Raw genomic sequence first — 72,089 nt, 5'->3', positions numbered from 1 at the left:
TGTTTCTGATAAAGAGACTTCCACTACAGCTGTGGTTATAATACTTTGCTGCACATTGAAATCAGTTTGGGGAGTTTAAAAATCTACCTTCTCCAAAAATTCTGATTTAACTAGTTAGGTGGTTTAAAAAGCTCCCCACTTGGGGTGCCTGGCTGGCTCAGTCAGTGGAGTATGTGACTTGATCTTCGGTTGTGAATTCAAGCCCCAAATTAAGTGTAGAAATTACTTAAGAAAAAAATCTTAAAAAAAAAAAAATAAAAAGCTCCCCATATGATTCTATTATGCCTCAGGATTGAGGACCACTGGACTAGAACAATCTGTCAAGTTCCTCAAGATACCCTTTTTTACCATCTTCCCATAGAAGAGACCACCCGGAGAAGACAGTTTTCTTATGCCCTCTTTCTGGATAATATTGTCCTTATTTAAGGATATCAAATGATAAATGGCAAAGATAAAATGATAAAATCCGTATAATAATACAACACCAGAATTGTGTTCAAGAGGAATCATGGATAGCTAAAGAAATGGTTCATCTTAAATAAAACCATTTTGAACATAAATATGGACCATGGGCCAGACACCAAAACAATATGGGAGTGGGCCACTTGCTAGTCAGAGATAGAAGGAGTGAGTGAGAAGAGAGAGAAAGAGATTGAGAGAGATGTATAATATATAAGAGATGGAGATGGTAAAGAAAAAGCTTCTGTACTAGGAAGTATATTTACAGTGCAATAAATATATAGTCTGTAATACAGGAACCTGTGGATCTTTCCTGGGGACTTTGGCACTGAAGTAGTAATTCAGGCTTTAAGAGAGCCATGAAATCCTAAATAACTTCAATTTTGTGCCTGTATTTTATGATATCATCAAAACACTTCAAGTAAATTACAACTTCAAAATCAATTTCTCTCTTCAGCAGATCATCTATTATCCTATATGATTGAAGCTTGCATCTCTTAACTGGTGTATTATCCAAAGCAAAGTCAAACCCAAAGTTGTTATTTAATGCCAGCACTTCAGCACCTTGAAGAAATAGAAAATAAAAATGCTAATCTCTATACATCACTTTGTGCTGTAGCGTTCGGTTTTTATATTTATGTGGAGAAAGTAATTGGAAATGAAAGAAAATGGTGTTTGAAGTAGGGAAAATGGCCAGGGTTCTGAATTTGGGGACTTCCTCCGCCACACACTAGCTACATTATGGGGACATGTCAATTAACTTGTATGAACCCCTTTCTTCTCAGCTACAAAATGGAAATAAGATAGTATATCTACAGATGTACTCAACTATGGGTAAATATGTTACTTTGCTAGTACATTATATCATAGGGAATAGAGTAGCTCCAATACTCAGGCAGGAGAGCTAAATCTGGAACCCATACCATTTTTCCCACTTCCCCTACAGTAGAACTTATTAGCATATGATATACATATGAAAGTGTTTAGTAAAATATAAGGTAGAATGCTATAAATTGTGACTATGTATGTTAGTTGCAGAAAGATTTAGAAGAATCAAGAAGAAGGATCACAGTGAAGTAAGAATTTTCTGTGGTTAGAATTTAGTAGTCATGGACCATCCAGACAAGAGGGAATATAAAGTCTAGAATGACCATGACATAATACCTGGGAGTGTTAAAAGATGTTGTGGACTTCAATTTTTGTTTACCTAAATGCTAGAGAGTGTCCTGTGGACAGAAGGTTAGTATCGAAAATTTAAGGATAAATAATCCTGTTTATAGATGAAGTAGAATTTAAAAAAGGCTATCAAGGAATCTAGGCTTTTTTTTTTTTTTCTTTTAGGGCCAGTTGGATGGAGAATAAGAATACAGTTCCAGGGGCACCTGGGTGGCTCAGTGGGTTAAGCCGCTGCCTTTGGCTCACGTCATGATGTCAGGGTCCTGGGATCGAGTCCCACGTCAGGCTCTCTGCTCTGAAGGGAGCCTGCTTCCCTCTCACTCTCTCTGCCTGCCTCTCTGCCTACTTGTGATCTCTCTCTGTCAAACAAATAAATAAAATCTTTAAAAAAAAAAAGAATACAGTTCCAGCAATAAGAATGACAGTAAATAATAGTTATGAGATGTTTTTAAAAAATCAACATTTGTTGCCACATTAAGATGAGAGATGTAGGACTGGAACTGTTATTTGTAAATAGGATTCACAAACTTAGAATACGATGTCACTTTATAAATGTTGATTTGTTTATTAGGTTCAACATTTGTAGCAAAGAATGCAAGTTAAAGAAATGAGAAAAACATTAATATTTATAACATGAATATATTATAAATATAAATATTATATTTGCTGACCCCATTTTCCTCTATTGTATCATATGATTTTTTTCCAGTAATATTGTTTAACAATACATCCCTCAATTATTTAAAAAAAAAAAAAACCTTTAAATTACCAAAGTGTCCCTCACAAATTATCTATACTGGTATTTGTTTTGACAATGCTACTTTTAACTAGGACTTTTTCTTCTGTGGAATTTCTCATATTATAAAAATTTCCTTTTCCTACTCTTTTGAAAGTTTTATCTCTTCTTCACATGCCAATTAAATACATGAATTCTTCATGTTTCTGTTATCATTCTTAATCAGAAAATATTGATAAAGAATTATACATGATATCATGAACATAACATAAATTCAACTAAAATGTAGAATTGCGTGAACTCAGAGGACAATGTTTGATTGAATTTTTGAATGCTTGTGAGAACATGATCATAAAATTGGAATGAGTTAAGAGCAGTTTTTTCCAAAGGAGCATAGGGTACAGCTGGGTAGGCAAAAAGGTCATTCATCTTAATTGCATTACAAATATCAAGGTACAATAGAAAAAATAAAATGAATAATAAATTCAAAAGTCTTGGACAAGCTAACTCCATCTTGATGGATAATCTGGGGAAGAATTTTTTAAAAAATGTTTAATATTTATTTATTTATTTGAGACAGATGGGGGTGGCGGCAGAAAGGGTAGAGGAAGAGGAAGAATTCTCCAGCAGACTCTCCACTGCCACGGGGATCAGTCCCAGGACTCTAAGATCACGACGTGAGCTGAAATCAAGAGTTGGACAGTTAACCGACCAAGCCACCCAGGTGCCCCTTAAAAGGGGTTTTAATAGTAGGTAGAGAATAAAACCATGAAAGGATAAGAGATAATCCTGAACCCATCCACTGAAGGATTTCTTGGTAAAGCACCAGCTTATTACTATGTCACTCAGGGTAGATAATAGATCATGTAGCCACTCAAAATATCTGCCTCTTAACACTTTACATAGTTTCTTATAAGCCCACCTGAGAATGAGCAAATATTGAAGACTTACTGACATGATACATGACATGTGTATGCCAAGATTTGGAGCAATTACTTGTAGAAGCCTATGACTTATTTTGTTTTCCCTACCTGACCCAGTTGGATTAGCACTGTTTAGAAGAGTGAAAGGAAAACAGTCAGGAAGTCTCCTCTCAAATCTCTTATTTTTTGTCTTGAACCTCTATCTTTAAGGTTTCATTTCTCAAATGTCTTATACTGACAATGTAAATAGCTCCAAAGTATCTGTTTATAGCCCTAAGCTCTCTTCTTAGGTCTAGCTTAGACTTTAACTGCCTTCCTGTTCTTAAACTGTATATGCCACTGGTTAGTCAAACTTACTATATACCAATCAAAACGTTCCAATTCCCACAGACTTGATTTCCACCAATCTTTGCTTCCAGGTTTTATTTTAATTCCCACGTGACTTTCAGTTGCTGATTACAGGCTTAGTTGACCCAAACTTATTAATTTCTACATTCTACTCAGAGCCAATGTGTGCAGTTTCTTCTGCAGTAATCTTCCCAGAATACTTCTTTTCCATTACTATCGCTATCATTCTTGTAAAGGGTATTATCCCCTTTGCAATGATACTTTAATAGCCTTCAAACTGGCCTTCCTGCCTCTCTTCTTTTTCCACTCAAATCCATGACTAATCTTCTTAAAGAACAAGCCCAATTATTTCACTTCCATGCTCAATTAACTTCTGTGACTCATTTTTGTATGCCAAATTAATTATAAATTTATTAACCTGGCACTTAAGCCCCTCCATAAATCCCCAATTCTTCCAGCACTAGCACCCTGTCACTATTCCCTAAATGAACCATATGCTCAAATCAAAATTAATTTCTACTGTTTCTCAAAAATTCTCATGCTGTCATTTCCAGGGTTTTGCCCCTATTTGATTCACTACTACTGTGCTTTCCCCACTAGTAAATGTAGTCATTACAATTAATACTGAAACAATATTAATAAGAACCAAATCTTGATTGAACATGTACTATATATCAGTGACTAAGGATTGTGCTATGTGTTTTATAAATGTTTTCTCACTTAAGCTTCACAGCATCACTGTGTTGACACGCTATTATTTTTGCCATATACACCATACAATGGGAGGCTTAGAAAGATTATATTACTTGCTCAAATTCATTACACCAAAGGTGGAATTATGAATCCAATTTAGGAATGCTGAGTTCGGGACAACATCATTTTGCTCTCTTAGTATACATAGAGAGGCTGGAATTCAACTTACCCTTTATTTCTAGTGTCACCTTTTCAGTGTACAAGTCCTATTTTTTTGTTTGTTTGTTTTTGTTTTCCCATGCTGTGAATATACCCTTTTCTGAGTCACCAAACCCCATACCCCAACAAAGCATTTTTATTGTTCTTCTTATACAAAAAACACCTTACTATATATTGTTTTATAAAAATGTACTTATTTTTTCAACACCAAAGATAAATAGCAGCAGTTTAAGCAAAAGGACTGTTTCTGACACTTTGTCTTCTCGGGCATGTAACGAAGAACATATAAGAGAGAATGCCCAATAAATGATTATTCAACTGAATTATCTCAAGGAGTTCTCCAGGGGCAGGATTGTACTAAATACAAACTATTTTGTAAATAATTTTATAACCCGGATATCCTGCTGATTTATATTTTAATATTTTTGTAGTTTACCAGGACAGATCATGGTTGGTTAAAGTGCATGGTTTCATGTGTCCCTGAACACTGTGTGGAGGTTTATGAAGAATACAAATTTGTACCAATTCTTTCCTCTTTGAAGAGTGGTATTTCTGAAGGAAAATAATGAACTCTCCATGACAGAACCATAGGAAAACACTCAACAAAACTAGAAGCAATAATTATGAATCTAAAGGGTGATTCAAAGCAGCAGGAAGCTAGATTGAACTATAGTAATTTAATGCTGAGTACTCTTGCTCGAATATGCTGACTTAGAAATTGTTAAGGAATAAGGTCTTAAAACTTTTTTATGGAATATGTTATAATGTCCAATAACTACTTTGAAAGAATTTCATAAGAAAACCAAAGTAGAGATAACAAGATGTGCTGATAAACTGAATCTATAATTTGAGTGTTGACCTGGTGGCTGGAAGCTGAGGGTAAGAAAGGAAATCCATTCCTAGTAAGCATCCTTAAATATTCTAGGACATTGGCAACTGAAGTTATAGGACTGAGACCTAGAAGCAGCTAAGGATCTGGATCCCTGAATAACAAATTCAACACCAGGACCTTCCTAGGATATCAAGAAATGTCCTACAGAACTCTCTGGACAAAGTCACATAGGTTATTTTTCCATAGAAGTCCTTCAAAATGTAGGTATTTCTATATGGCCATGAGTACCCCTTATAATGTACTCCCTGAAAAGAAACACATGTAATCCCCCTTCATTTTCCTTCTTTACCATAAAACTAAATTAATAAATTAATGACTTGATGGAAAATCTACATTTTATTACAAAGTAGGGTTTATGTTAGATCATTTTGCCCAACTGTAGGATAATATAAGTGTTCTGGGAACATGGAAGGTAGGCTAAGCTAAGAAATGATATTTGGTAGGTTAAGTGCATTTTTCATTTAGGATATTTTCAACTTATGATGGTTTTATTGGGAAATAATCCCTTCATAAGTTGAGGAAGATCTGTATTGGATATACCATGCCTGGTTTGTCTCTGAACTTGTGACTGGGCACTTGAGATGTTTTCAGATTTTGGGTAGAATGTTATAACATCAATAAACATAAACTGCTATAAACATCTACTTACAAATATTTCATAGATATATGTTTTTGTTTTTCTTGGCTGTGGAGTGGCTGGATCATGTGGCAACTACATGTCTAATTTTTAAAGAAAATCCTAAACTATTTTCCAAAGTGCTTCAACATGGAAAACTGTTATACTAATTATTTTTTTTCCTCAGTCATCTCTTTATTTGGATAAACCCATTCTCCAGTAGATTGTTTTTCTATTGTCTTAAGAACTGGATACAAAATCCCTGGTTTGCAACTTCTTCCTACTTTTTTGTTTTATTTTGTTTAGTTTTGTTTTTATAACTGTTGATCCCCTACCCTATTATTTTGTGAGTTGCTTTGGAGATAGATGTCTGACTCTAGTCAATTTTTAACTCTTTGTAAATCACTTGATTTTTTTTTAATCCTTTTTTTAAATATTTTATTTATTTGACAGAGAGAAATCACAACTAGGCAGAGAGGCAGGCAGAGAGAGAGGAGAAAGCAGGCTCCCTGCAGAGCAGAGAGCCTGATGCGGGGCTCGATCCCAGGACCCTGAGATCATGACCTGAGCCGAAGGCAGAGGATTTAACCCACTGAGCCACCCAGGCACCCCAATCACTTGATATTTTTGATGAAAGGCCTTAAGAAAAACAAATTTCTAGATCTTAAAATCTAAGAGTTTCCTAGGATATGTCTCAGAGCTGGCCATTCCTGGCTCATTTTCTCAGATACCTGCTGAACCCTTTCAGTATGCGTATTCAGATCTTCATTTGTTAGAGGAACGTGTTTAAATATTAGTTCTGTCCCATGATCTTGATGTCTGTGTCCACTCATTCTAATATCTGTGTCAGTTCTGTTTGGTTTTCAATTAGTTTATTTTTCTCCTCATTATGGGTCAGATTTTCCTGCTTTATCACATGCCCAATAATTTTGTTTTGGGAAACAGTGAAATCACTGGGAAGCAGATTGATGCTTTAAAATCTTAGACATTTTTAAAACTTTGTCTTCAATACTTCTTCCTAGAAAATTGTCTAGTTTATGGAGGTTTCCTCACTTCTTAGATCTCAATTCACCTGTAGTTATCTGATAAACTATTTACAATGTTCACATGTAAGATAGTGTCTTGTATTATTCTAAATATTTTATATATGTAAGTTGCAAATTTATCCCAACTAATTTTGTTAATGTACCAGTTTCTCTTCTGGTTTCTACAGCTTTCAACAGTCAGAAAAAAGATGACAGATGGATGTTTAAGACTAAATTCCTAAGATATAGAAGATGAACTTGTTTTGTAAGTTCCATGAAGTTTCAGCTACTGTCTTGGTTCTCTGGCCAACACAGCTTGCTTCTCTAGAGGCAGTGTGGCAATGTCTACAGGCAGGATTCATCTAATCTTATGGTTAACACAAGACATCTAGAATACTCCATCATCGTTTTTGGCTTTCATACCAGACCTTGGATTCACTTTAAAGTATACAGCCTATTGGGTTCACTAGATTCTTACATACAGTTTATTCAGTAATAGAATGTATCTGTATTATTCTAGTCATTCCATATATCTATAGTTCACTACTATTTTCATCAGGAAAAAAAGAATTCACATAGCTAATTTAAAATACCTATGATGATGACCATAGGTAAAGGAAGCTGAAGTATTTATGATAGCTACTTCTGAATTTAAAAAATTTTTGATCAAACCATAACTAACCATCTCATGACTATATCCCAGTGAAGACAAATAAAAACCACCTTATAAAAATTAACAACCCTCCACACATATTACTCTCTCTATATTAAAGTATATTACATATCATATTTGACATGCATTTTACCTATTTTTCTCCATATCCTTATTAGATTTTTAGACAAATTTTGTTACTTTTTAAAAATTAATTTCACTATTTTTTTCAAAGAACCAAGTTTTAGATTTTTATTTCATTGTTCTTTTATTGTAATTTTGTTTTCGGATTCCTAAATTGTATTCTGTTTTATGAACTCATTTTTACTGTCTCTTTCTTGACCTTCCTACATTAAATGTTTAATTTTATTTTTTTCTTTTTCTTTTTCTTTTTCCTTTTATTCTTATTCTTTTTAATTTTTATTCTTTTTAATTTTTATTTTTTAATTCTTTTATATTTTTTAAATTTTTTTATTTTTATTCTTTTTTATTTTTTATTTTTAAAATTTTTTAATTTTTATTCTTTTTTAATTTTTATTCTTTTTTTCCTGAAATTTTTATTTTTATTCTCTTTTTCCTGAAAATTAAATTTTTTTTTCTCATCACACAAAATTTTAAATATATGCTAATACTATTCTGTTTTTCAAAAACAATTTTCATTTTGGATTACAAAGTTGATACCTCAACAATTTTGCTTTTTATTATTTAAATTTGGAAAATTGGTTCCTTTGGCTCTCTTAAATTTATCTTCTAAGGTGCAAAATTAGTTTTAAGATTTGATCTTGTCTTTTTCAATTTTTCTCATAACTGGCATGAATGACATCAAGATATTTTTTTGGTCTCCTAAAAGCCCTCATGGGTGACCTCTCCTTGATACCAATAACAGTCTACTTGCAATCTGTTCAAACGTCTCTTTAGAGTTTAAGCTTAAGGCCTGGTTGATATAAATTTACGTCACTAGTTGAACAATGAATTAGATTAATTGGGAAGGATGCCAGAGCTATTGGCAGTCTTTAAGGAATTCTTTATATATTTTTTTTTCCTTTTTGAATTTGATGAAACTGCTATTTCTGTATATGGCTTCTTCCTTAGGATACTCACTATGCCAGCGGCTGACTGAACTACCTCCTCTTCCCCTTACTTGCTCCATTAGGGTCAGGCCTCACAACCTCAGTCTTCTTGCCTTCTGTCTCCACTATGCTATTCCTGTGACCTCAAAGTTCCTTGGACAACGTAGTTGATGTCATTGTAAGGAAAGTGTATGTGGTCTGCTGCTCCTGTGAACCATGGCTGGTGCTTGTCTCCATTCTTTGGTTATAAATCTGGAGATGTCAGAGAGTTTCTGAAACCTGTCTCCCCTTACTGACCAAGGATGCTAGTGTTTCTCAGGAAAGAAAGGTGTGTGAAAACCCTTAGCACAGTGTGTAATCTGGGCCATATTTACCATGGCAGCTTTTTTTCATGAATTTTCTTGGAACTAGGTGGTCATCTCCCTCCATTTTCAGTATTGAACCAGCCATATCCTTATTATTATATCCTGGGAATTCTTCATCTCAGGGCATGGAACACATGCTGATGGAAGTTACATATTTAAATCAAACCACAATTGATTTTGGAATTTTGTTAGTATTGGCAAACTGATGTCAAAGTATTACATAAATGGAGACTTTCCTGTATTAGTTTTCTATTTCTGCAATAAAAATTACTACAAACTGTCTTCGAAGATTTTGATATGCTTAATTCCTAACCAGAGATTCCTTTAAAGTTATTAATTTAATACTTTTATTATTCCTTATTTTTCCACTAAGATTCTTTACATATGTCAACATTATGTTTTAGGAGAAAGATTTAATTAGGCAATGAAACTATTTGTGGTCTCATTATTATTGGAATCTATTATTTTTCTAACAATTTTAATTTTATGTTTATAATATACTGAATATTCATATGTATTTGGATTTATCTGAACTGGCTATGCTTTTTCTATTTTTTAATTTCTGTCTATGCCTATACCTTCTTCAAACTGATTTAATTATAGTATTTTATAATATGTTTTCATATCTAGGGGTTTCTACTCAATATACTTTTGTTTATTGTTATTCTTAATGTTTTTTTCCAGATGAATTTTATTGCCGTATATCACATTCCAAAAATTCCTTTGATATTTGAGTCACTTTTACTTGATTGACTCATTTAGGAAATAATGTGATTTGTAAATTAATTGGTTAAGAATGGTTATTTTTGATCACTATTGTTTAATAGTATTTTGGATTTAGTACCTTAAGAGAAAATGATGAGAGGTATGTATATTTTTCCATCTTTTCCCAAATATTATCACTTTCTGTAGATGACTGTAAGGACCTATTTAGCCAGAGCACTTCCATCCAGTTAAACAATAATTTTGTTGTTTAAAACTTAAACTGTCCCTGCCCCTCCTCCCCCCAGGGGACTTTCTTAAAAGCAAGTCCCGGAAACCAGTCCCAGGTAACAAAGCCCAAATACAGGGGTGGGTCAGGCCAAGTGGAGACATCCAATCAGTGGGGGGTGGGGGGGGTTGCATACTGTCTCCCTAGGTACCAAGGAGCATGGGCCCTGCCCTCCGGGTACCTTTTGGTATTCTGACCAAGGTGATAGACTGGTTCAAATATCTACTAGGGTAAATTGTAATTCAATTGGTCACTTATGTGTGACCTAACATGACTGTGCAGATTTCTCTGTGTGTGACAATTTCATTGGCCACCTGTGTGTGGCCAGGCCCAACCACGTGGCCTTTGCCCTTAAAAGCTAGTCTGTGAAGCAGAGAGAGGTCGCTCTCTCTGTAAGAGTCGCCCGGAACGTTCAGTTTGATTCTTGATGCTTGGCATGAAATAAAGCTTTGCTTGACCTTCGCTTTGTATCAGTCTCGCTCCTTTAATCATGGACCCATTATTGGGGGATCTAACATGACAAAATTCTATACCTAGAAAATTCCGGAAGATAATTAAGAAATTATTTAAAACAATAAATTAGCCTAGAATGACCAGATAATATATAATAATATCAATATCAGACTTAAATACAAACTCTCTTGTTAAAATAATGAGGGGAAGTTTTACAGGCAAAGATCACCCTCGGTTTCTTAGAGTCCATCCTCCAATTTTCTAATACAACCTAATTTTTTTGACAGGTAACCATCTCTCCTCAGATTCTAGGAGATCAATAATAATGAAACCAATCGAACTCCTCTGGTGAACTGGATATGAAGGCTGTCTGCTGCAGAGCTTCTAGAAAAGAATGTTTCTCTCCAAAGAAAGAGAAGTAGGTGAGCCTAGATAGACGCTGCTTAACAGTGAGATTTCTCAAAACAAAAGAACCCTGAGATTAAAACCTTAATTTTTGGCAACTTCCTGTAAGCAAACATGCTCAATTGTTGCCCCAGAGGGAGATAGCTACATTTGCTTGAACAGCAAACAACCTGCCTTCTAGGAGATAAGATCTTTATTTTCCATCCTTTTTGTTATGAAAATAGCCTTAAAGGGTAGTGAAGAACTACAGGCTGTAGGTATCTTGTTTGCAGAATAAGCAAAAACACCTACTCCTGGAAAATTGTCTCCTAACATTATATGAAATAAATTGTGGAAATAAATATATTTTATATATGATATTATAAATATCATATAAAAAAAGAGCTGATGAATTGATTCGGAGCCTGTCCAGAATAGTCATATTCCTCAAAAGACAGATTTGTATTTTAAAGATACTTGCTTAATTTTATTTTCAGAGGATCATTTAATTTTCTGAAAGCATAAATTATTTGTGCATCCTTCTAACCTTTTGTCTACTCCATGATCATAATTTGCATATGGCATCCATCATATCTCACCAATTTATTAAAAAGTCTCCTCATTCAATGGCTCTGTTTACTTAACAGTTGGAATGCAGTATTGCATGATTTCAGGGAATTCCTAGCAACTGCTAACTCTAACTCATTTTTAGAAGGATTGTTGCACTTGCATTCACATGGGTGTGTCACTTGAAGTTGTTCACAACTTTATGGATCTAGACATAGTAGCTAATGGAAAGTGATGATATTTTGCATTTTTATGAGCACTAATATATTTGAACATGGACATAAAACCTTACTTTTACAAACAGCAACCCCAGGAAAAAAAGAAGAAAAGTTACTTATCCTAATTTGGTAGCTCTGTATCCTGTAAATATGTTCTTAAAATCTTAAGGGCACTCATGGATTTGTTATTTCAATTACATTTTTAATGATACATACTATCTGAATTGACAAAGCTTTCCTACTACATAAAACTAAATCAATTCACATAGGAATGTTGAGAACATAGATTTATTAATATTGGAATATACAATATGTAGGAACACACCACAGAAGAGAGATGTTTTCACTACTGAACAGTAGAAAATTCATATATTATGTAGGATATAATAATATATAATAGGAAAAGGCAATCATTCTGTTGAATGGCTTTGGTATCACCATAAAACACAGCAGCTTTGCATTTTCTTCCCCTCAAGTATGGTTTGGAGTCATGTCTGAATCATGGAAAGAAATAGCTAACTATTTATAAAATAAATGAAGCCCAACAGAATCATAAATGACCAATACTGCAAGTTGAAGGCATTCTTAATACAATACATTATAAGTTATAAATGATACACTTTAGAATTTAAATCCCCATAGAAATTAGGGAGTTTCAGCAATACAAAACCCCTTTTTTTCTTTTTAATCTATTTTATCTATCCTTGGTACAGGACTCATATAAGGAACATAAGGCGGTAGCAGAGTGTGAGAATTTTTGCGAAAATTATCTCCAACCCAATATCAAATACCAGATCAGAAAGTTTAAAATATTGTGTGAAAATTAAAAAGTTTAGGGTTGAGAAGAAATGTCTGTCTTAACACAATAGTTCTCAAACTTGACCGCCTAATAGAATACTCTGGAGAACTCTAAAAAACGGCTGATTTTCAAGAATCCTGCTGGACCAATTAAATATCAATTTCTGGAGTAAAGAAGGAAGGCCAGTGGCCAGGTTTGGGGTTGTCTATAAGCTCTTCCAGGTGTTTATATTTTTCAGAAAGGATTAAGGATCAACCAATCAGGGTCTCTTGATTCTTAACACCAGGGTGTTTTATTGTTAAGCTAATTACATATATCTAATACTGATTCAAAGCAGTTGAGCAATGATATTTGCATTACTAAATGGAGTTGTATTCTTCTACACCATTCTGTGGATGTGATGTTCTTCCTCAAATATTTTAAAGTACCAATGTTTTAAAGTTTCTTCTTTATATCTTAAATGACTTTGGTTTCATTGAGACGAGTTCTATGAACTTATTCATGTACATTTAATCCTGATCTTTCTTTTCTTATGCTGTGTATCCACGTATGTCTGGATAACCTTGCCCATTGATATTTAAGAATAAAAGATTAACGATTATTTATCTGGTATAATTTCCCTCAGGTGTTTATAGACAAGAATGTTTATCCTACGGGGAATTCTTCCAGAATTAGAAAAGTTGCCTGAGAGTTCCATTTTTATAACTTGGGGTTATGAAGCAGCTAGCTATGTATGGGTTGAGGGAAAACTGACAGTTTCCAAATATTCCAACCAATATCAAGGATTGTGAGAAACTAAAGGGAAATACCAACTGTAGAGCCAAGAGCTTTCCTGACAGTGGGAATTAGCCATATCAGGAAAACAGACTGAAATCCCTAAATGAGTGCTGTTTTATTTTTATGTTTTACAGATTTATTGAAATAAAATGGACCTGTAACATTGTCTAAGTTTAAGGTGAACTACATCATGACTACATCATATATATATATATCATATATATATGTATATACATGTATATATATGTATTTATGTATATATACATATATATATGTATTACCACAATAATGTAATAATGTAATAATAATGTAATAATGTAATAATGTAAGTTAACACATCCATCACATCACATAAACCCATTTTTTGGGGGAGGCAAGAATATTCAAGACCTAGTCTCTTAACAAATTTCAAGTATACAATACAGTATTTTAACTATAGTCAACATGCTATACATTATTCCCTCAGAATTCATTCATCTTATAACTGGAAGTCTGTACACTTCACCAACATCTTTCTATTTTCCCCATCCCTGTACTTGGGCACCCGCCATTTTACTTGCTATGATTTCAGCTTTTTTAGATTCCACACATGAGTGAGATCATGCAGTATTTATCTCTTTCTGTTAGGCTGATTTCACTTAGCAGAATGGTCTCCAAATCCATTCATGTTGTTCCAAATGGCAGGATTTGACTGGAATAATATTCCATCATATATATATATATATATATATATATATATATATATATACACACACACGTATATATATGTGTGTGTGTGTATGTACAGACACTACATTTTCTTTATCCATTCATCTGTTGATGTTTTAATTGTTTAATTGCTTAATTGACATTTTAATTGTTTCCATGTCTGGCTATTGTGAATAATGCTACAGAGAACATGAGGGTGTAGATACCTCTTCAGGATATGATTTCATTTCCTTTGGATATATGCCCAAAAGTGGGATTCCTGGATCATACAGTAGTTCCATTTTTAATCTTTTGAGGGTCCTACACATGTTTTCCATAGTGGTTTTACCAGTTACATTCTCATCAGCAATACACAGATTCCCTTTTCTCCCCATCACTGCTGAAACTTACTATCTCTTGACTGTTTGATAATAGTCATTTGAATAGCTGATATCTTTTTGGGGTTTTGATTTCTATTTCCTTGATGATTACTGATGTTGAGCACCTTATGGCCCCATTCCTCATCAGTTCTCTCCTGGACAGTTACAGAATCTTCTGAACTGGTTTTTAATGCTTCCATTTTTGTGCTACTATGACCCATGGTTTACACGGGTGAGAGATATTTTCTAAAATTAAATAAACTGATTTTTTAAAATACAGAATTAGCTCTTACTCCACAGATACAAACCTTAAGCTCAAAATGGTTACTTATTTTAACAAAAATAGCATCTGGTCCCCTACATGATCTCCAAGTCCTGTCTGGTCTTGCCCTGACCATTTACAACTCCTCTCTGCCCCACATCCTCCAGCCTAACTTGTGTGCATTTTATTCTTCGAGTATTACAGGCTCTTTCCCAACCTGAGCATATTGTCTCTGCTATACTACTGACAGAAAGTTTTTTTTTTTAATTCACTTTACATGGCTCATTCCTTCTCATAATTTAATTCTCAGTACAAAATCTGCTTCTTGGAGAGAACTTACATGACCTTACCTGATTACTTAAGTAATGCTACATTTTTACCTATCCTTATCCTGGATTATTTATTTATTGTACATGCTAGTTATGTAATCTGTAATTATTTTTCTCATTAAATTTTTTTCCTGTTTATATTTCAACTATTCAATTCTTATACTTAAGATACACTAACATTTCTGGGGCACCTCGGTGGCTCAGTGGGTTAAGCCACTGTCTTCGGCTCAGGTCATGATCTCAGTGTCCTGGGGTCAAGTCCTGCATCAGGCTCTCTGCTTTGGCAGGGATCCTGCTTCTCTCTCTCTCTCTCTCTCTGTCTGCCTCTCTGCCTACTTGTGGTCTCTCTCTGTCAAATAAATAAATAAAATCTAAAAAAAAAAAAATACACTAACATTTCCAATTGCTTGTTTCTGTTAATAGCATTATCTTTGTAATCATCTAGGTACAAAATATGAAGAGTCCTTTTCTCATCTTCTTCAATTCTCATATACACTCAATGCATCACATTTTCTTGATTGCATTTCTTACTTAGCATGCCTTCTTCTCCTAATCCCTGCTGTCATATCCCTAGTTCAGATCCCTATACTATCCCTCCTGAATGATGATGTGGTTTCAGAAAAAGAAAATATTTTAACTATACTTTATAAATAATACTTAAATTGCTATTAAATGAGTATTTGGGGGATATAGGGGAAAACGGTTTTCTAATACTTTATTATTATATGTACTTTACTTGAGATTTATAATATTTTTAGGTTACTTACAATTTTTCATTTTCATAAAACATACTGTATTCTTATAAGCAGATTTTAAGAAATATAAAATTTACAGGAGATTTTGATAATAAGTGTTTATGTGGCACAATATACAGCATTTCGTTAAAAAAAATGTAACTGTTGGGGCACTGTACGGTTCAGGGTGTTGAGTATGTGACTCTTGGTTTCAGCTCAGGTGATAACACCATGGGTCCTGAGATTGAGTGGAGAAGTCCAGCTCGTTGTTCACCGGGAATCTGCTTGAAAATTCTCTTCCTCTGCCCCTGCCCCCCACTCACTCATGTGCACGTGCACATGTCCTCTCCCTTTCTCTCTCTCTAAAATAAATGAAAATATCTTTAAAAATATGTGACTGTTATACATCATCCTCCTTGGTCTTATAGCAACCACTTCTATTTTCTCCTGTAGCCCTTAGTATTTGGAACTTTTGTCCCTCCCATTCAACTACGAATTTCTTCTGTACCTCATCCAGATCCTCTCCATATCACATCAACCCTAAAAACAGGGCCAGCTACATACTTTCCCACACCTAGTGCAAAATGAAAATGAGGGCTCTTTCTCCAAAGCAGAAAATAAACTTTCCTTTCTTTCCTGGTTTCTCTCTAGTCCCATCATAGTATTTTCCTATTGCTATTTAATAATATACTGCCTTTGGCACAGAACTGATACTGTACTTGACACCAGCAGGGCCAATGCAGGCCCTTGATAGGCTCAGAGGCAATTTATCCACCCACCATTCAGTACAATGGCCACAAGCCAACTTTTTTCCTTCTCACACCCTGGGCAGTAGCTGAACAGGAGCAGAGGAGTAGGCAGCCAGAAACCTGTTCTAGGGAGGAATTTTTTTAAAATATGAAAATAAAATATAGAATCTTTCAAACATACTAAAACCGCAATACTCATCAGTAGCAGACCTGAACTACAAGAAAGATAAAATTCATTTATGAATTATTTCAGACCAAAGGAAAGTGATGCCAGATGGAAATATAATCAAAACAAAAGAATGAAGAGTACCTGAAATGGTACTATGTGGGTAAATACATAAGATTGTTTTATATTATTATAATATCTTTTTTAGATAATTGAGCTGTACAGAAATTTTAAAAAGGTGTTGTGCTATTATAACATATATATGACCAAAGTAATGTCAATAATAGCATGAGAATGAGAAGGGGAGAAACAAGAATTTTTTTTTTTTTTTAAGATTTTATTTATTTAGTGGCGCCTGGGTGGCTCAGTGGATTAAGCCTCTGCCTTTGGCTCAGGTCATGATCTCAGGGTCCTGGGATCAAGCCCCACATCGGGCTCTCTGCTCAGCAGGGAGCCTGCTTCCTCCTCTCTCTCTGCCTGCCTCTCTGCCTACTCGTGATCTCTGTCTGTCAAATGAATAAATAAAATCTTTAAAAAAAAAAAAGATTTTATTTATTTATTTGACAGACAGAGATCACAAGTAGGCAGAGAGGCAGGCAGAGAGAGAGAGAGGAGGAAGCAGGCTCCCTGCTGAGCAGAAAGCCGGATGTGGGGCTGGATCCCAGGGCCCTGGGATCATGACCCGAGCTGAAGGCAGAGGCTTCAACCCACTGAGCCACCCAGGTGCCCCGAGAAACAAGAATATCATTTTAAGTTTCCTATATTATACAATACATGAAATGGTATAATGCCACATGTAACAGCCTGTGATAAGGTAAAGATATAGAAGGTACTATAAACTCTAAAATACCACTAGAATAAAACAAACAATTCAACTGCAAAAGAGATAAAATGGAATCATTAAAAAATACTCATTCTGAAACAAGGCAGTATAAGAAAAATCATAACAAAGATTAAATACATAGAAAAAATATTGAGATAGATTTTAACCTAGTCATGGTTTTAACCACAGAGAAGTGATTTAAACATTCCAACTAAAAATCAGAGAATGTCATATTGGATTAAAATGCAAGATGTAACCCTATGCTGCCCATAAGAAATACACATTCAATATAAAGATACAAATAGGTTAAAATTAAAAGAATGGAAAAAGAAAATTTGTGCAAATACTAAATAAAGAAAGCTCTGTTTCTCAAGAGAAAAAGAGATGAATGAAGTATGTTTTGATAACAAATTACTAGCCATGGGACACTGAGTTAGTTTAAGTTTAACTTTCTCACAGTGAACTCATCTGCACAGTGAAGTCATAATGCTTATTCCACAGAATTGTCACAAGCCTTAAATAATATATGTGAAGACATTTTTGAAAGTTATAAAGTGCATACAAGTACAAGACAAGATGGGAGAGGCTGACATCTCTGTACTGGCTTAGAGGCTATTGAAAAGCCCAAGTAGAAGAGAAGGAAGTGATAATAACAATAGAGAGGATTTGCTGGATGTACCCATCATTTCAGGGGCAGTGTAGATCAAATGCGATGGTTAATTAGATACGCAAATTCGTAGAAGAAAGAGCTAAAAATAACTAAACTTTTAACCCATATGACTAGGCAAAAGATGACAGTAGCAGAGCTAGGAGACATTGAAAGGATCTCATTTTGAACACTAGAGCAGCGTACATAGGAGATGACTAGAAGAAAAGACTAGGTTGGAGTCCGGGAGAGTAATGATAAGCAGACACCTAAACTTTCTACATCTCACCCCCAATTTCCTGCCCTAATCCCTGGGACTATGAATATGATGAGATATTATGCTGTAAGTCTATTATATTTCATGGCAAAAGGATATCAAATATTTAATTTCAGTCCCCATTAGTTAAATTTAAGTTAATCAAAAGAAGATTGGAGGGGATATTAATCTAATCACATGAGCCTTTAAAAGCGGAGTTTTTTTCTGACTTATTACAGAAAGAAAAGTTATGGAGATTTGAAGCATTAGAAGAACTATATGCACTGTTGCTGGCTTGTTGATGCAAGGGGCCAAGCATAAAACCTGGAGTATGGTCTCTAGCAATTGAGAACAATCAGCAGCCAAAAGCTAAGGACAGGAAATTTCATCCTAAAACCTCCACAAGGAACTGGATTCTTCTAACTACCTGAATGAGCTTGGTAGAGATATTTTTTTTTTTTTTCCTGTGAGACTTAAGATGACATTCCAGTCCAACCAACATCTTGATTTCAGTCTCTTTAATTCTAAGCAGAGAACCTAGTTACCATGATTCTTGATTTGCATAACTGTGAGATAACAAATGGATGTTGTTTGAAAAGAAAAGAAGGAGGAAAGTTTTAGTAGCTACATTCATCTTGGATGGGTAATTCTCAAAGCAAAGAATATCACTAGGGGTAAAGAAGGCATTTGATAATGTTGAAAGGGTTAACATATCAAGTGAAAATAGCAATTTTAAATGTTTATTCCTCTAATAACAGAACTTTGAAACACACAAAGCAATAACTAACTGATAGAACTGCAAGGGGAACTAGACAAATTCACAATTATACTCGGGGACTTTAATGCCACTCTCAATGATTGAGAGAATAAGTAGATAGGAAATCAGTAAAGATATAAAGACACTATCATTCAATGTCATCTAATTGACATTTATATACTTCTCAACCCAAAGCTAGCAGGATACAAGCTCTTTTGAAGTGCACAGGGAACATTTATCCAGATCATAAAACAAACTTCAGCAAATTAAAAGGAGTCAAGTCATACAAATTATATTATCTGTTCATGAGGAATTAAATTTAAACTCAAAAACAGAAAGACCTCTCAGAAACTGTCAAACCTTGGAAGCTAAATAACAAACTTCTTAATAACCCATGGATCAAAGAAGTTATAAAAAGTGAAATTAAAAATATATTTTGAAGTGAACTAAAAGGAAAACAGAACATACAAAAATTGTAAAATCCTGCTAAAGTAGTCCTAATGGAAATTTTTAATATCAAATGCCCATATTAGAATAGAAGAAAGGACTCAAACCAATGACTTCTTCTGTACCATAAGAAACTAGAAAAGAATCAATTGAGTAAATTCAGAGTAAAGACAAGAAGGAAAAGAATTACAAAAATAAATAAAATTAAAAAGCATAAAGAAAAATCAGTAAATTAAAAAAATTGGTTCTTTGGGGAAAAAATGGTAAGCCCTTAGATTGATCATAGAAAATAAAAGGGAAGACAATAAATAACCCAATATCAGGAATGAAAGAGGTGACATTTTACAGATATTATAGATTTCACAGATATTAAGAGAATAACACAACTATATTATGAAGTATTATAAGCCAATAAATGGACAAACTAGATACAATGGGCATTCCTTGAAAACACAAATTATCTACCAAAGCACACTTAAGAAGAAATAGGTAACCTGGATAGCCCTGTACGTATCAAAGTTATTTATCTTTAAAAACACTCTCCAAATAATATTCCAAGAACAAATGAGTACTATAGTGAATTCTACAAAACTTCTAGGAAGAGATATTATTAAATCAGAAAAACTCTTTCTGGGGCACCTGGGTGGGTCGGTGGGTTAGAGCCTCTGCCTTCGGCTCGGGTCATGATCCCAGGGTCCTGGGATGGAGCCCCGCATCGAGCTCTCTGCTCAGAAGAGAGCCTGCTTCCTCCTCTCTCTCTGCCTGCCTTTCTGCCTATTTGTGATCTCTGTCAAATAAATAAGTAAAATCTTAAAAAAAAAAAAACTCTTTTTGAAAATTAAAAAAAATTGAAAGGATATTTTTTTTAATTTATTCTATGAGGCTAAAACTATCCTTATTATAAAACCAGACAAAATCATTACAAGTAAAGGAAAAAGAAAAAGATGCTTCTCAACATCATTAGTCATTAAGAAAATGTAAATTAAGACTACAATGATATACTACTACACACCTCTGAGAATGGCTAAAATTAGAAGCCTGAAAACCCCAAATGTTGGCAAAGAAAGGGAGAAACCAAAGCTTTTGTGCACTTAATATGAAACCGGGCACTTTCAGGGCGGTATAGCTGTAGATTTCTCATGCACTTTGAGTAGGAATGCAAAATGATTCAACTACTTTGGAAAGCAGTCAAGCCCTTTATTACAAAGTTAGCCACAATATAATCCAGCTACTCCACTCCAAAGAATTTGTTGAGGAGAAAGTATATGTCAATGCAAAGACTTGTACACAGATTTGTATAGCTCTCTTTGTTCATTACACTCCAAAAATCAAAACAACTAAAATGTCTACCAATAAGTAAATGAATAAACAAATTGTGGTATATCTATGTAATGGAATACTTCTGAACATTAACTTAAGATACTATTCTTACTGAAGAACTCAGACAAAAATAAAAGAGTACCTTCTCTATGATTACAGGTACATAAAATTATAGTAATGTAACTAATCTATATGGAAAGAAATCCATTGTTAATTATATAGGGATGGGAATAGAGTGGGCAGGGAAAAGATGTAAAGTGCCTAAGAAAGTTTTTGGTTATAATGTTTACCTGATATTTCATGGTAGACTGAGTAGACATAAGGAACATAAAAGATATGTTCACGATCTTGATATTTGTGATGTTTTCATAAGTGTACATACATGAAAATGTAACAAATAGTATATTTGAAATATATACTGTTGATTTTTATGTCAATTATACCTCAATAAAAAGGAATGAAGCATAAAATATAAAAAATACAATTTTTTTGCCTTTCAAATGGTCAGTTCTTTTTGAAGGAATGAAACTGAAATGTTGGAATTAAAAGATACCAGTAACTTAGATGTTCAACATACCTTTCATACTATCTTTCCCATTTTTTTCTTACACAGAAAGTGTGAACTCACATGATTTTATTCATATCAGTTTCCCATAGAACATTTCTTTCCTTCTGTTGGTTCTGTTGGGAAATAGGAAATCCATACATCCACAGTATTTGTACTTAGTTTCATTTTTGGACCAGAATCTGCAGCAAACTATAGGTAAGGAAAATACTGATGGTCCAAGTCAGAGAACTAAGTTAGTCTACATTTTTTCCCTTCAAATTTCTTGCAGTCATCATGAGGTAATTGGAAAATTGCAGTCTTAATTAATTTCAAATTAAGATGTTTAGCTGATAACCAGATTCTTCCAATAGATTATCCAGGTGGGATAACATTTTCTTAGCATTATTAAATATAATTGCTTTATCATTTTGATTGAGATTGTGACTTCTTAGTTGTAATCGTGCTTCCAAAGGAAGCTCATGCTTCTGCCATGAAGGCTGGAGTCACATGAGAAAGAATGAGGAGGCCTTGCAAGAGGGAGCCATAATGTGATTCCCGTTTCCACAAATGAGCCCATGAGACCTACAGTTATTGACAACTTAGTGTTTAGTAGTGCTGCTCTTAATTTTCATACACTAACTTGGTGCACTTAAAAATATGTAGGAGACAATAATCTCATTTAGTTGTTTTGGAATTTAATTTTCTAAAGTACTTTGGAATCAAATTAGCAAATACGTTTTTAATCTTGGACCTTCCAACTTGATTTATAACATATTTTAAAATTTTATTTATGCAGATGATCCTAATAAAAATATTTTAACAGTTGTAAGTGTACAGTTTTGGTACAGAATTGCATCATTTATATTTATTCATCTTTATTAAACCAAAATTATTATGAGCCCACATTGCATCAGGTACCATACTGAGCATATTAAAGTATCCAATAAATCATTGTTGAATGGAAAAATAAATGAGTGAAGTCTCATGCTCTTACAGATTTGATGCTATGTGTGTTTATAATAAGAGAAATTGCTTTTACTGCCCTTCAGTGGGGATTATTTTATAATGATGCACATATCTTTAATAATGAATTATATTTCTATTGTTTATAACTTCATTTATCCAGTGTTTTTTTTTTTAATGTGAACTCACTATAAAAAAAGATTCAGGTGACATTTTGCTAAGGAACGTGTTTATTTTGATGGTGTGCAATTAAATTATTAAGAAGATTTTAATTATGTTCAGTGATAAGTAATTCGGGTATGATAGGCTATTTTAATGTTTTAATGATGTTTTTCATCTGCTCAGTCTACTATGAAATGTCAGGTAGACATTATAACCAAGCATTTCATCTTTCAATTCTTATAATTATTTAGGCTGAATTTTGCTTGAGTTGTTCCTGACTTTCTCTGTGCTTATCATTCAGATCAAGAAGATTATAATTTCATTTATATTTAATAGTAAGTCTTCCACTCTCTAGTCTGAACATATTGACCTCAATTATTTTTACAAATCAGATTAGCCTTGTTGGCTTCAATCATTTCAGTTATTATGAAACATAAAAAGGGACTATATTCTAAGCAGCTGTCTTCCAAGTGGCAGTAATCAGCAGGACTAGTGTGTTTGGGAGAGAGAAATATATTTTTTCCCAGTGAGATTTAAAGTTTGGGTTATAGGATTAAGCTCATCTACTTCACCAGCCCAGCTAAGGGAATGGAGAGTGGCCTCTATCCTCCCCCTAAAGTAAAATAGCTCTCTTCAGGACTAATCAAAGCTATAAAATAAGAACTTAAATGCTCCCCAAATCCTCATCTTTGTACCCCAAAAGAAACTCTGTGGTGAATAACGATATAAACATCAAATTGCATTGGCTGACTGCCACAGCACACCAGAGATACTTCTTCCATCTTCTCCCAATATTGAAAGATTCCTTCTGGGGCGCCTGGGTGGCTCAGTCATTAAGCGGCTGCCTTCAGCTCAGGTCATGATCCCTGGGTCCTGGGATGGAGCCCCACTTGCTGGGCTGCCTGCTCAACAGGAAACCTGCTTCTTCCTCTCCCACTCCCCCTGCTTGTGTTCCCTCTCTTGCTGTCTCTCTTTGTCAAATAAATAACTAAAATCTTTTTAAAAAAGAAAGAAAAATAGAAAGAAAGATTGATTCCTTTTTTCTAGTTGGAAGTTAAATGAGCCAACCATGTACATAAATTCTAATGTGAACTCTCTGCAACAAGTACTCATCTTGTATGTAATAGAATACATGTAAAGTAATATTCAGCATGTCTCTCTCTTTTTCCTAAAGCTATCACACATTTCAGAATAAATATGAAGTAAATATGTATAACACTTTTATTTTTGTCTACCTTTTTAAATTTTTATTTATTTTAATATTATTATATTACAGTAATATTTTCATTAATTCTATAGCAATATATAATATATTGTAATATAATTAATTATATGCTAATAGAATATAATTGATAATATAATATATTATTATTTATTATATTGTTATATTTTATATTTATTTATATTATTTTTATTTATTTATTTTAGAGAGAGAGGTTTCTGAGGAGGGTTGGGAGGAGCAGCAGAAGGAGAAAAAGAGAGCATAAGGGGCATACTCATCAATAAACAGGGAGCCCGACATGGAGCTTGATCTCAGGACTCTGAGATCATGACTTCACCAGAAACCAAGAGTTGGACCCTTAACCAACTGAGCCACCTAGGTGACCCTATTTTGTCCACTTCTTTAGTTCAGATCTCCCCTTTGTAGTGTGGGATCAGAATTTGCTTTCTAAATGAATTATGTATAGATTCTGTAAGTAACCAAATAAAAGGCAAGATTTGAGGTTAGTTTCTTGAGGATCATTTACTATGTATCCTTACTAAGTCAGGCATAACAAAGGGCATCAAAACATCTCAGATATTTCAGTGGTATAATGGATAAAGAGTAAAGGTTCGTTGCCTTTTTTCATTTTTATGTTGTATATATATATATATTTATTAGCAAGCATTTCTGAAAGTAGCAGCTTTCAATTTGTTTCATTGCGTGTTAGTCTTTAATTATGTACCTATCCTTGTACGATGCAGAAATTAGGGCATTATTTATGATTGCCTGCTGAGGCAATGACTTTCAAAATTATCTATCCTATTACCCTTTTGATGAACCTACATGTTTGCCATTTCTGATGTCCTGTGACCTTACAACAAAGTAATTGGACTAAAAGTTCCATCTGTGTGAACACTGACAGCCTGGCTGTGATATCTGATTAAATTCAAACTGGCTTGAGTTTCAAAAGGGACCCAAATGCTTCGGGATCCCCACTCATAGTTCTGCAATATCTTCTGGCATAAGAAATGGATATGGTACATGGAAGTGTCTCATACTACATCATTACCCTTGCCAAACCTAAGGTTTTTAACTTCTAAACTACTTGATCATCTTTGAAAATTAAAATAAATAAACATATATTTACTGTTCTCTGAGGACAGCTACAAAATGGTTAGGTCACTCTCATATTTCTTAGATTTTAATTTTTTTATTTATTATTTTTTTAATTTAAATTCAAGTTAGTTAACAGTGTAGAATTGGTTTAAGGAATATAATTTAGTGATTCATTACTTAACATATAAACCCAATACCTCACTCTTTTTTAAGTTTAACAAAATTTTGCATACTTAACCTGAACCCAATTTCTACCAATTCATGATACTCTCATATCAGCACTCTATTCCTTACATTTCCTTTTTTCCTTTATTTCCCTGTAATGCATTTTCGAAATGTGTTATTATTATCTATATCTACTGAATCTATGCTAACTCTACATAATCTCTTATTTTGTATTAATAGGGAAAACCCAAAGAGACAAAGGGTGATGATGTCCACCCAGCACTGTCCAGGACTGTGAGAACTGGGATTCAAGAATAATGGCCAAACAACCTCGATATAGTCAGCAATGATATAAACATTCCTTTTAGGATATGCCACTTAAAATTTGAATTATCTATTGTACCACTTGTTATGAAGTTATCATAACAAAAAATGAATTCTAATTCATTTTATTTGGATTACCAAATAATATGTCCACAAGGAGAGAATGTGTTGCCTAAAGAATGTGCCTATTTGCTTTGGGAATTTTTTTCTCAGAGTAAAATAATAAGCTGGCCTTCTTATTGTAATTAACTTTTCATGCAGCAGTTCTTCCAAGTCAAGCATTTTGGTCCACTCTACAGTTATATTTCTTGTTATGAATTAATAAGTTGGCATTATGGAGTTTTTCTTCCCATTGTTTTTTCTACAGACAGACTTATTTCATAAAGGAAGAATAGAAGTTGGATGTTGGGAGAGAGGGAAAGTTGGGGAGAACAAAGTCGTTGTACTGAGCCAAACTCACATGATTTCCAACAAAGGGATGGTAATACTCATTTCTTTATTCCAGACTTATAAAGCTAGAATAGGGCAGAGACTCTGAAGAGCCTTTTAAAGCTACAAACTTATAGCTTTAAGGGAAGTATAATTAAGAATTTCCCAGTCCAGGTTCTTCAACTACTAGGAGAGAAGCACAGGAAGCAGCAGAGTAAGGAATTCAGTAGAGAAGGACCATTTGGTAAAGAGAGAACTGGTGAGGTGCAAATCATTAGGGAACTGGGAGTTATAAAGTGAGTTCATCAGAGCCCCAGGAGGAACTCTGCTAAACCTGGTCATGACTGAGGAACGGCCCAGTAGAATGGCCTTATACTGTGATTGTCACATTCATGTGTTCATTCATGATTATCTTGGAGCCCATCTGTATCCACAATTGATTCCACGGACATAAAGTACTATTATCTGTACTCCTATAAGATTATTATGAGTTATTCAAGCTACATCCACTCTTTTATTGATTATACTGTCAAATCTGTTCCTTACACAAAGGTAAATGGTAGAAACTCTCTAGCTAGTGTTGGCTGTCAGTCAGTTGATCTCTTTTCTATCATGAACTTCTAAAATGCTATATTCTTTGCATGTCTTTTCCATTTGAATTTCAATAAAATTACCTTTTAATCCACCAGTTGCCTATGCAAGAATGTTTTCAGTTATATCTGACTGTTTTTTCTCTCCTTTCACACATTCACTTGAGCAGTAGTCCTTAATTTTCCAATCTCCAAAAACATCTCCATAACTATTTCTTCATAAATACAATCCTATGTAACTACTTACATATCTCTAACTCTAATTTCTTATAATCCATTTCCATATTATGGACAGCGTTATCTTTCCTGCTGCTGTTCAAGATCATGTCATTTACACACTTGAAGTCTTAACTGTCTTTCACTCAATAAAGAATAAAATACCATTGTCCTCATATCACACATCACCAGACACTGGGACAGCACAGTCGGTTAAGTGCCAGCTCCTCATTTAGGCTGGATTCCTGATCTCAGGGTCCTGTGATCAAGCCCTATAGGGGACTCCACATTCAGCAAGGGAGGTTTTGATTCTTTCTCTCCCTTTTCCTCTGCCCCTCATTCCCGCACTTGCTTGCTCTCTCTCTCTCTCTCTCTCTCCCTTTCTCAAGTAAATAAATAAATAATCTTTAAAAATAAGTAAAATACACATCACAATTTAGTACTGATTACATTTCCAAGATTATCTTCTATCTCATTCCCTAATAATTAAAAGTGTGCCTTGGTTACTTGGGCTCACTCTAAGTTCTGAATCACAGCCAATAGGGTCAGGCATTTGTACTGTCTGCTACCTGAGAACTCTGAAAACCAAGAGAAACAAAACCTTACACTCATCAAATAGTTCCTGAACTTTTGTCACTTTCGCCCCATCACCATGGTTTTGAGCACTGAACTATCTCATGCAAATGGTGGAAAAATATTAATTGAAAATCCAAATTAATTCCAAGTTACAACCTATGCTCATATACCACTTATTATGTTTAAAATTGGAAAATTTAAACATTTTATGTTATATATTTCCAAGCAAATGGAGAAATTATGGTCACATACACTCATGATAAAACTAATGCATCGTGGAGAACAATTTAATGGTATTAACTTTTAAGTGTATTTATACTATGACCATCGATCTTGGTATCTCCCCAGAAGAAATACATGAACAAGTGAACAGGAAGGCACATAAAAAGTTGCTCATTGAAGAATGAGTTGTAATAACTGAAAATTGGAAAAAAACCCAAGTGGTAACAAACATTATGATAATTCATGTTACTTTATTATACTGAATTCAAAGTGCAACAAACAGTAGTATAGCTTATTATTTTATGTATAATTAAAAAATCAACTTGAGTGTGAAAAAAATACCTTCAGTATAGTTCTTTATGACTTTTGAATATGTTGTACCAGTCACACACTATTTACTTTGAAACTTCTTTCAACAATTATAAAAGATTTTCTACCCCTACCTACCAATTTGTACATATAAAGTTGTACTGTATGACATATGACAGTCAAACTGATGTATTTCTCTGTAATACAGTTGATATTATCAACAAGTAGGTATATTCCTTTCTTCAGTCATGAAGAACATTTTGTTGTTGCTTTAGAAGAGGGTGTGAAATTGTCTCGTATATAGTGATAAATATTATACTATAGAGAGAAAATAAATGCAAGAGTAATGAAATAAAGACTATGATAAGGAAATCATCCATGTGATAATAAAATACATGCTATGCTTGAAGCAAAAAAATGCAGAACAGAAGCTTTAGGAAAACCACCTAGGTGATGGAGAGAACAGATGTACTCTGTTTGTCCCAGAAAAAGAAATGGAAGAAATTAAAACAATGAGAAGATTGAAGATGATGGAAAACCTTTTTGGAAAAAAAAGGCCTTAACTTCAGCAAAGACTGCAAATGAGATATATCCTTCGGTATTAGGCAACCCTTTACATAGTACATCCAATAATGGCAGGATTGACTTTATACCAATGTCACAGTATGTGGGTAAGTTAAAATAGAAAGGAAATTTTGTTTTAATAATTTAATAACGCACAACAACTAAGGAAAAGTTCTTTTGCATCTCAAGACACATTCCTTTCCCTTCTCCCTCTGCAGAAAGAGTTTTGAAAACTGATTTCCTCATATATCATGCAGTGAGTTATAAATCATAGCCCAAATCTAAGGAGCTCATATAGACTACAAAAACTCAACAATGGGGGCGCCTGGGTGGCTCAGCGGGTTAAAGTCTCTGCCTTCAGCTCAGGTCATGATCCCAGGGTCCTGGGATCGAGCCCCGCATCGGGCTCTCTGCTTGGCTGGGAGCCTGCTTCCTCCTCTCCCTCTCTCTGCCTGCCTCTCTGCCTACTTGTGATCTCTATCTGTCAAATAAATAAATCTTTTAAAAAAAAAACAAAAAAACAAAAAAAACCTCAACAATGTGTTTTTTTCTTTTATGGCACAGTGCATATACACATCAATAAGAATAAGATTTTTTAAGTTTTCTATTAAGAAGATTTGTGGGGGATTATGATGCTGCATTTACTATGTATATAAAATGTAACTGTTTTATAAAACTAGAATTTTCATAAGTAATTTAACAATAAGGAAATCATAATTTCCAAAAGGCAAAAATATCCAAGTATGAAAATCAGAATGACTAAAGTACCCCCTTCTTTTTTTTTTTTTTTGAATCATCTTAGCTTTAAATTCCAGCTAGTATTATGAGAATATGCTATACTAGAGTGTTGGGAATATAAGTCCATTAGTATTCTCATTGTTTTAGACAAAACGGTGAGCTTAGTGATGCTTACTATTGAAAGCAACAGAAATCAGTAATTTAATTTAAATGAGATGTTTCAAATACTTGTTTCACTTAAAACCTGAAAAATGACATTTCAGAAATCATATTTTCATTTATATAAGAGGATTTTCATTTCAAAAAAATTGTATTATAGAAGTTAGGTATTTAAAGAAAACTAACTTTTAGAATAAAATAGCATAAATGCATTAACTTCCACTGACTGAATTTTTTTATAAAAATGGATATTTAAGTCAAAATTTTATATCTCTTAAAGATTTTTAAGGAAAAATCCCCTATTATATAATACAACTGTCAATATGACAATTTGTACCAGTTTAGTTTTAGACTTTTCGATTTCAAGGTTAAAAAGAAAAATGTGTCATTATTTACGTTGTTATTGCTTTATCGTTTTACTCAGTGTCACAGCATTTTTTTAAAATTGTAAAATACATGTTACATAAAAATTACCATATAAGCCTTTTTATAAAGTGTACAGTTCTGTGTTAAGTAGATTCACATTATTGTACAATCCATCTCCAAAACATTTCATTTTGCAAAATTGAAACTCTGGACCCATTTGTAAAAGAAAAACCTCTCAACATTCTCAGAACTCCTGACTTCACCAGATATGTGGGTTTTTCACACACTAAGCAATTCTCCAATTCTCTGCAGACACCAAATGCGTGTCCTATAATTCAATTCAATTCTGACACTACCTAGAGTTAGTGTCAGATTCCATAGGTTAATGGCTCAATCTCTGAAGACTGCCCTCTTCCCCAAACCCACCACTTCTGATGTCAATCATTAAGTCCAGGTGGTCACCTCTACTTCTGACTAACTGGTATAAATCATAGATTCCCACAATCCTTTTCTCTCAGTTTCACTAATTTACCAAAGCAGCTCACAAAACTCGGGAAACAGTTTACTCTTCGATTCCAGTTTATTGTAAAGGCTACAACTCAGTAAAAACAAGATGGAAGAGATACATAGGGAAAAATATGTGGGAAGGAATGCAGAGCCTCCATGCCCTTTCTGGGCATACCACTCTCCCAGCACCACATGTTCACCAACCTAAAAGCACTCCAACTCCTTTAGTTTAAAAATTCTTATGGAGTCTTCATACAGGGCATGACTGATTAAGTCATTTGTTAATTGAACTCCATCTCCAGATCTTTTTCTTTGCCTGAACATCAAGTCTGGGGATAAAAGTTCTAATCACATGGTTAATTCCCCTGGGAACTAGACCCTCACCCTGAGGGCTTTCCAACAGTCACTTTACTAACATAAATTTTTGAAAAGGGCTTATTATAAGTAACAAGAGACATTCCTTTCATCTTCCTCACTTTGCAACCCTTTTAGGAGGACAAAAGACAAGATATTGTCATAAAAAGGTGGTCCGTTGCTTTTATCCCTTAGGAAATGACAAGGATTTTAGGGGCTGTGTGCTAGGAATGAGAAGAAGAACAAATATGTTATTATTACTATAAATCACAGTTTCACACCATTAAAAAACAACTCTGTATTTCCCCTTCCCCTAGTCCCTGACAATCATCATTCTACTTTCCGTTTTTATGAAATTGGCTACTCTACATACCTCAAGTAAGCGAACTCATATAGTATTTTTCTTTTTATGAGTGAGCTATTTCACTTAATATAGTGTCTTCAGTGTCCATCCATGGTGTAACATGAGTCAGAATTTCATTCTTTTTTAAGTCTGAATAATATTCCATTGAAAGTATATACACCTTTTATTTGCCTATTCATCAACCAATGGATACTTGGGTTGCTTCCAAACTTTGGCTACTGTGAATAATGCTGCTGTAAATGTGGGTGTGCAAATATTTTTTAAGATTCTATTTTATGGGGTGCCTGGGTGGCTCAGTGGGTTAAGCCTCTGCCTTTGGCTCAGGTCATGATCTCAGGGTTTTGAGATTGAACCCTGCGTCGGGCTCTCTGTGCAGCAGGGAGCCTGCTTTCTCCTCTCTTTCTCTCTCTGCCTGCCTCTCTGCCTACTTGTGATCTCTGTCTGTCAAATAAATAAATAAAATCTTTAAAAAAAAAGATTCTGATTTTACTTCTTTTTTTTTTAATATTTTATTTATTTGACAGAGAGAAATCACAACTAGGCAGAGAGGCAGGCAGAGAGAGAGAGGAGGAAGCAGGCTCCCTGCGGAGCAGAGAGCCTGATGTGGGGCTCAATCCCAGGACCCTGAGATCATGACCTGAGCCAAAGGCAGAGGCTTTAACCCACTGAGCCACCCAGGCGCCCCTGATTTTACTTCTTCTGCATGTATACCAGAAGTAAAATACCTGGATCTTTGATAATCCTATTTTTAATTTTAGGAGGAACTGCCATATGTTATACATTCCCAACAAAGCGCAAGAGTTACAATTTCTCCACATCCTCACCAATATTTGTTATATTTTTAATATTAGCCATCTTAGTGAATGCAAGGTAACATTTTACTGTGTGTATGTTTTTAAGATTTTATTTATTTATTTGAGGGGCGCCTGGGTAGCTGGGTGGGTTAAGGCCTCTGCCTTGGCTCAGGTCATGATCCCAGGGTCCTGGGATCGAGCCCCGCGTCAGGCTCTCTGCTCAGCAGGGAGCCTGCTTCCTCCTCTCTCTCTGCCTGCCTCTCTGCCTGCTTGTGATCTCTGTCTGTCAAATAAATAAATAAATCTTTAAAAAAAAAAAAGATTTTATTTATTTATTTGAGAAAGAGAGAGTACAAGTGGAGGGGAGGGACAGACAGAGAAGGAAAAGCAGACTTCTCACTGAGCAGGGAGTCTGATGGGGCTTAATCCCTGGCATCATGACCTGAGCTGAAGGCAGATGCTTGACTAATTGAGCCACCCAGAGATTTTCTGTCTCTCTCTTTCTCAAATAAATAAATAAAATCTTTAAAATATAGTAATCAAAATAGTATGGTATTGACACAAAAACGGACACATAGATCAATGGAACGAAATAGAAAGTCCAGAAATCAAACCATTATTACACAATCAATTAATCTTTGACAAAGGAGGCAAGAATATGCAATGAGAAAAAGTCATTTCAACAGTCATGTTTGGAAAACTGGACAGCTACATCCAAAAGATTGAAACTGGATCACTTTCTTACACCATGCACAAAAATAAGCTTAAAATGGATTAAGGACCTAAATGTGCAACCTGAAGCCATAAAAAACCTAGAACACAGTCCAGGCAGTAATTTCTCTGACATCAGCCATAGCAACATTTTTCTAGATATGACTCTTGAGGCAAGGGAAACAAATGCAAAAATAAACTATTGGGACCTCATCAAAATAAAAAGTTCTGCACAGCAAAGGAAATAAACAACAAAACTAAAAGACAACCTACTGAATGGGAAAAGATACTTGAAAATAACATATCCAATAAAGGGTTAGTATTCAAAAGTACATAAAAAACTTATACAACTCAACACCAAAATAATCCAATTTAAAATGTGCAGTAGACATGGACAGACATTTCTCCATAGAAGACATAGGGATGGCAACAAATACATGATAAGATGCTCCATATCACTCATCATCAGGGACATGCAAATTAAAATTACAATGAGATATCACATTACACTTCTCAAAATGGCTAAGATATAAAACACAAGGGACAACAAATGTTGGTGAGGATGTAGAGAAAAAGAAACCCTGTGCATTGTTGTTAGGAGTATGAACTGGTATGACCATTGTGCAAAACAGTATGGAGGTTCCTCAAGAAATTAAAAAATAGAACCACCATATAACTCAGTAATTCCACTACTGAATATTTACCTAAAGAACATGAAAACACTAATTTAAAGAGATACATTCACCCTTATGTTTACTGTAGCATTATTTACAATAGCCAAATTATGGAAGCAGCATCTATCAATAAATGGGTAAAGAAAAGGTGGTTGTGATGAGGGAACATAAGGCAAGCTGAGGACAAAGCAGAAGTTGACACCCACAACATACTCCCCTTGGAATGTATGTGGCATTCCTCAGGCACTCCTGGCTGCTCTAAAGGAAAAACAAAGAGTTAACTTATAAAGATCACAATCCTATAAAACATAAATCTCCCTCAGTGTACAAAAGCCTTAGCAATAGCTTCCAGAAGGAAATGTAAATACAATTAAATGTCCTTATAACCTGCAGCTCATGACAGATATTTGAAGTAGGCAGAGTGTAACATTCCTCCTGGAAACTCCCATCTTACTGTTAATGTCTTACTAGAGGGGCAAATCAACCTCAACTTGACAATGGCAAGGTCTCTGGTATTCTGTGAGTCTTCTTTAGCATATGAAAGATCTTTCTCAAAACCTCCCTATTTTCCTTACCTCCCCCAACCCCAAAGTATATAATCAGCAACCCCTCACAATCCTGGTGCAGCAGCTCTTTCTGCCCACGGGTCCTGTCCTTGTGCTTTAATAAACCACCATTTTACGCCAAAGATGTCTCAAGAATTCTTAGTCATTGGCTCCAGACCTCACACCACCCAACTTCACATCTATTCCAAAACCATGTCAGTTATTGTGTGTATAAATATACATTTTTAGACATAAAAAGGAATGAAATTTTGGCATTTACAACAATGTGGATGAATCTAGAGAGTATAATACTAAGCAGAGTAAATTAGAGTAAGACAAATATATGATTTTACTCATATGTGGCATTTAAGAAACAAAAGAACAAATTAAAAAGAGACAAAAACCAATAGCAGACTCTTAACTATAGAGAACAAACAGGCAGTTACCAGAGGGGAGGTGGGTGAGGGAATGGGTGAAAAAAACAATAAAAATGCTGTACATTAAGTATAAAATAAGTTGTAAAAATTAATAGTAAAAAGACATTTTAACAATATAGGAGAGAACGACTGACAATGGGGCTTCATTTGCAAAAACAGATGCCAAAAGAAAGTGGTAATATCTTCACACTGCTGGGGAAAAAAATGTAACTCTAACATATAATTTTATATACAACATAATATTTTTCAAGAGTGAGCACAATAAAAAGTTTTCAGCTATAGACACACAGAATGACAGGAGATCTGACTACCCTTAGAAATGGAGTAAAAGCTATTAAAAAAATAATAAAATACTGACCAAAAATAAGATTCTGAAACTCTTGAGAACAAAACTGACATGTAACAATAAGTTTCACTACTTATTTAAGAAAAAAAATAATAAAGACGGTTTCAGTATGTGAGTTTCATCTTGTACATTTACTGTCTTAGCCCTGGAATCAGCCACTGTTACTTGGGTAGGTAAATAATATTAGAAACCAAGATCAGGGTACCAGATATGCTTTTGGCCACTGAGATGTCATTGTTTCTAGGCCCTTTAGCTGAAGAGCAATGAAATATATGTGTGCATGATAACCTGTATACATGTATATGTATACACACACACAACCCTTGAATACACACATATCTCTAATTCTCCATTTAACCATAAGTATCCTAATTAAGCTAAACTTGAATTCATACTGATGCCTCCAGTGTTAATGCATTACCACATGGGTCATACAAGCATCTTCCCCTGCTTATCTGTCACCTCCCACTTCAGAAGTGACAAAACTGGCTCCTCCACCCCCCGTGTATTGTAAATATTTTTTTAAAGATTTTATTTATTTGACAGAGAGAAATCACAAGAGAGGCAGGCAGAGAGAGAGGAAGGGAAGCAGTCTCTCTGCTGAGCAGAGAGCCCGATGCGGGACTCCATCCCAGGATCCTGAGATCATGACCTGAGCCGAAGGCAGCGGCCCAACCCACTGAGCCACCCAGGCGCCCCTGTAAATTTTTTTTTTAACTTTGTGTTTTCCTGATGCCTTAACTTAACATCCTTATAAACAGACTGATTACCCCACTCAGGTGACCACCTACGCCAGTGTGATTAGGTGGTTCCCTGTCACAAGTTCTCTTGCTGCCCCCTGGTTGTGATTTTGTGATATTCAAACACACGAATGCAATCCCTTCGTGCCTTTGCCTTATGTATTCCATACTGACCTCCTCCAAAAAAAGGAGGACTCCACTGGTCCTCACTCTCTCTTAACTTCCCACCTGCTTGTTTCCACTTACTCTTTGGGTGCTCCTCCTATATGGCTCCCTGAGTGGCATGGTGTACCTCCCTCATCTGGATCTGTAAATATAATAGATTCTTTAATTTCACATGCCTTTCCTAATGTAATTTCTGTGGATATCGTAAAATGATCTTTAAAGACCCCACAAAGGGACTTTCTCTCCCATTTACAACACACCTGGGCCTCACCATCTCTCACCCTTTGTTCAACTCAAACATCAGACTTCTTAACCTTTATCACTTTGGAAAACAACTTTATTAGCTAGAGTGCAGTTCTTGCACACATTTGCCTTTGCTATTACAGACTCTACTCATTTTCAAAACTACTTAGTTTGGCCTTTGCCCACCCTTTTTGGTGAGGTTGCAACATGTATCTGTAATTCATTTTTAGTCTCTTATCAGAGGCTTGCATTCTTTTCAGGGATCTTCAGACTTCTTAAATGACTTTTTTAGTCTGCATACATTTTCACTTTTGTGTCTGTAAAGTTCTATGCAAATTATTGTCTTATATTGACCATGGTATTATGCAAAATAGTTCCATCGCCCTGCAAGTCCCCTGTGCTTCACCTATTCATTCCAGCCCATCTCCATACAAACCTTTTGCAAACATTCATCAAAAGTTGTGCCTTTTTCAAAACGTCATATAATTGGAATTAAACAGTATGCACCCTTTTCAGACTGGCTTCTTTACTTAGCAATAAACATTTAAGGTCCCTCTGTGTCTTTTTGTATTTTGATGGTTCATTTCTTTTCATTGTTGAATAATATTCATTGTGTGGTTGTACCACAGATTGTTTACCAATAGAGACATTTTTGACTGCTTCCAGTTTGGGTGAATAAAGCTATAATACACCCACATGTGCATGTTTGTGTGTAGACATAAATTTTCAGATCACTTGGGTGAATAGCTAGGAACACAATTGCTGGATCACATGATAAGACTTATGTTTAACTTTGTAAGAAACTGCCAAGTTATTTTCCACACTGTCTGTTCCATTTTACATTTCCACCAGCAATGAATAAGAGTACTTGTTACTCCACATGTTCGCCAACATTTGGTGTTGTTAGTGTTTTGGATTTTAGCTATTTAATGTGCATGTTGCAGCATCTTGTTTTAATGTGAAATAACAGACAATATTTATGAGTAAGAAAGTATTTAGCAAAGTGTACACAAAACCCATAAATTCTGAATTCCTGGTAGAAGTTACCACTGAAACAAGAAAAAAGGAAACGAGATGAGGTAGGAGAACAGGGGGACCTCAACTATATTTGTCATATATTAATTCTTAGAAGACCTGAAATCAATTTAGCATAACTAGTACTAGTAGAACCATGAGTGTAGATGAATGTTTATGTTATTCTTTAATCTTCTCTTTAGGGTTTGAAATATTTGACAATAAAAGATTTTTATTTCAATAAAAATGTTTATTTGTATAAGTGTTTTGTTATCCTTGGGGGGGAGGGTTGTAAAACATCTTCCAGAAAATGGCACTTGTAAACATTTGCACTGACAGATTGCTCTCTTGGAAAAACCTCTTGGGGTATCTAGCACAATGCCAAGAAAAAGCACGAGCAGATGTATCTGCAGCTGGAGAAAGACACCACACATGTGGTACAGTCATACTTGGCAACGAAAAAAAATTTTTGGAAGTCTGCATTGGCTCCCTTTTTTGTTTGTTTATTTACTTTTTTCTGTTTAATTAACAAGACAGAGATGCTTACAGTCCCTTCCCAGTATAGAGCATGTACAGAGAAGAGCAACAATGGTGGCAAAAAAGCAAAAGCTGGTCTCTGAATATTGCTTCAACACACACTAATTTTAAATTTCAAGTCATAGTAGTTGGCACTCATTCCATCAACTAAGAATTAATAAAATTACCAATAGAAAATATCAGTAACAACTTCTGTTGTAAGCCATCTTTCATCAAGAAATCCCAGGGTTGAGGGAAAGGGGGAATCTTTACAAAACACATTTAAAATGACAATGTCTGTAAAAAAAAAAAAAAAAAAGGGAAGAAGAAACTGAAAAGATTTTGTTTTCAAGAAAAACATACCATATCAGAAACACAAAGAAACCAAAAGTCAGAAAATATAAATTAAAAATTAAAAACAAAATTAAAAATGGTATGTCTAGATAATTTTAAAGATGAACTATATCAGTCTAGCCAAAATATGTTTTTATTTATCACTTTGCACTGTTCCATGACCTGAACAATTTTGAAATATTTCTAATTCTTTCAATTAAGCTAGTATGAGATTTCATTTAAACAACTGAAAGACAAGCACGTGCACACATACAGATGCACAAACAAAAAGCAACACAAATTTTAATGAATTTAGTAAAAACCCTGAAACAAATTATTTGGAAAATAAGAATCTACATAAACTAATATAACATAATATAAAACTAATAACTATTTGACATCAGAAGGTTATTTTGTTTCTTCCAGTGAATGCTAGAATATTTCTCATTTTTTCCCAGAAAACAAACATTAAAAAATCCTTTCCATACAAGTATGTTAGAAATATAGTAATTGTGAATAACACTAAAATGAAATATGTAAGAACTATAAGTAAGCATTTGCAATACTTACTAAAGAAAATAAAATGAGACAAAAAGTTTAAGAGAAATTGTCTTAAGACACAGCAAGGACAAGGCATCTGCGTGGCTCAGTGGGTTAAAGCCTTTGCCTTCTGCTCAGGTCATGATCCCAGAGTCCTGGGATCGAGCCCTGCATCTGGTTCTCTGCTTTGCAGAGAGCCTTCTTCCTCCTCTCTCTCTGCCTGAGTCTCTGCCTACTTGTGATCTCTTTCTGTCAAATAAATAAATAAAATCTTAAAAAAAAAAAAAAGAAAAAGACACAGCAAGGACAAGAGCTGAGGTCTAAATTTAGACTGTGGTAAAACCGGAGAGAGACTGAGAATCAGTAGTGGTGGGGTATCAGTTTGGTATAACTTGTTTTTGTTTTTGTTTTGTTTCAAGTTTAAATTGAAATTACTCAAACTTAAATTTAATTTCTTTAAATTCCAGCCAGTTAACATGTAGTATAATATTAGTTCCAGCAGTAGAATTTAGTGATTCATCACTTACATATACCACCCAGTGCTCATCACAAGTGTCCTTCTTAATACCCAGAACCCATTTACCCCATACCCTCCCCCCATCCTCATCAACCCTTCGTTTCTTCCCCGAGGTTAAGAGTCTGTTTTATGGTTTCCTTCTCTCTCTTTTTTCTGCCTATGTTCACCTGTTTCATTTCTTAAATTCTGCATATGAGTGCAATCATATGGTATTTGTCTTTCTCTAACTGACTTATTTCGTTTAGCATAATAGACTCTAAAAAACATTTGGGGCTTCTTATCTGCATATTATTTCACTTTATAAAACTATGAAAAAAAGGTAGGCAGTTTGTGGTGAGATTATCACTAAGTTTTTGGCAAGAGGTAATTCTTAGAGAGGAGCAGAAAATACCAGCAGCTCATCTTGCCCTATTCTAATAAAACTGAAAAATAAGTCGTGTTTCAGGAGAAGGAATTACTCTAAGTTGTGGGGGCAAGCTGCACAATTAATATTACACCACCAGCTATAGTGATTTGGTATTTTGTTCAGAATGAGACTTTTTCCATCTCTTATAATTGTTACTCACCATTCCTCCCGACCTCAAAATTTAGGAATGATATTGGAAACTGGAGTAGGGTTTAAATTACACATGAGGAGTGTATTCCTTCTCCTTCCTCAGGAGGAGGAAGAAGAAAAAATAGACATTTGTTCCCCGATTGAGCCTAATAAGAAAAATTGATAAGTAAAATATGGTTGCAAAATACTCTGAGGGATAATTTACTTAATGTGCATGCAGACCATATTCCAACACAAGTACCCATCAAACATTCTCACCATAAACTGAGCGAACTTAAACTTTCAAAGACCTCCAATGTCAAAGGGTCTTCTGGAAAGCACTCTCTAGCTTACTAGGTTTAGTTGCCCACTGTCCTGTGTCATGTGTCATCCCCACATAATTGCATACAGATTACTTAGGGTGCATATGACTTTCTTGCTTCCTTCATAGCAACCTATGAAACAAGGATTTTTATGTAGTTGCACAGATGTTTCATCACGGCCAGAATACATCCTGATGTAAGAGCTCAGTACATATTTACCCAAAGAAAAGACATACGTTGTGACTGGCAAGGTTACCTAAAATCAAAGGAATGGTTAAGGTAATAATCCTTTCTCCTTGAACGATATGTTAAGAGTGAGCATCCTAAGAATGGGTTTTCCTGGACGATGGGATTTTGTCTTCATAGAGATACACTGCTTTGTGGGTCATGTGATATGACTATTCTTGCTTAGGTTGATTTCTAGCATAATATAAATTTTTCAAGAAGCAATTCATACCCCAGTCATCTTGCCTCATTAAAGCAGCCTCAACTACAGTTTTTATAAGATTCTTTCTACCTTCCATGATGTTTTCCCCCAGAGAAAAAATCTCAAAAATTTCCTTTCTAAATCCTGTGAGTAGAGGCTGCACACACACATAACCCTTACCTTTTGCTCCAGAATTAAAAACACAACTTCACATCTTTAGACTTTTCTAGGAGATACTTCCTGTGCCTAACCACTCCAGGGAACTCATGTCAAGTTATTGAAATAGCTTGATTTGGTTATCCTCATTTGGTTCAAAATGATATAATGATTACTGACACCAAGATTCTAGGTTCTCCTTTTTTAGTATAGTGACATTTCATAGTGGTATGCTTTACCACATTTCTTTATCCTCCTCAATTTTGCTTGGTACTTGGTAAGCTCAAATAAAAATGAATAGTGTTTAATTCTAGGTAGTTTTCTTGTACAGTTTATTTGGCAGTTTCCTCCTCTACCCTCTGTTCTATTTGGGATCCCTATTATTCTGATATTGAACACCTAGACTAATCCTCCTGTGACCTAACCTGTCCTTTCTTATTATTCATCTCTCCTTTTTATTATGAAAGTTTTACATTGTGAGAGATTTTTTCAAAATTATTTCTGCTAAAACACCCGGTGAATTTTTCATTCCTGCTGTCACATTTTTTAATTTCCCAGAGCTCTTTTTGGTTTTCTGAATGCTCTTTCTTTATAATATCTACTCATGTTTCATGGATGAAATATCATCTCTTGCCTTTTGAGGACATTATGGTGTACTTTATTTTTTCCTACTCACTGCTTTGTTTCTTCTCTTCCTGATTTCCTTTTCTTCTCTTTGTTTTTGGTCTCTGTCTCCTGTTGGTGTTACTCAGAATTGCTGGGTTCAGAGGTCCATTCATATGTAAGAATGGGCTATAATCAGCAGTCTGTTGGCTCAATCTTATGGAGAGTTTTGCTGAATGGTGGGCTTTCTCCAAAAACAGGCTGATTCATTACACCAACCCAACTGCCAGTATCTGTTGGGCTTTCATTTTAGGCCTGTCTGTTTCCTCAGAAAGGAATACTTTCATCTTGTTCTTGTAAGAAAGAAGCTTTGAACAAAGCATTTATAAAGCGGAGAGAGTATATTGTATAGGAATGCCACCATTTAAAGTGCATATTTGCCCTAACTTCTCATATTTCAGTATGGCTCTGCCTGATACCCTCTGTTTTAGTATCTCTAGACCAGGGGATAAATCCAGTCTTCCATTAAAGTTTGGAGAGACGGAGTTGTGCAGGTGTGTGGATGAGGAAGAGGATCTGTGAAACTAAGAGCCTTATATAGACATTCCACATTTTTTTAGTCTCACCTCTACTTTTTTTTAAAGATTTTTTTTGTTTATTTGAAAGAGAGAGAGAGAGAGAGAGAGAGAGAGAATGAGTGGGGGAGGGGCAGACAGACAGGAGCAGAGGGGCAAAGAGAGAGGGAGAAGCAGACTCCCCACTGGGCAGGGAGCCAAATGGGCTCCATCTCAGGACCCTGGGATCCTGGGGTCATGACCTGAGCATAATGCAGACTTAAGTGGCTGAGCCACCCAGATTCCCCTATCTGTACTTTTATAAGTATTTATGCTTCCAGTCCTGGAGAAGTCGAAGATGGTAGGCTTACTCCTGAAAGCTTGAGGTTCAGATTTCTGCAGTCTTCTAAAAATACAGTGTAGTTGAATTCTAGCTTCAGAAGTTTTATTGCCGAATTTTCTTCCCTTGTTTCATTTGCCCCTACGGTTTTATAGTAGAGTTTCTTAGAGATAAGGTGTTAAGGTGATAACAGTATGTTCTCAATACACCATTCTTTTTTTTTTTTTTTTTAAGATTTTAGTTATTTATTTGACAGAGATCGAGATCACAAGTAGGCAGAGGCAGGCAGAGAGAGAGGAGGGAGCAGGCTCCCCGCTGAGCAGAGAGCCTGATGTGGGTTCCATCCCAGGACCCTGAGATCATGACCTGAGCTGAAGGCAGAAGCTTAATCCACTGAGCCACCCAGGTGCCCCTCAACACACCATTCTCAAATGGAAGTCTTATTGATGTGGTTTGAAGTGGTGAGGTTCGGAGCTAATGGCCAGGAAAGAATTCTTGAGATGTCTTTGGTGCAAAAAGCTGTTTTTATCAAAGCATGAGGACAGGACCCATGGGCAGAAAGGGGTGCACCTGGGTGGTAAAGAACAATTGATAATATACTTTGCAGTTGGGGAAGGTAAAGACAAAGGGAAGTTTCCAAAAGGACTTTCATATGCTAAAGAAGACTCACAGGATCTTGGAGGCCTAGCTATTACTGGCAAGCTAAGGTTGCTTTTGCCTCTAGCAAAACATTAACATTAGGGCAGTTGGGAGTTTCCTAGAGGAATGTTATATTCTGCCGGTCTTGTGTCTTGTCTCAGTATTTATCAATGGGCTGCAGGTTATGAGGAAATTTAATTTTATCTACATTTCCTTTTTGCCTTTGTTCCTCATATCATTATCATTTCAATGGAACAAAAAAAAACAAGTATTAAAAATAAAGTACCATTCAAAAATAAAGTACAGGTATTCAGTATTTGTAATATTGTTTGCCTTTCTAATATAGTCTTCGATGTATTATTTAATTTGACCTTCATTCTAATCCCCGAAAATTACCTTTATTGTACCATTTGATACTTGAAGAAACCATCAGTGATGTAAGATTTCAACACAAGACTGTCTCAACTAAATCTTCTCTAATACTGATACCTCCCAAGATGTTTATAATCTCTAACCTGAAATTCTTTATAACCTAGAATGAGAGGTGTTCTATACTAAAAAATATATGTTTAAAAGAAGAAAAAAGAAATTACAGGCAAAATAGATTGAACCTAAACACAAAGGGAGATTGGGTTGTTCCTTCTAAAAAGATATTGAAAAGACCACAGACAGAATGAGACTACTCGCGACATTAAAGATGGGGTCTAAATTAGCCTTTAAAGTCTACAATGAATATCACTACCTTGAACACACCTGCTGAACTGAAATTGCTTCCTCAGTCTCTGAATATTTATAACACCATCTTAAAGTTTCCTAGTGAGTAGTCTGAATTTTCGTTTTCTTTCAAAACCATTAGTAACCTGTATAGTATAAATGAATATATAATCTAAATGAATACCAAATATTTAAAAATCTCAGACTGTCATAGTTAGGGGCTCCTTGGTTATCCAAAGAAGTTGACACAGAGTTGTAGGGAATTTTATCATGCAGACCTCAATCGAGGATCTACTACCAAGATAGTCTTCTACCATTTTACAAAACTGTTAAATATGTCAATCTTGCTGGAGATTAGAAATTTGGTAGAAAGCTTGTTTTTGTTTTTGCTTTTCCAATCACTCTTGGACACAATAAACGTTCTTGGTGTCTCAATGTGCATAAATCTATAAGGTAGATAACTATTTGAAACTGAAGATACAAAACTAAATGACAACTCTTCATTTAACTTTAAACTATACGCAACTGTAGAATGACAGACTGCAATTAATTTATCAGTTCAGAGGCAGGTGACACACCGGACACAGACCAAAGTGAACTTTCTAAGGTCAATAGCTCATCCATATCTAAAATAATAAAATAAAAGGACTCAAACAGATGCAGATACAAGATATTTCCTTTGTCTTGTGCTGGCACTCTGGCAATTAGATCTGTACATAAGTGTGCTTTGTTATAAGTATGTGTTATGCATGTGTTATAATATTTAATTCTTTTTTATCATCTTTAGATGTAATTATTTGGTTGTATTTATGAAGTGATGATCAAAAAGATCACTCTCAGTTAAAGAGAATAATTTAAATAAGCAGAATTCAAGATACGATTACATCAAGATTCTGACATGCAGGTGAAGGTAGATGTTATCAGCTGTAGAATATTGCTTAGCAAGGTTAGTCCTTTATCATTGTTTCCCAAATTATAGTGATAAAAACAGTAAGCAATGGTATGTATCAAAAGTATATATATATATATATACCTTCACCTACTTTCTTATATATTCTTATGTTATATATAAATTTACAAATTCATATACAAATTATATATATAAATTTATAAATATATATAACATAAGAATATATAAGATTGAATTCAGAGAATGTTCACTACAAGAGATACATCCTTCACTATCTAATCAGAAATCATTCCATATTAAATGTGATGGGTACCAGACTTTCACAGGTCATCAAGTCTACAAATAAGTCTCATAAGTGAAAAGCCAATCCAATTATGTATACAGAAGCAGTATGTCTGAATAACTGTCTGCATGAAGGAAATCCATGGTGGCAAGAAATGAAAATTAGCTTTTGTTTCCAGGTCTATAAAACTGGGAGGAAGTCAGACACAGCAGACTGTCTGAAATATAATAGAAATCTGTCTTTACCCACATAGAGCCTGAAATTAAACAAAAGACATCATTCTGGAAATGAACTGGAGTAAGAGCGATACAGGTTGAAATAATAAGGAAGAGGTTAGGCTAGTAAGTGTCTGATATGATCTATAGAGAGCAGGAAGGAAGACAGTTATTTAAACATAAATTAGTGCATTCACTTCTGCAATACAGAGATGAGGTAGGGCAGAAGAATTCATTTCAGTAGTGGCTGACTCTTTCATTTAGAAGATTTAAAATCATTTGTTTTTTAAAAAGAATTTGCAAGTTGATCCATGTGGAAGAGATTTCAATGAAATTTTAAAACTCTCTTTAGCAGGGTATAAGAAATTTTTGTTTGTTTCTTTGAGCTGAGACAGATGTTGGTGCAAGGGTGCCTCTGAATTTGAGGCAAAAAATAGTGATAAGAGACAGGATTGAAGAGGGCCTGAGCAAAATGTTAACATGTAGGAAGGGACCCAAGATGAATGAGGGCAAGAGAGAGAAATTTACTGGGATTCAGAGAGCCAAAGAACTTTAAGAATGTTAGTGTCATGGGACCACTCTAGAGTCATATCAACTGTGCTGTGCTCTAGTCCTCCTCCAATACAGTTACCTACAAGAACCTTAAATATTAGTACTCAGTGATTGAATAAAGAACTATGCTCAAGGCGGAAGAGGGAAGTGAAGGCGCCAGGCTGCAGGTTCCTGGTGGGCTTCGCTTACCGAGGTAGAGGCAGCAACCCAGAGGAGGCTTTTGCCGCCGGTCCGGATCGGGGATGTCGAAGAACACGGTGTCGTCGGCCCGGTTCCGGAAGGTGGACGTGGATGAGTACGACGAGAACAAGTTCGTGGACGAGGAAGACGGGGGCGACGGGCAGGCCGGGCCCGACGAAGGCGAGGTGGACTCCTGCCTGCGGCAAGGAAACATGACAGCCGCCCTCCAGGCAGCTCTGAAAAATCCCCCTATCAACACCAAGAGTCAGGCGGTGAAGGATCGAGCAGGCAGCATTGTTTTGAAGGTGCTCATCTCTTTTAAAGCAAATGATATTGAAAAGGCAGTTCAATCCCTGGACAAGAACGGTGTGGATCTTCTAATGAAGTATATTTATAAAGGCTTCGAGAGCCCCTCTGACAATAGCAGTGCTGTGTTACTGCAATGGCATGAAAAGGCACTTGCTGCTGGAGGAGTCGGGTCCATTGTTCGAGTCCTGACTGCAAGGAAAACCGTGTAGTCGGCAGGAACTGGATAGCCCGTGGGTGTGGGAGTCGCTGGTACAAAGACCAAAACAACCAAATGCCACCGCTGCCCTTCAGGCAGCATCTGTTTCTCTCAGCTTTGCCTTCTTGCTTCCTTTTTCATATCTGTAAAGAACAAAATCACATATCAGTTTTCCTTTCATGAAAATTGGGATAATACAGAGGAAATGTTTATGAACAGTATTCCATGCTCTCAAAAACGATTTTGGTGTATACCTGTCTGTATATAGTACAATTTGCCTTCAAGTTTAATTGTGCAATTTTAACCCCTACTGGCTGGTGGGGTTTTGTTTTGTTTTGCATTTTTTTTAAGGTGTTTCGTTTTGTTTTTGACTAATAGTGAGAAATTTGATCAGAATTTGAGGCCAGTTTCCTAACTCATTGCTAGCCAGGAAATGATCTTTATAAAAAATACAGTTGAGAAACTGGCAGCTATTAACATTGCAAAACTGGACCATAATCCCTTATTTAAGCAAACTGTGTTTCTGGAATGAGTGGTGGGTGAACACCACTCCAAGTTGCAGCTTTGTTTCTGCTTACCTCCAGATCACGTGAGCTTAAGTACCCTTCTTCCTCTCTGCATCCGATAATCATGGCCTCTCGATTTCTTTGTGGTCTCCAGGGTCCAGAGCAAGGAGTCTTGCTCTACAAAAATGTATCTAGGAAATGCCAGAGCCAGTTTGGCATGAGCATAAAACTTTGTTCTAATGTTATGACCCAATGTGGGGAAACTACTCCAAATGAGAAAAGACGTAGAAACAATGATGAAGTTCAAACTCTGGGCAGCCTCTGAATGAAACGCTCTTTTCTTTAGAAATATAATAGCTGCCTTAGACATTATGAGGTATATAACTAGTGTTTAATATGCCCTATAAATGTCTTCAGTGTTTTTCAGGGTAATTGGGATCTTAAAAGATTTGGTTCGGATCCAGACACATATACAGTCTGTATTTTAGCTCAGTGGTTTTTAAAAAAGGAAAATGCCACATAGCAAAAAGTGTTTACTCTGTTGGACAAACCAAATCGGTTCTCAAAAAATGACCGGTGCTTATAAAACGTTACCATTCAGTAACTCCAAAACAAACCACCTGAACGCACATGGCCAAGAGGGAAATCAGCCTGTGTTTAGTATTTACATTGGACACCAGTTTTGTAATCACTGTCTTATGTGAGAACGGGTGGAGAAATTCTATAACCTCTTTGCTGTTTTTGATACCTGCTTTTTGTTTTGTTTTGTTTTGTAAAAATGATAAAGTTCAGGAAATAAAATGTCAGTGTTGAATAAAAAAAAAAAAAAAGAACTATGCTCAAGCACAGTGAATAGAGTCCCAAGACAAGACAGCAGCTTCAGGAGAAAAGATTAGATAGCATTTTTCAGGATCTTAAATTGTCTCAAAGTAGGAATTCAATACATGATTCTCTATAAAATCTTTGGGGGAAAAAATGAAGAGGGGGTTTGAATTCCCTTCAAAGTACAGAAAAAGAATGCTACTAATTATTGTGCTATAAATGGGACAGTACGTCCCCCTTGTGGATTCTTTAAGGCTCATTCCACATAGCTGCAGAAATTACACTGAGAGGGACATATGGAAGGATTTATTACACTCAACAGATCCTAGAAAGGGTGGCACGGCATGCCCAGAGGGCACACAAAGTCACCCAAAAGCACAGAGTTTGCTCACAGCAGGCAGGGAGAGAGCAGATCAAGGACCCAAGACATTAGGACATGGGATTGCTTAATATGCATAGTCCCCTTTTAGATATCAGATACAACTGATTTGAAGAGAGAACTGTGGTTTTCTGAAGATAAGTTGTCAAGAACCAAAAAAGTGCTCAAAAAGAAGGAAATTCAAATTTAAAAAAAAAAGTTCTGATAAAGCGCTGGAGGCTGGCTGTTAACTTAGCTGTGAATGAGGTTATACAAAAGAGGAGGCAGAAATTTCAAAACATTTTAGAACTTGGGCCATGAAAGAAAATAGAGACAACTACAGGGTGAAGTAAAGAGTTAACTTGTTCTTCCTTGTTGATTGTGAATTTGGTTGGCTGGTGTAAATTGTTTTCAACTTTGGAAGAAAAACATTTTAAAAGTGGAAAGGAAAAAGTCAAATGAAAGGCAAATGATTGAAAAGTCTGGAAAAAGCATGTGTAAACGATGGAGCAACTTCCCTGAGGAAGTAATAAGAGGTGGGGTCAAGAAAATAGGCAGAAAGTTTAGCCTTAGAGAGAAGTTTATATTAACTAGAGAAACTTTGGGGTGGAAAGAGGAAGGACGACAACGGTAAATAAGGAAGATTCAGGATGAATCTTGTTTCAGTAAGAATTTATTGAACCACATAACTTTGTTCTTAGCACTGTTGGCACTGTACATGTTACAAGGAGGACTTCAGAGAAATCAAAGATGTTTTATGCCCTTAAAATGTTTTCCAGTTATAATTTTCAATCTATTGGAGAGTTGAAATGGTAGGGATGAGACAAGTTATAGTCGTTCAGACGCGATCATAATTCTGTTTACGTTATTTGATTTTGTAGATTCAAGAGAAGGAAAATAGTTCCAAAAAGTAAATGGCTTAATGAAAACATAGCTTTAAAAAGCCCTAACAGGGAGAAATAGCTTTGCTTTTCTTGTTACTTCTACCTTATTTCTCATGAAATGAGGGAATATGACAGAAGTTTTTTGAGGTAGCCTGTTTTCCCTTCAAATCAAAATTGTCCCTTTAGGAAGATCTAATATAAAAAAGTAATGTTATAAAAATTATGATAATGTAGGAACTACTCCGTGTCTATAGCATGGCAAAAAGGTTTTTTGTTTATTTTTTAATAGCTAGGTTTATACTGTGATTATGAAATTCAAACCACATATATGTACAAATGTTAGCGCTTTTCTAAACTGAAAATATTATTTCTAAGGAATAACATAACATATTATAAATGATATAATATTTCTAAACAATATTTCTAAAAGAGACAGCTTTAAGTATATTTATCATGTTTTATCATGGACCTTTGCATTACAACCATATTTTATTTGTATTAAATTTAAATATAGTAACTGCAACATTCACTCAAAGCCACCAGATGTCACTGTTTTAGATATGATGCCTTCATCACTATTGATAAGACATAATATGAAGAAATATTTGAACATTCCAGTAAAATTATTTTCTGGCAAAATTATGACAAAGATGTTTATGTTAGAATCACATCAAAGGATACCCCAACAACAATAATATCCATACACATAGGGCAGGGGGAAAAATCCCCTTGGAAATCACATTTATATGATCATCTCAATTTTAATAATTTTTAAGTCAGGGATCTCATCTCATTTTTTGCCTTTTATATTATGGAACATTTTAAATGATTAGCTTATTGTAAATCATTTAAAAATACCTAAAGCACAAGGATGTTACAGTTGAGAAAAGCAATCTTCAAGACCACTTAGTGCCACCCCACTTTAAGTGGTAAAAATAAAAGATAGAAAAATAAAAGATAAGTTGAGAGAGAGAGAAAAAATTTTCCAAATGGAGAGATGTGCTAATAAAATTTTATAGATAGTTATTTAATGATTTTGACTAGTCAGTATTTGCCGCATAGTATCATAATGTTCCTTACCAGCAAAGTGCTTATTTGTGAGCCCCATACCATGTTTGGCAACAAGAAGATAAGACAAAGACAATTATAAATATATATGTCATTAAGATTTTTCCAGTGTGGTGTACCTGGGTGGCTCAGTCTGTTAAGCATCTGCCTTCCTCTCAGGTCATGATCCTGGAGTCCTGGGGTAGAGCCCTGCAGCTGGCTCCCTGCTCAGCAGGGAGCATGCTTCTCCCTCTCCTCCTCCACTGATACTCTCTCTCCTTACCTCTCTCTCTTTCAATAAATAAATAAAATAAAATAGAGTTCTTTCCAATATATACAAATATTCTTTAACTGTATCCGCTTTGACTCTTATCACAAAGAATGATAACATAGAAAAATGTATAAAACAAGAAAATACAAAGATGTTAATTAAGCACTCTTAGCATTTGTTCTTCATCATCTTAGCAATTTTTAAGCATTTGTTACAAAGGTACATTTCATTTATTTGTGAATTTGTAAAATTTATACTATATATATTTGTTAAGATATCTACTTTTTGCTAAATAACAACACAAAATACTTTTCTTTCACATCATTGTTATGGACAAGCCATCAACATCCCGGCCTCTTATCAATGACTGACTTCTTTTATCAGCTGGTTAATCGTCTTTCTAGGGCTGCCATCATTCTGGGGAATTCCATGTCTGTAAAGATCCTCAAACCAATACTTGAACTTGGATTATTCAATTATGGTGAACATTTTCACCATTCTACTCCCTCACATGTTCACATTTTGAGTTCTTCAGTCATACTAGACTGGATCAGAAATGTTAAATGCAAACATTCCATTTCCTAAGTATATCCTTCTCACACTGTCATCCATCACCGTGGTGCTCTGAAGCAAAGAGATCAACACAATGGAGTCCCCCAGGCCCTGATCTCTATGTTTTCCTTGTCAATAGTCTACTCTTTTTCCACTCCCATGCCTGTGTATATAATGGTGCTTTGTCCAACATCCAACCCTTGTGTGAATACCCAACTTTTTATTCCATTTCCCTCTTTCTTTGTTTCCACCAGCAAACTTCCATCCCTGGATCAATCCATCTTCTAAAATTCTGTCTATGCCTAGGAAACTCAAGATTCTGGAGAAAATCAAGGAAACAGACTGAGTCACAAAAAACTTATGGCCTACTGTTAAAACTGTACTGTCAAAGCAGTGTGGCAATATTTCTCTAATATTTGAATCATTTTCATCTCCTCCTATCTAAAGAAAAAATTAAAACTGCCTGTCTTTCTCTCCAAGAAAATGTTAACTGAAAAAGATGACTTCTTGAGACTTCTCACTTCTTGTGCCATGCTGATTCCCGAGCAGGAAGAAATGGCATATGTAAGGCAGATAAAACTGGATAGAGCATTATGACAACTAATTGATAATTTTGGCAATATTTGCAATATCACTGTAACAAAAAAGCCCTCTGTTAAAATATACAAACTTGTTCTGAATTAGATTTAGGTAGTGATATGAAGTAGCTAGATGACATGAGAGTAACAAAACAGCTAACCTCAGAAATAATTGAATAAATAAACAAACAAACAAACTCAAAGTAAATTCGAAAAAAATATCTCCAAAACACATTCAGAAATTAGGCAAAAAGAGAAGCCAACTAACTTGTTTAAAAGTAGAAGTTATTCTAAATAATATAAATAATAGGTAAATCCCTAAATAATTAGGATTTAAAATTAAGAGTTTTGGGGTGCCTGGGTGGCTCAGTGGGTTAAGCCTCTGCCTTCGGCTCAGGTCATGATCTCAGGGTCCTGGGATTGAGACCCACATTAGGCTCTCTGCTCAGTGGGGAGCCTGCTTTCCCTTCTCTCTCTCTGCCTACTTGTGATCTCTCCCTCTGTGTCAAATAAATAAATAAAATCTTTTTTAAAAATTAACAGTTTCAAAGAGATTTAAAAAAGAAATATCATTTACATAGACAAGTAATCTTGAAATGAAAATAGATAGGTGTAAGTAAGGTCATATGTTGTTGGTAATTCTAGCTGGGTAAAAAATAGACATGTTGGCAAAGAAGGCATCCAAATGGCCAACACGAAAAATTGCTCAACATCACTCGGCATCAGGGAAATACAAATCAAAACCACAGTGAGATACCACCTCATACCAGTCAGAATGGCTAAAATTAATACCTCAGGAAACAACAGATATTAGCAAGTATTTGGAGAAAGGGGAACCCTCTTACACTGCTGATGGAAATGCAAGCTGGTGCAGCCACTCTGGAAAACAGTATGGACGTTCCTCAAAAAGTTGAAAATAGAGCTACCCTATGAACCAGCAATCACACTACTGGGTGTTTCCCCTGAAGATACAAATATAGTGATCCAAAGGGGCACATACACCCAAATGTTCATAGCAGCAATGTCCACAATAGCCAAACTATGAAAAGAAACTAGATGTCCAACAACAGATGATTGGATAAAGAAGATGTGGTATAAATATATATAGGAATACTATGCAGCCATAAAAAATGAAATCTTGCCATTTGCAGCAACATGAACAGAACTAGAGGGTATTATGCTAAGTGAAATAAGTAAATCAGAGAAAGACAATTATCACATGATCTCTCTGATATGAGGAATTTGGGAGGCAGGGCAGGGGGTCGTGGGGAAGGAAAAAATGAAACAAGATGGAATTAGGAGGGAGACAAACCATAACAGAGTCTTAATCTCACAAAACAAACTGAGGCTTGCTGGGGCATGGGGGGGTCGGTTGAGATAGGGTGGCTGGGTTATGGACATTGGGGAGGGTATGTGCTATGTTGACTGCTGTGAAATGTGTAAGCCTGATGATTCATAGACCTGAACCCCTGGGGCAAATAATACATTATATGCTAATTCAAAAAAAATTGGGGGGAGGGAATGGCTCTCAAACTTAGTGGCATAAAACAAGCACTTATCATGGTCACAAATTCTGTAGGTCAAGAATCTGAACAAAGCACAGAGGGAAACCTCATTTCTGTTTGCTTGGAGTCATCTGTGGCAGCTCAAAAACTAGGGACTGAAAATAACTACATGCCTTGTGCATTCATATGTCTTGACCCTCGGCTGGGAGGACTGGAGTAGGCTAAGCTCTAATAGCTGTGTTTCCTCAAGTATCTTTATTTCTGTGTATTCTCTCCAGATGATCCCTTCACCGCAGTGGCTTCCAGTCAGTCAGACTTCTGACATGGTGGCTCAGGTTCCCAAAGTTTTGAAGAAGAAAGTGAGTGGGCAGCTCCTTTCAGGACACTGCCCATTTCCCCATAGGAGACGCATTCATTACAGAAAGCTCTATTTATTTTTTAACCTACTCACCTGAGCTGTAAGGACTTAGACACATAAGGTCTGGAGAAGCTGGAGTCTTCTTGAGCATTGTGTTTTGGTTTTGCTTTTGGTTTCACTTTTTAAAATCTTTTTGTGGTCTCTCTCTCTCTATATATATAGGTTTCCCAGGAGGATGACTTTAAAATAGCTAGACATCTCACATGGAAGTTCAGAAACTCTAGAGAAAGAGAAAGAGGCAGAGACAGAGAAACAGAGAGACAGAGAAAGGAAAAAAGAGAGGTAGAAACTGTATTTCTTTTTATGACATAGTCTCAGAAGTCATGTAGTATCATCTCCTCCACATCCTATGGTTAGGTGATTAACCAAGTCTGGCTGATTTTTAAGAGGAGACAAATCAGACTCTGCATTTTGAGAGAAAAGTGTCAAAGAATTTGTAGACCTGTTTTAAAAGCATTACACACATATAGGCAAAAAATAATTAGAAACCTTAAGAATGTTTTGAAAATCTACACTTAATTTGGTCAAAATTAACATACATTATTTGGATGCTATTAACAAAGAATTCACCCAGAGAGCAGCACACAGAAACAAAGTAATGAATAATATGACAGAATTTAAAAGAAAGGAGGAAGGATTAACAAAATTTTAGTACATGTCTGATAGGAGTTTAAGGAAGAGAGAATAGAGGATAATGGCACAGTAATTATTGAAAGATATAATAACTAAGAATTTATCTGAACTGATGAAAAATACAAGTCTACAGATAGAAACTTATAAGTGCCAACAAAGACATATAAATATAAATCTACACCTAATAAAGAAGGATAAACTTCAAAGTATCAAATATAAAGAGAAAATATTAAAGCAACTTGAAAGAAACAAAAATTATATTCAAAGGAATAAAATTAGGCTAATTGCAGAATCATAGAATAATAGCAGAATAAGCAATTCCAGATGTAAGAAGACAATGGAGTAATGTCTTCAAAGTTTTGAGAAAAATTAAGTGCCACTGTGAATTCTACATTTAGCCAACCATATTAATCAAGGCATGTATTTTCAGATATAAATAAAGCTGTTAAAGTGGAGAACCTACAAAACCTTGATGAAGTATTTAGTGTAGACTTTATTTATAGAAAAGAAAGATGAAGGCAGAAAGAAAATGAGAAGAACCAGCATGTAGCAATGAATTCAATATATGATGGTTTATCTGTTTACTAATGATATATACACATTTTTGTTTTAAGAAGTTGAAATCACAGGAGCACTTAGGAGGCTCAGTAGGTTAAGGGGCCAGCTCTTGATTTTGACTCAGGTTTGGATCTTAGGGTCTGGGATGGAGCCCGGTGTCAGGCTCCACACTCAGCACAGGAGTCTGAGATTCTTTCTCTCCCTTTCCCTATGTCCCTCTCCCTACTCACACTATCTCTTTCTCTCTCTCTAAAATAAATAATGCTTTAAAAAAAGTTGAAACTACAATTTTATGCAACAATAACAAGACGATAGGCTAGAACATTTGTGAATAAATAAATTGTATTAAAGTGCATGAGTGGATTTGTATAAAAAAGTGAAAACAAATCAGAGTAAAAAGAAAGGACATGAATTAATAAAGGCTATGAAAAAGAATAAATAAAAGTCCATGATAAAAAAAATTAAAATGAGGAAATAGAGTTAAATGAATTTAGTAGTAGTCATAATGCATCAAATTTATTTCTTTACCTATAAAATATATATATTAGTAAATCAAGATGAAAAAGAAAGAAGAAAGGCCCAGTTATCTCCAGTTTACCATTGTCATAATTAACAAACATGACACATAACATTTAAAAGTAAAGTGACAGAATTAAAAACTAGAAAAATCTTGTGCTAAGAAGAATGTTTTCCCAAAGAAGTCCATGCCCAAACACCCAGAGCATGTAAATATGTTAGGTTACAAGGCAGGGGGCATAAATGTTGCTATAGACCTGACTCTAAAACAGGAGGGAAACCTGTATTGTCCAGGTGGACCCAAGATATAGTCACAAGAATCCTTAAATGTAGAAGAGGGAGGCAGAAGAGACCTCTTCAAAGGGATACAATGTGAGAAAGATTAGAATAGCTGTTTCTGACTTCAAAGACAGGGTAATGGGTCCACGAGTCAAGGGATGTGGACAACCTTTAAAATAAAAAAAAAGGCATGAAAATGGATTCTCTTCTAGGTCCTAGAGAAAGGAACACAGCCTTGCCAATTTCCTAATTTGAGTCCAGTGAGATTTATTGCACTGAGATTTCTAGAACTGTAAGATAGTAATTTGTATTTTTTCAAACCATTAAGTTTGTGATAGTTTGATACATCAGCAGTAGGTAACTAATACAAATTCTAATAAAATAATATAGCAACAATAATATAAGGTAAAATTTCACAATGTCAAGAAAGGCAATATAATGGGAGAAATTCACAAAAAGAAGGCTGCAAGTATATAATTCACTTCAAGTAAACACTTACAAAACAAATTTGAAAAAAAGTTAGATGTAGAAACATCAAAAACCTTTATTTTATACATATATGTGTATGCATATATGTAGGTATGTTGAAGAATGAGAGAGTGGGCCCTGCAGCAAATGACTAGAAAATAGACGTTCTATTCAAACCTGAAACATTTACACAATCTTGACTACAAAATCAGTCACAAAAGAAGTCATAATACACTTCAAATAAATGATCATATACAAATAACCTTTTATAATCTCAATGCAATTTAGTTTGGAAACTACAATAAATTTTTTTAAGATTATATGTTTGAATTTTATAAAGGCACTTTTTCCAGATCTTACCAATTAAAGAAAAAAACAAAAATGCTTTAAATTGAAAGATAACAAAACATGTGTCAAGCTCCCTGGGGTGCAAAAAAATCTGAATCTGTGCTCAGAATATATTTTATATTAATTTATAAGGTTATAAGGATTAAAGATTGTATGGTAAACCTTTAATTCAAAAAAAGATAAGGAAGTTCCAGTTTGAAGACTATGGTATAAAATGAACATTTCTTTCTTCCAGGAAATACTTCTAAAGCTGTGAGAATGAAAAACCAAACAAGTAATTAATTTTAAAAAATCACACCAAAAATATGTAGTGATAGAGCTCATTAAATTATGATCAAGTATTTTGACTTCACAAAATAATTTAAGTGAACTATTATCTTTAAAAAAGCAAGGATTCAAGATCTCATGCAAGAAACTGTAAAACAATGTCAAGAGATGATATTTGAAAATATAGAAGGACAAATGGTTGAATGGAACTGTTAAGGACAAAGAAAAGTTAAGGACAGAGAAAAGGACAAGCCATACATGAGAATAGTGAACAAAATATAATGAAATTGAGCAGAAATGGAAAATTAATAGAGACCGGCAAAGGAAATCCAGGATCTAAACCACTGGAGTCCACCCTTCCTCCAAAAAGAAGCACATAAGATATAAATCTAGAAAATACTCTCAAAGAAATGGAAGTTAAAATCAACATATTATAAGCAATGGACTAGAATTGTCCACTTTGAGATATAGCAAAGTAATGTTGTTAAATTTTAAAATCAGGTAAAATATATTGGATAGCCAGATCAAATGGTCAAGTTACTCAAAAGGGCAAGTGTAAGACTAGATTCAAACTTCATCAAAGTAATAATAGCATAAAGCCTTCAAAAGCCTCAAAAACTTCAATCTGAGAATGTCATACACAACCAAAACATAAAGTATAATGGCAAAAGACACACAGTTTTGAAATTCAAGAAACCAAAAGACATTTTTGTGGAAACTTCTCCCTAAAAATTAAGACTAAAGACTGGACCTAAGCAAGCATTGAATTAATTTCACTATAAGAAAAGAAATAGAAAAAGGTGGGTTACAGAAAAGAATGTAAAATATTAAACTATACATACGGAAAACTCCAGCAAAGCAATCAAAATATAATAAGTTGTGAAAAAATTATTCAGCAAATTAAGTAAGTTAGCCAGATATACAGAAATCAATACGTAAAATGGTTAATGCATGCGCATAGCAGCTATTGCTTTTTGTGTATACAGATACTTACTGAATGTATTTTAATGAAATATAGTATAATGAAAACCAACAAACATATATAATTAAAGAAAATATCCATTTCAATAGCAACACAAAATTTATACGCCTATGAAGAAGAATAACCTTGACATGAAATTTGCGAACTCTAAATGAAGAAAAATTTTGAATGTAACCAAAGACCACAAAGGAAGACCTGAAAAACTAGAAAGGGAAAAAGGGAAATCACATATTGAAATATGCCTAAGGATATGAGACCTTAGAGAAAGAATGGGCCACTGAAAGATACTGGGGCAACTGGGTTTCTTTTTGGGAAACACAAAATAAAATTAAATACAGTTCACAAAAATGGTGGAAACGTAGAAATCTATCCTTTAAGGTTATTAAGAGAAAATAGTGGAGAATACTTGTATTTAACATTAGTCTTAAAAATAGACTACAACTTACTGCTATATATATTATATTCTATAAGATGAAGGACATCATTAATAAAGTTCAAAAATTAAAACAAGAAAAATCCAAGAAGATATTAGCTACATGTAAAGTAAAATATTTATAAGTTGTAGTAAATTAGATATTTCCACAACAACCACTTGCTCTCCCTACACTTCGCTCATGCATCATTTCTTTCATGGGTCAATTAGGATATCTCCTTCACATCTGAGTACATAACAGCCTTATCCAGAGACACAGGATAACAAAAATTATCAGAAGCAATGGAATATATTACAATGATGAAATGGTTCTACATCTGTGCTAACCAGTACACTAGCCATTAGCCACATGTACCTATTGAGCACTGGAAATGCAGTTAGTGAGAATGAAAGATGGAATTATAATTTTATTTAATTTTCATTAATTTAAATGTAAATAGCCATATGTGGCTAAATGGCAAACATAGTGGATGTTACAGATATAGACACTGTCAGTTATCAAGGAAGAGGGAAAGGCAATGTAACAAATCAGGAATCATCTCTTAAAACTCCTTTCTGACAATTACGGTGTCACTTCCATACATATCCATATGGAAATTTAAAATTCTCTGGAATTTTTTATTTCCATTTATAAACTCTGAATCAAGAATTAAGAAACCATTAGTAGGGGTACCTGGGTGGCTCAGTGGGTTAAAACTACTCTGCCTTCAGCTCAGGTCATGATCTCGGTGTCCTGGGATCGAGCCCCACATCGGGCTCTCTGCTCCGCGGGGATCCTGCTTCCTCCTCTCTCTCTCTGCCTGCCTCTCTGCCTACCTGTGATCTCTGTCTGTCAAATAAATAAAATCTTAAAAAAAAATCATTAGTAGGGGCACCTGAGTGGCTCAGTCGGTTGGATGTCTGCTTTCTGTTCAGGTCATCATCTCAGGGTCCTGGGATGGAGAGCCGCATCAGGCTCTCTGCTCTGTGGGACTCTGTTTCTCCCTCTGTGCTCTCCCCTCTCCCCCCACCCTCTCTCTCTCTCTCTCTCTGTTTCTCTCTCTCTCTCTATCTCCCTGTCTCTCTCATGCACATACTCAAATACTTATCAAAATTTTAAAAAAGCACTAAGATCTATTCACTTTTGGTACCAGATATTTGTTTAGATTATCATACAATATATTAAGTGCTTTTAATTTTCAAATATTTTAATAATATGAAAGCAAAGCTCTGACACTGTTAGTTCTGATTTCTGTGTATCATTCATTGAATTGACACTGTTGCCAAGTTCTTTTTATGTATAAATTTTCTTGACTTCCATAGTATGGACATCTTCTCTTCCTCTTACCTCATGGTAGATCTAGTTTATGACTTCTTTACACATGAATTTTCTCCAGACACCAATTTCATCATGATAATCTTCAGATTTCTGTTCCTGAACATGTTTTCTTCTTAATTTTTTTTTTTTCAGGAAAAATCTCATACACACAACTCTTTGGTTACTCTCTATAGTGCTTCCCAATTTATATCTTTCTTTTGGATCTTTTCTGAGTTCTGAATATGTCCAACTGACTGTTAAAATTCTCCACAAGGAATCCACAAGCCTGTTCCTCTCCTTTGGTATATCATCTCAGTGCATGACATCATCATCCATCAGGAAGCAGAAACCAGAAAATTCAGCACCATTCCTGAAAATCTGTCTTATTAAGTCATTGACAGTTAATGAACAAATCGTGCCAGAAGTATGATATGCCCATGTAGATCTCTTAGATTTTAGTTTGATTTTTCTCCCACTGACTTTTGAACTACTTGAGGGCAGAACTATTTCATTCCTTTCATTTCCTCTAATGCTAGGATGAGAATTTAGCTTGTGATGGTAGTTTAATCAAAAGTTTATGAAATGATGGAGTCATTGAGATAGAAGAGGAGGTTTACTTCTATAAACTGAATTTGAGTGCTATGATCATCATAAAATAGTTTGTAAAGAATCATATGGGATATTTTATGTAGTTACAAATGCAGGTTTAATATTCCTTTACTTTTTGTTTATTTTTTTAAAAATAGTCCTTTAAATGCTATTCCTCTGTCCACCCTACCCTCAATCTGAGAAATGTTTAAGAATGTGGATTAAAGAAGTGATAACTTTTGAAATGACAAAGCATCTCTGAGTTCCAGTCAGCTTCTTGTGATCCACTGAATGGAACTACCCTACCACTTCCATTAACATTTTACTCTGTTATTCTTAGCTTTCCTTCACTTCACTTCACTAGATATTCTTTGTGACATTGTGGTGAGAATCAGACTATGCACAGAGTGTGGAGCCTGAAATGGGGCTCAATCTTACTACCCTGAGATCATGACCAGAGCTGAAACTAAGAGTCCATGGCTTAACTGACTGAGCCACCCAGGCACCTGGGATGGTGTTTCCTAAATGAACAAAGTGGCCCTTTTACTTTTTAAGCATTTAGTGAACTTGTATGCCTTTCTGTGTTTTCCCTCTGGCTTTAAAATGGCTTTATGGAGCCTGTGTAAGTTAGTGAAGACTTTGTAAAGGGTTTGGGTGAGGCAGTCTTTTTGGGTAATAACACAACTTAATTAGGTGAAATTTAAAGTCTCCTTCCAGCTCTCTGAAGTTGAAAACTGACTCAGCATTAGACTACTGTTGTTTGCATGTATATCAACAACTTCTTCCAGCATTTTTTAGTTTACAGAGCTCTCCTGAATCTCTTTCACATCTCTTCTATTAAATTTTTAACTTTATTATCTCTACCTACAGAATTCAGCTTTACATAATATTGTACATGCTTGAAATCATATTCTTCCATATTTTTGTTTAAGTCTCCACAGAAGGATGAATAATTCAAACATAACCTCACCAAAGGACATCCCTTCTACCTCAAATTCTGAATTAATAAAAGAAAAAAATACGTATTTGTGTTGGGAGCCCTGATATTAAAGTGAATGAATCCTGAGTCTGCACATGTTCAGAGAGATGTGGGGAGTGATTCACATGATTTAATGAAGCCTTAAATGATCCTACTGTATTCAGAAGACCTCTTTTTTATCAAGAAAATGTAATGTGGAAAATAAGTATACCAGAAAGAGTTACTATCTAACTCTAATCAATGAATCAAGATATCCAAGCAATGTATTCTATTATTTCTATACAAATGTGACTGAATTAAAGCTGCCTATATATGAGTTAAGAACAGAAAGCAGCGTGACTTTCCATATCTTGAGCAGTTGTAGAGTGAAAAGAGAATTGGACTTGGAATCATATGGCATAAGTCACTCTCCCTGTGGCACTTAGTGGTTGTGCACAATGAATAAATCCCCTGACCTTGGTTTCCTCATCCAAATAATGGAATACTTAGAATACCTTCTTTGTATTTTTCACAGTGTTGCTGAGAAGGTGAAGTAATAGAATATTAATAAGAATGTTTTATCACGGAGACAGAGTAGCATAGTGGGGAGAAATGAGTACTCTGAATTTGGTCTCTGGTTTCACAAACCAGCTCAACCAGTTATCAAGGTGACCTGGGCAAATGACATAACCTCTTTAGCAGTCAGGCTCTGTGTGTGCAAATATACCTACCTCCAAGAATTATTAATGTCATTGATTAAAATATACCACATCAAATATTAAGTCTAAAGCTTGGTAAGTACTTGTGGCTAAGCACTCAATGGGAGAACATTTTGTGCATGAGAGCTGCACTATCCCTGCCTTACTTGGGCCATGAGCCAAGCACAGTCCTCTTTCCAATTATTACACTACTCTCCTTCTGATGTTGGAAGGTGTGTGTGCTGGTCTAGTTTCATATTTTCAGGCATTAGAGTGGTTTAGCCTGAGACTCCGGTTTGGGAATTGATACAGGCGAAGATTGATAGAGCTGTTACATTGGGTTCAAGGTTTTCAGGGGAGTCTTGCAAATGAAGGAGTCCCAAAAGAGGCCAAACCTCTTTTGTCTCAGACTTTGGACTCAAAAATGTCTGCTAATAATAAGATTTTATATAATCTGGTTTGGATATTATATTCATCACCTTCAGATATGCTGCAGGAGGAGGTAGCTTTGAAATGGAATTTGTATATTCTTAAATTCTTGAGGCAAAGCTACTATTAATATCATCCCTTAAAAATAACTTCCTTTAAAAGCTCCCTTAAAAATAAATATTCATGGAGGTACCTGGGTGGCTAAGTCAGTTAAGTGTCCAACTCTTCATTTGGCTCAAGTCATGATCTCAGGGTCCTTAGACCGAATCCCAGGCAATGTCCATTGTGAGCCTGCCTGGGATTCTCTCTCTCTCCCTCTTCCTCTTTCTCCCCACTTCATTCATTCATTCATAAATAAATAAATAAATAATCTTGTATCTCCTGTGCTTCCCTTGTCCATTTCTCCCCCCTGAAACTCTTGTTTTCTCCTCCTAAACTGACTGTTCTTTGTCCAATTACTCTTCATCCTTCTCCACTCACATTGAATGAAACATGAAACATCATACATGAAACAATTTTGAACACTACACTTCTGTTATAGCTTTTGTATTAGGTTGCAGGGGTAAACCTGCCAATTATCACCCAATAACACTTCCCTCATTATTCCTTAATTACAGAATCCTGAATTTATTTAGGACTGCAACAAGCCTAGCTAAAAGATGGCATTTCTGAGTGTCACTGAGCATGTGACTATATCCTGACTGATGAGATATAAATGGAAATGTGTGGGATTTGGAGGAAAGCTACATGAAGGACCCTAAGTTGAGAAGTGTGCTATCTTTATTTTCGTACTTTTTTCTTCCTGCCCCTCTAGATCACAGATGCAAGCAAAACAGAGGTTCCTAAGTTAACTGTGAACATACAAGGAACCTCCAAGACGGTAGTGAGCTCTAGGATGGTGAAACAGAAAGTATAAAGGGCCTGATGTCTAGAGCTGCTACATCATTCTATTCTCCAGTTTGTTTTTCTGGGACAGAAAAATAAACTATTTTTTATACATAATGCTAGTGTTATATTAATTACAATGTTACCAACAGCTAAACTAAAATTGTTACTTTTCATTTTATGGTCACATTCTCTATCTCCAAAATGACACAGTAGTCATTAGAAAAACTCTATATGAAAACTTTGAGTTAGGAAGAGTTATTCTTACATGAATTCTCAAATCCATCATACTTAGTTTCATACTTAGGTGTTTTAATATTCTGTGAATTTAGTTGAACATCTAATTCCTGGCATAATGGGCTGAGGAAAAAAGTTAAGCTACAAGAGGGAAGAGGGACCTACACCTTCCCACTTGCATTCTGTTCCTGTCAACAACAGCCCAGAAATGACTTTTCTTCATGTTGTGAAATTGGTTCTTATCTCCCAATTTCAGGGGTACTCCCAGAACGAGCCTGTTATGCCCACTTAGAGGTAGGTAATTCTCTTCCTTTATTTCTGTGTGTGTGTGTGTGTGTGTGTGTGTGTGTGTGTGTCTGTGTGTGTGTGTGTGTCTGTGTGCCTATGTACCTGGAAGGAAACAACCTAGCAATCTATGGTTTAGTAAGCTCCCCAAGTGATTCTGATGCCCAAGTTTGTACACTTAAGTGTCCTGCCTATGCAGTAATCACTTCATAATTTTCTATATATACTTCAGCTTGATATTCTCTATAATTATTCCTAATTCTACTCAGTGTTAAAAAAAAATCCTCACAACTTGGCCATCTCTCTGGAGTCTCTGCAAATATCACCTGGTTATTTGCTTTTAGGTCCTCTGGATGGATTATGATCCTGAGAGTTTCCTTCACGTTATCTTTCATGCCATTCTCCAAATTTCCTTTACTTCTCTCCTGTATTGATTCTTTTATTTCTTGAACCCTCATTTCATTAGTGTGAAGAATCAAGTAACTTCCTAAAAAATGACACATGGATGGTGATTTTGGAGACCTTTAATATTGGAAAAGGTCTAAATCTAATTTGCGTTTTTATGATTACTTAACCAACCACAAAATTCTGACTTAGAAATATCTTTCATCAGGACTTTTTAAACGTTGTGTGCTACTTTCTGCTAAAAGTAAATGTTGCTTTTGAAAGGTCTGATGTTATTCTCATCCTGATGTTTTGTACGTAACTTCTTTTTCTCCCTTCACCTCTGCTCTGCTCCTCACCGTCTCCTTTCTCTTCTATTTCTCTCCTTGGTCTCCTGAAATCTTCTAATGATACATTTGGTGATTTTGTTGTTGTTGGTGGTGTTACCGTCTTTCCAAAGTGAAGACCCATTTTCTTCTGTTACATAATTTTTCTTGTGGCATATTTTTTATAATTTTCTCTTCATAAATGTCTCTGTTATTTTTTCCCCAACAGTATCTATTACTCTAACGTCTGATGTCCTTTTTATAGTTGAAGTATAGTTGACATACAATGTTATATCAGTTTCAGGTACAGAGGTTATACTTCTTTGATTGGATTTTTGGGTTTTTTTGCTTATAGTGTCCATGTTTGTCATTATTAGAATTTTTCTACCTTCTGGGGTAGATTGAGATTCTGAGATTGAGTAAACTTTCAGCACTCTTACTGAATTTTTTGCTACATGCTCAAATATTTAATTTCCCAAAATTCACTCTTGTTCTTTGAGCATTACAAATTATAATGCCTCCAGCTTTTTGGCAATCTTTCCTGATTTTTTTTTTTTTTTTTTTTGTGGAGAGTAATATGTTTTAGATTTTCTGATGCTCCATCAATTTTCTCTGTTTTCTGTGTGTATTTATGTGTGTGTATACATACATATCTATATCTATCTATCCATCTATAGAGAGATATATCTTTACCGTTAGCTTTAAGACCTTATTTTTCACATTCAGTAACTTTCACAATTCTGAATTATTATTTTCTCTGCTTTTATATGTAATAATAGCTCACTAAAAAATAAAATTGGATGTTTTGTTTTAATGGTTGAGATTTGTTGACTTCTTATTCCCATAATGTGTTAATCAGTCAGAGGTATGGTATGTTAATGAGAAACCACTGAACAATTCCTGGTTACTCATTTTTCCTACCAAAAAATCTTAATCTCCAGTCTTGCAGTCTTAACTATGGTATCCAAAAGGAGGAAGTTAGCTACTGCCAGTTCTCACCTGTCAATGTGAAAAAAAATTTTTTTTAAGATTTTATTTATTTATTTATTTGACAGCGAGAGAGAGAGATCACAAGTAGGCAGAGAGGCAGGCAGACAGAAAGAGAGAGGGAAGCAGGCTCCCTGCCAAGCAGAGAGCAAAGAGCCTGATGTGGGACTCGATCCCAGGACCCTGAGATCATGACCTGAGTCGAAGGCAGGGGCTTAACCCACTGAGCCACCCAGGCACCCCAATGTGAAAATTTTGACTTAGTATTCCATTGACTTTATTTCAGTTGTGTTTGATGTTTCAAATTCTAGATTTTCTTATACTTTATAGAACATTTCTAGATTTTTAAATATACTTTTTATATATAATAAGCCTCTATCATATACCACTGTGGATATGGGGAAATTACCTCTCTAGGAGGGGTTATAGGAAGGAATCTTAAAAGTCTTATTACACACACACACACACACACACACACACACATTTTCAACCAGATGTTCACTTTTAAGCTCCAGAAATAGTTAAGACTCAAGGTTTTTCTATCACCAATTTCCGAGCTTATCTGGATTCTTGGGATTCAAATAATTTTTTTTCAACATCATTCTTTTGTAGACAAGTAAGTTTCAGTTACCTCTATTCTGTGAAGTTATAAAAAGTTAGCTCCCATCATTTTTATTGTTTTCCATTTTTTTATTTATAATCAATTAACCAACATATAGTACATCACCAGTTTCAGATGTAGTGTTCAAAACTTTATCAGTTATGTATAACAACAGTGCTCCACACATCATGTGCCCTACTTAATGTCCATCACACAACTACCCCATCCCCCTGCCCACCTCCTTCCAGTAACTCTCAGTTTGTTTCCTATAGTTAAAAGTCTTTCATGGATATTCTCCCACTCTGATGACTTCCAATTCAGTTTTCCCTCCCTTGCCTGTGATCCTCTGTGCTGTTTCTTATATTCCACTCATGAGTGAAACCATATTAGACTTATTTCTCTCAGCATAATACCCTCCAGTTCCACCCTTATCAATGTGAATTGTAAGTATTCATCCTTTCCATTGTATATTCCATTGTATATATTGTATATATATATATATATATATAATTTCCATTGTTTATATTTCCATTGTATATTCCATTGCACATACATACATAAAGAAGATGACATATGTATATCCATTCATCTGTTGATGGACATCTCAGCTCTTTCCACAGTTTGGTTACTGTGGACATTGCTGCTATAAACATTGGGGTTCACATGCCCCTTCAGTTGACTACATTTGTATCTTTAGGGTAAATACCAAGTAGTGCAATTGCTGGGTGGTAGGGTAGCTCTATTTTTAATTACTTGAGCAACCTCCATACCATTTTCTAGAGTGGCTGGACCAGTTTGCATTCCTCCAATAGTGTAGGAAGGTTCCCTTTTCTCCACATCCTCACTGACACTTGTTGTTTCCTATCTTGTTAATTTTAGCCATTGTGACTTGTGTAAGTTGGTATCTCATTGTGGTTTTGATGTGTATTTCCCTGACAACAAGTGATGCAGAGCATTATTTCATGTGTCTGTTGGACATTTGTATGTCTTCTTTGGAGAAATGCCTGTTCATGTCTTCTGTCCATTTCTTGATTGAATCCTTTGTTCCTTGGATGTTGAGTTTGAAGAGTTCTTTTGTAGATCTTGGATACTAGACCATTATCTGATATGTCATTTATAAATATCTTCTCCCATTCCATAGGTTGCCTTTTAGTTTTGTTGACTGTTTCTTTTGCTGTACAGAAGTTTTTTATCTTAATGAAGTCCCAATAGTTCATTTTTGCTTTTGTTTACCTTGCTTTTGGAGACATGTGTAATGAGAAGGTGCTGTGGCCAAGGTCGAGGAGGTTGCTGCTTGTTTTTTCTCTAGGATTTTGATGGATTCCTGTCTCATATCCTTTTTCCATTTTCCAGACTTTCAGTGATGTTGCTGATCTGATTTTGTCTCCTCTCCTATATTCTTTGTCATGTTAGTTTATACATTATTTTATTATTCCTGGTTTATAGTAATTTTAGAAAACAGAAATAATTTTATCTATTAAATCCATCATATACAGACAAAAGTCAATACTTTAACGTATATTTTTACATTCCTGGTAGTCTTTGTTGCTAATTTTTAATTTTATTGCATTGTACAATGTCCCATTTAGAGGTGATAAGTTTTCACTCTTTATTGTTCCCTCAATTTTCAGTAATACAGGAACTTGGTAAGAATCCAAAGCATCAGGGGCACCTGGGTGGCTCAGTGGGTTAAGCCTCTGCCTTCGGCTCAGGTCATGATCTCAGAATCCTGGGATCGAGCCCCGCATTGGGGGTCTCTGCTCAGCAGGGAGCCTGCTTCCCTCTCTCTCTGCCTGCCTCTCTGCCTACTTGTGATCTCTGTCTGTCAAATAAATAAAATCTTTAAAAAAAAAAAAAATTCAATGGGCGCCTGGGTGGCTCAGTGGGTTAAGCCGCTGCCTTCGGCTCAGGTCATGATCTCAGGGTCCTGGGATCGAGTCCCGCATCGGGCTCTCTGCTCAGCGGGGAGCCTGCTTCCCTCTCTCTCTCTCTGCCTGCCTCTCTATCTACTTGTGATCTCTCTCTGTCGAATAAATAAATAAAATCTTAAAAAAAAATTCAAAACATCAGAAAACTTTCCATTGTTGACTTCATTCATTTTGGTGTTTAAATCACATCTTCTTATGCTATTATGACTGTGCTATTCAGAAAATGACATGGATCATTGCATGGATCAGTGCATGTATCCTCGTAGCTTCAATATGAAAGTTATGCTTTTAAATATCATCTCTGTAGAGTTAACACTCTTACCTTCCTCTGTGGAAGCACTCATGAATGATTATTATTAATTCTGAGCCAACAAGTTGTGTCAAGAAGTGGACATACACTTTCTTTTCCAAACTTGGCACATGGTTCACAATGTTATTTATCCAATGGGAAAAGAGGTTTCAAATTTTGGCAGTCACTATCACTTCCAACTTTCTCTTATTTGTCAAAATTATCTCTTTTTGCTGTCTTTAACTTTCCTTTCAATGTCTAACATTTTTATAATTCATTTTTTAATTAGCTTTTTCTCTTAGGTATCTTTTGAAAATTCTACTACACAGACAGAAGCAAGCTTGTTTACCCAACATTATACAAACATTTCCCTGCCTTTGTTTTCTAGAAATTTAGATGTCACTTTTTTGTTGTTAAATCAATATACTTTTTAAATTATGAAAAATGTATATGTTGTTCTGATTAGCTAAGTGTGTCATGACTACATTTACCACCTGTCAGGAATGGGGTTTCTCTGTTCATTTTGGAATTACTAATTATTTTGACATAAAATGTAGTACTTTTGACATCATCTCAGGATGTGCTCTGTGTGGTTGGTACTAATTTGATTTATTTGCAGATTGGTTTATTTGGCAGTTTGGAGTTAGGAGAGTAAACCGTCACTATCTTGTTATTATACAACCGTATTTCTAGAACTCAATATATAATAGTATTAAAAGTCTTAATATTTATACCATATATCTATTTGTGTATCCACATATTTCATGTGATGTTATTCATATACTAATGTATACCCATGTTTTTATTTTTTAAAAATATTTTATTTATTTATTTGGCAGAGAGCACAAGTAGGGGAAGCAGTAGGCAGAGGGAGAGGGAGAAGCAGGCTCCCTGCTGAGCAAAGAGCCCAATACAGGGCTCCAAGTGGGGCTTGATCCAGGACCCTAGGATCATGACCTGACCTGAAGGCAGATGCTTAACCAACTGAGCCATGCAGATGCCCCCATATACCCAGTTTTTATCATCTGTGTAGTATTTAATCATAACTACTCAGGAAAAAAAGAAAAGTTTAATCCTAATTGCTCTATCTAGAGGTATAATAAAGTTGTTATATATTAATCCAGGAAGCCAAGGAAAAAGACAGAACTTTGTGAGATCTATTATTGGTACTTTTAAGATGAAAAAGGCCATTAAAATAAACATCTGAAAACAATCAGCTAAATTTGTAGTAGTAATTGTATTAGCAAGCAAGTTAAACTTTAGGGCTGTCCATTACTAGGGAAATGCCACGAGTTATATCCAGTGAAAGGCAAACAATAAAAAAAAAAGTCTTGACATTTCAATATGAAGTTGATTTCCATAAAAACAAAGTTAATGTTAAGGCTTATTAATGTAGAAATTTATATTCAAATTATAAGAAGTAAAGTAGGTGATTAAAATTCCACCAACGCCTTTTCTTTTTTTGCAAAATGGGTAGATATTATCAGTTGGAAGAAATTATTTTATTAAATATGATGTTCCAGAAGTTAACCTGAAAATTTTAAATACTGGTGAAATTGTTGATTCATATTAGAACCCAGTTTTTTTTGGCACCTTCTTTGATTCACAGTTAATTCAAGAATTTTTTCTCAATAAGTATAATTTATTTTCCACGTAATTTTTTTGCAATAGATGATTCAGCTTTAATTACTTCCATTTTGTTATGACATAAGATGACATTACAAATGTGCACTCTCTCAGATATGCTTCCCTATTTTATGTTACATGTTTGCCTTTTAGGTGCTGCTTTTTCTTAATTGAAATAATCAAGATATTCTAGAAATATGTACTAAACAATGTTGGTGAGCCATACAATGACCCCTGGGTCCCCAGTGCCTTGAATAGCTTATGTTAAGGTGATGTAAGAATAGTGCTAATTCTGAGCAAACTATTTACTTTCAAGAGAAAATGTTATTTGAATATGTAACAAGCAAAGAATAAAGCATCTCTTTTATTATCTTTTTCAAAGACAAATTTCTTCCACAAGAATGTTGATAGAGCTATGTACTGGAGACTTTAAGGAAACATTAAAGTGAAATTATTTTATATTGCTGACAAAATAAGTTTACATATGATCTAGATGTGTTTTTATCAGTGTGTCTTATTTGAATTCTCACTTTAATGGATTCTTTGTCACTAGTCTGCTGTATTTATTGTCTCTAAGACCAATCAAGACATTAAAGACACACATGTGCATGTGTGTGCAAACACACACACACACCCCACCTCTGCCCCTGAGTCTCACCACTTTGTATTTACAATTCAAGGCTGTTTTAGTTTTTAAACAGTGGATTCCTTTAGGTCAAATTACCCACTATATCCTTTGTTTCATAGAATTCTTAATCTCTGTGTTATAGTTTTCTTGTGCTGCATAGTATTATTAGTCCCTTAACTTTATCAGGTAGCAAAATCAAACATCTGCTTTTCTTTGTCTAGAAAGATGGGCACTGAAATATTACTTTGCTGTTTTCTAACTTCATTTTAGTACCTAAGAAAATGGTTAGGTCAGAAACCTGATGATCTTGTTGGAAATAATACCTCCTGCCTTTCAATCTCTATCAGTTTTTTCTTTGTAACACCATTATACAGTGTTTGAGATATTATAGATTTATCTACCTATTATATATAGATCTCTCTCACAAACAGACACACATCTGACTGTAAGGGCAGTTAAATCAAGGAATTTGTTTTGTTAACTATTATATAATAATATAATAATAATAATATTCCAGCATTTAAAGGAATGTCTGACATGAAATTGATCACAAACAATATTTATTGGAATAAATAAAGCAAAGGATGATCTACCTCTCATTTCACTCTGAAGTCTATTGAAATGGAAGCAAAGATACAAATAAGAAAAATAAGTTCACAAAGAACGGCAAGAGAAAAAAAAAACACTTACGACTTTCCAGAAAATAAACAGCATACAAGACAGACTTGATAGATAGAATGGAGCAGAGAAAGCACCAACCAAAAATAATGCATACCCAAAACAAACAAACATACTGAACACAATGGAGAAGGAAACTATAAATATCAGACCATTTGCTTCTCTTGCCTAAGAGAAAAAAATCCAAATTATGAGTGAAAAAAGTAAAAAAAAAAGAGTCTTGGGACAACTACTAAGGGAAATGTTAACTATTTTAAAAAAAAAGTGTGGGCAATAGGATTCTGAGCATATGTTCCTAGGCTAAAGAAGTACAGTAGAAGTCACTACTAACACATTTAGTTTCTGCCCCAAAGAGTGTTGTCACATAAGTATGGAGGATAAAGAAAGAAGTAGTGCAGAGTTCTTGGAAAATTGTTATCTACAAAAATATAGAAGGACCATGTGTGTTGTAGAGATTCCAAATCTATCCTTCCACACACGATTAAAATAATAATAAAAAAAATAAAAAAGTAAGTCACCTCTGTACCTGATGGCAAAAGATAAAAAAAAAAATTACTTAGTTGTTTAAGCACCTCATCCAATTAAATGATTCATACAGTACTTTATTTGGTTGGGCATTCATTAAACAACCTTTCCAATGTTCCAATAGCATCTTTGTCATTTGTGCAGTGTCCTAAATCAGTGTGCAAGGATGTCACCTGAAGGAAGCAAATTAATTAAGAGCTTTTAATGAGCATAACAGCCTGTTCATTTCTCTAAGAAACTTTATGGTCTCTTTGAATACAGTGTTACAGCCAGAACATTTTTTTTTAATCATAAAGATACATCTTGCTCTACTTCATTGTTACTCTACCTTTATTCTTGATATTAGTGATTAAAATGTCAAACTGCTGAGAAAGACATTCAAACTTTTCAAAAATACATATTCAGACATCACACAAACCAACATCAAGAACTTTCATCAGTGAAAGCTGAAGTCTGCAGTGAAGGTGGTGTCAGCAAGATAGCAGAATAGGAGGTCTCTTGCTTGTATTCCCCACTCAAAAACAATAATTTGGTAGCCATCTATAGGAAAAAGTGCCTTTGTAGGAGCTTTGGGTTCTAACTAGGACAATGTGAGATCCAGAGGAATCCAAGAGCAAGGAGGGTCTTTTTGAGAAGGCAGGTTATGACTAGGTGGTTGACTCACTCACTGACCATGATCCCATCTACAGACCCCAAAATAACTGTGTATACCTATGGACTCAGCTATAACCCTGTTTGGCCTTGGTCCTGTCACCAGCACTCTATACCAAAAGAACTCAGAGGAATCATACCCACACATGCCTCAGATAATAGACCCATCAACTTTAGTCTTGGTTGTGGATACTTAAGTGGACTATTACCAAACTCTGTAACTCCTCTTGGCCATAGTCTGGGAGTCTGCAGCGACAAGACCTAGAAACTCCATCCCAATACATTTTGTAATAGCCTTGTAACAGGGTTCTAGCCCCTCTGAGCTGCAGTCTGTGAACAGTCTTGCTGGTCCAGAGACCTGGTAGGAGACATTCATGTCTGCCTCCCAGAGATCCTGAAATAGCCATATGTTTGACTCCAGCCCCTCCCAGCTGCAGTCCATGAACAGTCTTGTTGGTCCTGGGTCCTGCAGGAAGACAAGCCCATGAGTGTCCCTGGAAACAGGCCAGCCAAACTTGGTTCTATAGCAGATCCTGAGATGGTCATGCGATTCAATTCCAACACTTCCCAGACATGGTCCATGAGCAATTAGTTCTGCCTACCCAGAGACCTACCAGAATATGGGTGTGTTCCTGTCCCTGGAGATAAGCCTGCCAACCACAGTCTGATACATATCCTGGTATAGCCCTATAACTTACTCTAACTCTTCCCAGACATGGTCAGGGAGCAGTTCTGCCCACCCATTAGCTGTTTAGAGACATGCTCTTCCATGCTCCAGAGATAGGCTTGCACACCTCAATCCTGGCTATGGACCTGAAGCAGCAATGGAACTTAGTTCCAGCTCCTCAGCCACTGTCTGAGTCCAGTGTTGCCTGCCCAAGGATCAACCCAGTGACAGAGCAGGAGCTGGGTACTTGAGATCTATACCCAGCTTCACACCTAGTGACAGAGTCACTCCAGATCCAACTATTGACCTTGAAATAGACACTTATCTAAGCACTACATGACTGAACAAGGTCATGAAAGCAGCCCCATCTACCCACGAATCAGACAAGTTCTGCACCTATCCAGATCTCTGGTAACAGGCCTGTCAACAGTGAACCCACTGCAGACCCAGAAGTAGCCACATGGCCTAACTCCAATCCAGCATGACTACAAAGACTGGAAGAAATGTTTGCTTCTTTAAATGTGGAGATATCAATGGTAGGCTACATGAATCACAAAAAGTCAGGCAAATATCATGGTACGAAAGAAAACTAATAAAGCTTTATTAACTGACTCCAAAGAAATGAAATCTAAAAATTATCTAAATAAGACAAAATAATCACCTTAAAGAAACTCAGTGAAATGCAAGAGAAT

General features: G+C 35.2%; 1 protein-coding gene across 1 annotated transcript; it reads left to right on the top strand.

Moving 5' to 3' along the window:
• The first annotated feature begins 44,759 nt into the window (after window positions 1-44,759).
• Window positions 44,760-46,580, top strand: LOC123925455 (actin-related protein 2/3 complex subunit 5). Its single transcript, XM_045978639.1, has one exon. The coding sequence runs from the start codon at window positions 44,863-44,865 to the stop codon at window positions 45,316-45,318; it is 456 nt and encodes a 151-aa protein (XP_045834595.1). The 5' UTR covers window positions 44,760-44,862; the 3' UTR covers window positions 45,319-46,580.
• Window positions 46,581-72,089: the final 25,509 nt, after the last annotated feature.

The sequence above is a fragment of the Meles meles genome, chromosome 15 (assembly GCF_922984935.1).
Source record: "Meles meles chromosome 15, mMelMel3.1 paternal haplotype, whole genome shotgun sequence".
NCBI classification, from domain to species: Eukaryota; Metazoa; Chordata; class Mammalia; order Carnivora; family Mustelidae; genus Meles; species Meles meles.
This window is presented reverse-complemented; position numbering and strand designations above follow the sequence as displayed.

Bases quoted from the DNA above. Each gene is read 5' to 3' on its own strand.
- LOC123925455 (XM_045978639.1), top strand. From the start codon at position 44,863: ATGTCGAAGAACACGGTGTCGTCGGCCCGGTTCCGGAAGGTGGACGTG.